The 72089-nt window shown below is 40.8% G+C and overlaps 4 protein-coding genes across 5 annotated transcripts in view; 2 read left to right on the top strand and 2 right to left on the bottom strand.

Moving 5' to 3' along the window:
* The window catches only part of bmp5 (bone morphogenetic protein 5), a 16980-nt gene extending 6035 nt beyond the window's left edge, over nt 1-10945 (top strand). Inside the window, exons 3-7 of the mRNA XM_076285605.1 lie at nt 2219-2367; nt 4988-5185; nt 7546-7622; nt 7758-7868; nt 8117-10945. Coding sequence (XP_076141720.1) covers nt 2219-2367; nt 4988-5185; nt 7546-7622; nt 7758-7868; nt 8117-8266 — 685 coding nt within the window. The 3' untranslated portion in view covers nt 8267-10945. The remainder of the gene's footprint in view (nt 1-2218; nt 2368-4987; nt 5186-7545; nt 7623-7757; nt 7869-8116) is intronic.
* A 7582-nt stretch (nt 10946-18527) lies between these two features.
* On the top strand, nt 18528-38097 carry hmgcll1 (3-hydroxymethyl-3-methylglutaryl-CoA lyase like 1). 2 transcript variants are annotated; one of them, XM_076285040.1, is made up of 9 exons: nt 18528-18654; nt 19475-19552; nt 20201-20308; nt 20638-20733; nt 20978-21126; nt 22213-22276; nt 22439-22627; nt 36933-37058; nt 37783-38097. In XM_076285040.1, exons 1-9 carry the CDS (start codon nt 18559-18561, stop codon nt 37891-37893), a joined length of 1017 nt encoding a protein of 338 aa, XP_076141155.1. In that variant the 5' UTR covers nt 18528-18558; the 3' UTR covers nt 37894-38097. The 2 variants fall into 2 exon arrangements, with proteins under 2 accessions (XP_076141155.1, XP_076141156.1); XM_076285041.1 differs by lacking the exon at nt 18528-18654 and adding an exon at nt 18852-18964.
* Nucleotides 38098-39463: 1366 nt separating this feature from the next.
* gfral (GDNF family receptor alpha like) lies at nt 39464-44204 on the bottom strand. The gene is made up of 9 exons (XM_076286468.1): nt 44165-44204; nt 43501-43641; nt 42868-43023; nt 42043-42099; nt 41581-41899; nt 41120-41373; nt 40953-41033; nt 40671-40752; nt 39464-40550 (listed from the first exon to the last, which is right to left on the bottom strand). Exons 1-9 carry the CDS (start codon nt 44202-44204, stop codon nt 40463-40465), a joined length of 1218 nt encoding a protein of 405 aa, XP_076142583.1. The 3' UTR covers nt 39464-40462.
* A 1609-nt stretch (nt 44205-45813) lies between these two features.
* On the bottom strand, nt 45814-58959 carry hcrtr2 (hypocretin (orexin) receptor 2). Its single transcript, XM_076286467.1, has 7 exons — nt 58758-58959; nt 52493-52671; nt 49018-49258; nt 47403-47518; nt 47077-47297; nt 46648-46769; nt 45814-46271 (listed from the first exon to the last, which is right to left on the bottom strand). Exons 1-7 carry the CDS (start codon nt 58957-58959, stop codon nt 46099-46101), a joined length of 1254 nt encoding a protein of 417 aa, XP_076142582.1. The 3' UTR covers nt 45814-46098.
* Nucleotides 58960-72089: the final 13130 nt, after the last annotated feature.

The following is a 72089-nucleotide window of genomic DNA, read 5'->3' as shown; positions in this document are numbered from 1 at the left end:
GAAATTTACCTTTGCCAGAGAGAGACATATGACCCGCTGCTCGTTTACACAGGGCATTATTTGACATAGTGAGAGACACCTCTGAATATAGAAGCGTATAAATGACAAAGAGTGCATAAATAAGCATAAGTCACCTCAGTGATTGGAAACGCGAGGGGTCCAGACACGTCGTTCTAGAGCAGCTCCCACAGACCCCAAATAATCTCCTGTTGATGTAAACGGATCCCTCTCCTTGGCTTTATTGACAAAGAGAGCAGCCATAAAACAGTCACAAGCACAGACGTTGTTATTAAAACACAGATGGGAAGTTTTGTCGTTGAGGATTGGGGGGTGGTGGTGGGGGAGGTGTTGGGTTGCTGGGGGAGAGGGGTATGTGCTGGTTTATTCTGGCCCTGATTGGAATCTCCCAACAAAGGGAAAAAGAGGATAACAGAAGAAAAAAAAAGAAAAAGGACATTATTGTAGTTACTACTGGGCATGTTTTCAAAATACAATTTAATGGGAGATCTTGTCTGGAATCTAACAAGCCCACAGCACTATGGGAGGGCTAGATCGATACCACACATTGCAGTAGTTCCTTTTAGAACCAAACAAAAATTAATAAAGAGACACAGCAAGCTAAAAGTGATCCCATTGGGATGGCACTGAATGCTAGAGCAGGTCAAAGGATAGTGTAGCACCATAAATGACCCAGGCTTTACTGTGTCTTTGATGAAGCTGTTTTAAGACTTTACATGACTAAAACATCAGCATGCTCTGCACCGCTGCACTTCCTGTGGTCCTCAAAGTGCATTAGCCTCAAGAGCCACATTCATTACCCCTCTTTCTTTCTTTCTCTCTTTCTTTCTTTCTTCCTTTCTTCTTTCTCTCTCTCTCCAACTATCTCTCTCTCTCTGCTCTGCCTCAATCTCACCAGTTCTCCCAGTTCTGATAGCGCCAACAGATAAAGCGTTTCCATTAGCGGTTATGGTTGCCGGTCGCCCACTTACAAAGCACTCCCGCCAACCCTGCGGAAGTCCGTCGGCTATCACCACCCCCCTGTATGTCCGCGGCGCTGTCAAAGCGCTTGCATCTCGGAGCAGGCCATCTGGCCCCAATCGAGGTGCCCCGGGGGCCGACGAGGTCCTCGGCCTTCTAAGGGCCACTCTCCCTCCAGCCCACCTGCTCCTCTTAACAGAGCTCTGGACAGGGTAGGGTGGGTGGGGGTGGAGGAGGAGGACATAGCAGAACACACAGGGGCGCACTTAAACCCAGGCCTGCTCTCACACGGGCAAATATGTGCTCGGGAGATTTCAGCGGAGATATGGTCCTCTGGAGACCCGTGCGAGGTCACTCTCGATGAACTCCGGTCTAGGGCCCCCTGGGAGGGGAGGACGGGGGGGTGTGTAGGGTCAGTTGTTAGGTCTGGATTTCTTTTTTTCTTAAAAGAGGCGACCGAGGTCTCCAGCCTTCACACATCCACTCCCAAATGCTCCTGAAACATGATGATGTTGTTTTTTCTCCCCCTCTCTCCTCATCTTTTGATAAATGTTATTTAGCGTTTCACACTTCAGCACCCAATTCTCAGGTCCTCCCCACTGGTCCTCTCGTAAAGAAAGGTGTTAAAGTGGCCCGTATCACAGCAGGGTACAGTCCGCCGCTTTACACGGGTGTGATATATAGAGTAGACACAGTAGACACAGCTGAACTTTTTCAAAGAATAAGACATTTTGGGGAAAAAAAATTCTGTTTGGGATTTCTTTGTCAGTTTATTGTGAGTAGGCTAGTGGTCATGTTGGTGCCTGTGTTAGTGTATTAACAAATTGTGTGTATGAAAGAGGTGTGTTTGTTTTCAGTTGATGCCACAGTAGTACATGTCTTGATGCCTTTATTTGTGTCATCATTTCATTCAATTCATCAATTCATATGTTGTTTAATGGATTTACAGGATAAATCCCTCATTTGTACTGTATTCATCAATTCATATGTTGTTTAATGGATTTACAGGATAAATCCCTCATTTGTACTGTTTGGATATCCACCATTTTTGTCTGCTTCAGAGCTTGGTATTTCTTAGCCAAGTCCTGCTGTTTGTTGGCTTGACATAATAGCCATTGGTTTAACACAGTGACATAGCTACAATTGTTTCTTGATACCCCAACCCATCGCCCATGTTTGTCTAATGGCTGTTTGGATTATGGCTTACAGAAAACATGTTTTTTTTATTTCTTGTTACCAGGGATGCAGAGACCTTCTTGCTTGATTTTAAGAAAGTCAAAGCCTCAGATGGCGGGTGGCTGGTCTTTGATATCACAGCCACAAGCAACCACTGGGTGCTCAATCCCCAACAAAACATGGGGCTTCAGCTCTGTGTGGAGACGTTGGATGGTAAGTAGGAATTTTATCATTTGGTCTCGTTGAATGTATGAGCTTTATTTTGCTGCAGAAATATGCCTGATCATGGCCTATTCAAAGGGAGGGATGATAGCTCGTTAAAAGATGTGGTAGCTTGCAATGTTACAACTTGACTGATTTAAGCAAAGTCAAACTATGAACAAGTTTAACTCAGCCTTGAAGCTTGAACTAAAATACTGTAGCATGCGTGTATAGTATACCCTCACCCTAACTCAACCAGAAGACTGGTTCATGAAAGGTTTGGCCATAGCCACAGTAATCTTCTTTGGGAGGAAATGTATATTGAATACCTTTTGATCGTGCAGTTGTCCTTTTTTGTGTTTATTCCTTGTATGAGATCTCAGGAAGGAACTTTGGTATTATCCATGAAATGCTTTTATCGTTGTACATTTGGTCATTTCCTTCTTGGGTCTTGATGAGGCCCATGCCTTTGTTTTAAAACCACAGCATGTAATGATGACTAAAGAGCAGTTATTTTCTGGTGAGTCATGAGGACAACTCAAACAGTATGCCCCTCATGTATGTTTTCTTTTATTCGTGTGCCTCACACAAGTCAGGGTTTTTTGCGAACCATTTTAAGGGAGTTGTGGTTGCAATCCATTTTAAGACTAGCCCCTGTAATTATTGGGCAACGCAGGACAATAGTAAGAAAGGAAGTGTGTGAGCAGATAAAATCAGTACTGAGAGAGGGAGAAAAGCATGTTTGTTTCAGTTGTGATGCTGTAAGCATTTCAAACAAAGCTAATGACCTCCCACGGAGGTGGAGCAGCATGAAGTTTTGGAGAACTAATTTTAGTTTTGTCTGAACATTTATGCATCATTGAAGAACAAGTGTTGTATGCTGAGCAAGGTTTGACCTTAGCACTGTTACAGTAATGCAATTTCATTTGCAGATTGAGACATTCTACATTTATGTTAAAGTTATGAGTTGTAAACACAAAAGGCTACAAAAGTAAAGAACATGATGAAAAATATTTCCCTCCATCTATAAAACAAGAGCCAAAAACCGTATTGTGGTGATAAATGAAGAGAGTGCTTGTGTAAAGAGAATGGCTGTCAGTAGCTACTCCCATCTTAAAGTGATTGTACTCTTTCACTCTGTATCCCTCTAAGTCCATTTAAGCGCACATATTGTTTACAGTAGATGCAGAGAGAAGTGGACAATTACACCCTTTCAGGGGCAATAAGGCGAAAGAAACAGAATTCTGTGGTGAGATAAGATTCTCCAAAGAAGCAGCACAACTACAACCATCAGTCTGAGTGCTCCATGTCTGAGTTGACGTGAACAAGACAAGACAATTTTCACCAGCACAGATGTCTCTTTTTTCACAACCCATAGACATGTAAAGTGAAATGGTGCAGAAAATAATTCTACTTCATGGTTCAACAGCTGAAACCACTGTAAGGCAAGGTGATATGGAAAACCTCCTACACATATGGATTCCTAAAAATAAGGCAGTATATATGTCGCTGTCAAAGGCTTATTTACCATGATTGTGTAGGTGTGCCAAACAGGATATCTAGAAGAATTATTTGTAATTATTGTAATTAGTAATCCTGATCGGCTATTATTTGGCTTTGTAGTCCACCATATGACATTAAGATAATCTTTGGTTTCTCCCACTTAAATCGGTTTACATTCACAATTTATTTTCACTCCACCCAATTACAATGCTTTACCCTTCAGTGTATTATGACTAAGATCTGCATTCATACCTTGTTTAAACAGTGATAGAATCCACTTTCAGACAGTCTACTGTAACGAAACAATACACTGACCATAATCAGAGGATAAATATCTTTTATGCAAGGAGATCCTAGAGAGTTCGCCACAACTTATTACCTAGTGGTATATTTGATGTGAAAAAGCTGCTGTTTGCATAAAAACTGGATAACACCTTTACTTTTATAAAAAGGTAAAAATGTTTCCGTCATGACAAAAGTTAATGTATTGTAAGTCCACATGTCAGCCAACATTTCCCATTCAATAAACCCTGTCACCTCTGCCTGAAATATAATAGCATATTTGCTTAAGGTTAATGAGTCCCTTATGATTTCTCTGCAAATGAAACATAATGAGATTTACAGGAATTGAGGCTTAAAATCTAATCTCAATATTTGTAGATCGTTAGAGTGCGATATCGTTGAAAAGTGTTCCCACTGGATTGCCCCTGCTTTGTTGATGTCTTTTATGTTAACAAGGAAATGATGTGGTTATACTGAAGTTACAGGCAGCCAGGGCTCTACTACATAGATCCCAGTTGATAATGAATCATCAACCAGCGAATCAATCAATCAATCAATCTATCTATCTGTCTATTTGTTTGTCTGCCTGTCTGTCTGTCTATGTATCTGTCTTACTGTGGGAAAGTTTGTATAGAACATAATTGCATTTAATGTCTCTCAAGAGTCCATTTTTGCTTTCCTTGGGAAACATGCGCATGAGGTCATGTCAAATGAAGTCGATAATATGAATATCATTACTGAATATACCCAGTGGATGGGTTAAGCTCTCTAGCTCATGCCAAAGGCTCACTAATGGCTAAGTCACTGTATAAACAATTGAAAACATTTTTTTTGTTTTCTGGTGAAGGAAGAAGCATCAACATGAAGTCAGCTGGCATCATTGGAAGAAGCGGTCCGCAATCCAAACAGCCTTTTCTTGTGGCATTTTTCAAAGCCAGTGAGGTGTTGCTTCGCTCCGTAAGAGCCACCGGAGGCAAGAGGAAGAATAATAATCGGAATAAAACACGATCACAACAGAAATCCTCACAAACACCCAAAAATGGTGGTAAGTTATTAGCCCTTGTGACGGAAATATTGGGAAATGAACGTTCTAAAGAATATCTGGGTTCATTGAATTCAACATAGAATTTTAGAACCTTCAATTGTTGCGGTACAGAATCTTATGTTAGAATGTTCAAAAACCTACACCTTTAAGGGTTAGGAAACATTCTCGCCTTGTCGTTTCATGATCCTAGACCATGCAATTATTGGAAGGAGACTACAAACTACAACTCTCAGTGATAATTATGTAATGAAAAACATTGAAGTTTAGAACACATCTGACACTCTATATGTGTTCTTTAAGTACAGCTACCCATTACACATAGGCCTAGTAGCTCAGGATGTTATGTCTACTGAGGAACGTGGTGGCTACCAAGACTCTCCATCACAGGCGGCATGTGGAGACTGTAGAGCTGTCAAGTCCTGGAAACAAACCAGAATATCTTACCTTAACAAAATCCTTGTTGAATAGAGTACCGTACAGTTATCACTTGACATGAGAAATTGCGAACTGTGTTACATCAGTGCGGGGCTGCGGGCATTTGGTGAATGACATTTAATTAGTCATTTACTAATTTCTTACTTTTTAATAGTCTCCGAGAGGTCCAGGGAACTGAATCGAATCAGTTCGAGCCACCAAGCGAAAGCAGATATGTCTCTGCCCCGAGCCGTTGATACTTTCTACGGTTTTTGCCGTGGGGTCACGCAGTGCCATGTGGAGGTCCGTGAGGGTCCTCCTTAAACACACGCTGTGTGTCTATCCTTTGTGTACTTTGCTCCACTCAAAGTGAACAGAGTCAATGGAGTAAAAACCCGTAAAGCCCTTTTGGCACTCGGGATGATGTATCTGAGTGGTTCGCCAAGATGTTAGAGCACATCAGAGGAACTGAGTGCCTGGCCGCGGCTCTGTCGGGAGCCACTTGCTGACGTCCGACGGTCGTTTGTCATCCGTGCCTCCTGGAACATCAAAATGATGATGGCCACTGCAGCGCTTGTATTTTTCATCGACTTCCTTCGCCTCTTGGCCCTATAAGACTTCCTCTCAGGCTTTTATTCTGGACTACAAAGTGTTGTTTCCTGTCTTTTGTACTAGTACTGTGAGAATTGGGAACCCTATTTAGAGCAGTGAGCTGTGGGATACCTACTTTGAGTCCACTTGCCACAGGCATGATTTTAGTGCACCTGGACAAGGAGTACAACTGGTAGTAGTGGGTAAAAGCATTTCATGACAGACCCCCCCTTAAGAAGAACGCTCCATACCCACCCCCCAGTATAGTGCATGGTGCAAAGATTAAGATGCTCATACTTTAATGGAAGAAAAACCTAGCCCCTCAGCTGTTGCTTAGCCTTTCTTAACCATGGTTTCTGCATCTGAACAGCGTTTGTGCCGTGATTGGCTCTGTATTGTCCCATTCTTTGGATTGGTTCAAGTATGTCTGTTGTATCAATATGGCTAGCCTGCCATTATGACCTGCACGCACCCCCTTTTGTAACTCACCACATAAGAGTCTTGGGAACCACTGGGTAGTTTCACAATCAGGGTAAGCGGTTTGTTTCACAGGGCCTAAAAATGGAACCTTCTTGAAATATCATTATTTAGGCTTTCTTATGCTTTTTCCGTTAAAGGCTGAAAAAAAAAATGTTTCATGGCAACTGGTAATTGACAACTTTTTGATATGTATAATCAGCAGGGTGAAGCCATGGCCTACTGGTTAGCGCTTTCGACTTGTAACCAGAGGGTTGCCGGTTCGAAACCCCGACCAGTAGGCACGGCTGAAGTGCCCTTGAGAAAGGCACCTAACCCCTCACTGCTCCCCGAGAGCCGCTGTTGTTGCAGGCAGCTCACTGCGCCGGGATTAGTGTGTGCTGAGTGTGTTTCACTAATTCACGGATTTGGATAAATGCAGAGACCAAATTTCCCTCACGGGATCAAAAGAGTATATGTACTTATACTTTTACTTTTACTTATACTTATAATTATACTACTTAACCAATGTTATAGGAGCTGACATCTGAAAACAAAAAGTAGTTTTTCGCCATTAGTATATTGTAAATGTATTTTTTTCATACAATATTTATAGTATTTCTTATTGTTCCAGTCGGATGTGGTTTGACTTTCACAGCTACTGTGGAAGTGGTACAGTACGTGTGCAGGGCCACGGGAGTCAGAGAGATTGAGCCAGCAGATTTAATGAGGTTACCATACAGTATATCCATGCATACCGTGGTCTAACACTGCAGTCGAATGGGCCCCCAGAGATGCTCACGGGCTCAGAGGGAGGATAAAAGCATTTGCCAAATGAACGCCGGTAAGATGTGAATGAAATTAAGGTTTTAATCAACTTTGTTTTTCTGTCCTGAAAGATCAAAACACCAGCGAACAGAAGCAAGCCTGCAAGAAACATGAGCTTTATGTCAGCTTCAGAGACCTAGGATGGCAGGTAAGATACTAACACTCCGGCTAAGCTTTGAGCCTCTCTATCATAAGCCCAGCAGATATCTGAGATGATAAAACGACATGTCCTGGATGACACATGGAGACATCTCTGTCACTCCTTATGTTTGGTTTTTTATAGGACTGGATTATCGCGCCAGAGGGATATGCCGCTTTTTACTGTGACGGCGAGTGCTCGTTTCCACTGAACGCGCACATGAATGCCACCAACCATGCCATTGTACAAACCCTGGTAAGTACATAGCAGCACCATGATTTTAGACGATATTATAAATATTACAAAAGGTAATAACAGGGCTCAGATTCACAGACTGGGTAAAAGAAATTGCTATGTCCTGTAGTATAATGTCAACCTTGTCCGCCGGTGCTGCAGTCAAGTCCACAGGTGTATGTAGTTTCATGGATGTCATTTCAGAGGATATTGTAAATATTATACAGGCAAATCATAGGGCTCAACTCCCTGTTGTTTTCCATTCAAAGGTCCACCTGATGTTTCCTGATAATGTGCCAAAACCATGCTGTGCACCTACTAAGCTCAATGCCATATCAGTGCTGTACTTTGACGACAACTCAAACGTCATTTTGAAGAAGTACAGGAACATGGTGGTCAGGTCGTGTGGATGCCACTGAAGATATTAATGTTCTTGATGATGTTTATTTCCAGTCCATTACAAGTGGAGAAACATATCAAACTAGATTTGTGGTATGGTGTACAGTATTATGTATATTATGTACTTAATTGTGCTTATTTATTATCAATTATTCTGTGATAATGGTTTTACTGTAAAATATATTTTAGAGATTCAAATAAAAGCTCTTATTAATCTGTTGGTATATTATCCACAACTACAACAACAACAAAAATGGTATTTTAGACGATTTACGGATACTGAGACTCACTGTACGCTATAATTTTAGGCGGACTGAAGTTAAGTGGTGTGTTGGAATACTCTATTCATCTCTGGGTGAGAGGAAAAAAGACTCAAGGCTATAGTTAAAATTTAGCTGAAGATGCAGCATAGCCGCCGTGGCAGGCAGGACTGCATATCCTATGCATATTTTCCTTGATAGATCCCTAAGCTGTACATGTGAATTGAGCGCAAATATTAAAATGCTCACTGAGCAGCGTTATCTCAGTGTCCATAGATCTCTGATACTGTTTCCACCGACCCTCGTCATGGGCCCCTCTGTGGAATGTCAGCTGGTAATGTTTGTCCTCAACATCCCCTCCCCAAAACCACAGCATTGAGCCCATTCAACTTTGATTTTATTTGGAGAGATTGTGTTAAACAGGAAGGCCTTGTCTACCTGCTGGGACTGAGGTACTGAGTGTGGAATACACACCGGCAGTACATAAAACTGGCAGAACTCTACTTTTGGGGCCAAACAACCAGAGTGATTTGATGCACCACCCTCACATGGATGCATCACCAGAGCAGAGTTGTTTGTGTAATTGTTTATAGTGGGAGATGGATACAGAATGCACCTTTAAAGTATGTCTGGTACTTGTGCAAGGAGAGAAGATCAGCATGGTTCACAAGGTTGTGTATGTACCAGTTGTATAGGTCATTTAAGATGTATTTTCTATTTTCATTATTTTATTTAACAAGGCCAGTTTTAAGGATAGTTTTAGGTATTCCAGTACGTTTTTAGTCTTTGTGACTCTATGTCATTTGTACCATCTCCTATTCCCACCCCATCCCCAATCCTTGTGTTGTAAACTGTAAGCGAAGGGTCAAAAGAAAATTCCTGCTGATTCATTCATTTATTTGCTGAAGAGTAGCCTTGTACACTAATTCACCCAGAGCGGAGTACAATGAATAAGTGTCTCCAGTGGTACGTTTACGAAATCATGTCTGGTTCATGTTTAATTTGTTTTGCCCATTTTCTCAGATGTTCAAGATACAAAATAAATGTTACTTCCCAAGATGATTTCCCCCCCACTATTTCAGAAACATCATTAAAGATAATATCCAATGGGAGTTAAATAATAATGACAACCCACAGTGAATTCTCTTTGGAAATATAGTAATCTGTAAAGCACTTTGGCTCTATAATGATGCTGCAGTAGATAAAGTCAGATAGGTAATCTTCAGATTTTGCCCAATCCGGTCTGAAGTTGTTATCTTCTATGCCACTGGAAAATTAATTTTTCAGTTTGTTGGAGGGAAATTATTGGGTTAGAGATCAACTACTAGCAGCTTAAATGTTGAGTGGAATAATCTGTATGCATTTTGTTCACTTTTCTTCAGCCAGAGTCAAACCCCTTTTGGCTTTTATGATATTGGAAAAAAATAAGAGAATATTTTATTTATTACAGGAGACCTTTTGGAGAGCCTGCTTTTACAAGAGTGTGTTTTACAGTCTTGTTCCCTCTTGTATGAGATGGCATGGCTCACACAAGAGCAATGTTCAATACCATCACGATAGCTCTAAACATCTCTGATAGAATTGACAATGGCCATGTTCGATTCTTCACAAACCAAGAAATGTTAAGTGCTGCAGTGAATTAAGCCTTCATGAGGTTAGATATGAAATGCACTCATCCTTTAAATTCTCCAGTAAGTCTGCAATCAGGTGCCATCCCTATAGTCACTAAATGCTGTTGTGGGGGAAATATTTGTGAGGCAATTTGATCATTGGGCTGGGTTACTACTAAGAGTAGGTATCTTTATCTAAACGCCTTAAGATTGTTTTCTAAAGGACACATAAACCTTTGATAAGGGATCTGTCAGATTGTTGAGGAGACATGGTAAATATAATTAAATGATAAGACATTTAAGAAAACAGGTGCCACTACCAATATGCCTAGATTGTGACCCCACTTAAAATAACTGTCTTGTCACAGTTAAGTCTTCTTTGTGTTACACAGAAAAGGGCTGTCATTGCTTGTCATTTTGAAATATATGGTATAATTTAAAGGAATAACATAAAATGTAATTATATGATGTGTTTTTGCTGATTTTATGAAACTTAACTGTTTTCCATCTGCTGAGGCAATTACAGTAATTGCAGTAATCAAAGTCACATTTTCTATGTTATTGGAGGTGTTCAGTTAAACCATACATTGGCAAGTGGCTACAATAGAATCATGTCTAAATATTTAAATGTATCTGATTTAAGTCACTTTTCATTTTAAAGGTTATATCATCATGCAATCTCATCATTTTTGAGAACAGCCCAGAAAGCTTTATCAGACTATGACTGAAAGCATACACATAAAAGTACAGATTTTAGTAATATATTTGAAAGAAATGACTGTATCTACTCTATTACTGTCTGTGGAATTAAATGTATTTTCATGAATGATCTTTGTGACATGCCCTTTTGCTGTGTGTCTCTTGTGATTTTTTACAATGTTGCATTGTTCAGTCCTATCGATCTGAGAGCTTCCAGATCTTCTAGCTTTGGGGTGTTAATATGTGTTACGATGTAAAGGTCATACTAACCTAATGAACGTCACACTTACAGAAGGCATACTTAATTAAGGACATTTTTGGGAAAGTCCTAACCTTAAGGTAGAGCCTTAGGCATAACTTGCGAATGACGTTATATTAAGAAAGTTTAGGGAAATTACGCACTGGGTGTTACTGACAGCTGAAGTACTATGATGTAAGACTTGTAAAGGTTGAATATGACATGAACATAAGTGCACTCTAAGAACCTTTGTAGTTCAAAGCCCCCCCCCCCCAATGGTGGCTTGCCAGTGCCAATGTTGTAATTCTGTGAGAAGGCCCCAGATAGCAACCCAGGTAGCAATGGGATGTGAGCCAGAAGACTGCCGGATCAGGGCCAGCTCTCAAGCAGATTCTGGTGATCTATTCCTTCTTTATCCCTCCATTATCTCAGCAAATCTATGTTTCTCTCTCCAGTGTATAAACCTTCTGCCACTGCTTGTTGACTTTGAGAAATGAGAGCACACTCAAGGGGAGAGACTCATTGAGACTGAAAGAAAAAAGCTTCTCTGGTATTTTATTTATGTGTGTTACATTGGAGATTGGGTTGTCTGCGTTACTAAATAGTGTTCAAAATAAACTGTGTTTGGTTAATTAGGAAATAAATTAGATGAACAAATGAAAGTGTACAAACATAGCATGTACTGGTTATAATTCATTAAATAACCTTATTCGTTAAATAACCTTAAAGCTTTTGGAGAAGACAGATAGATGTTAGCCTCAGGCACCTCTTTCTTCTCTTTATCAATGAGAGCAGTATGTGCACTTTGTTCTAATTCAGAGACTAAATGGGACTAGACATAACCGCTGCAGCACAATTTCTCTAACTGAAATAGCAATACAACAACTCTGAAAACCTGCAATCAAATGTAGGGTTCTGTTTATTTTCTCTGCTACTGCCTATCTTAGTTAGATAAAGTAAGAACCTGTCTTTTGTCTACAGACTGACATTTGACATAGTTGTCATTCCAGCTCTTGACTCAGCCAAGCAATGCCCATGATTAACCTTTCACCAGACAGACAATGCTCTCCAGAGATAACCTGCCTTTAAAGAAACCAAAGATTCCAAGTAATTACAGGAGAAATTAAGAACATTTGTTAATATAGGAACTCTTTTGAACAAAAAAGGCTTCTTCAAATCATTGTGTTCTACTAAAAGGGGGGTCAAATTCATGTTTTAGAAATCAAACCTACTTAACTTATTAATAAAATAAAATTATAATGTTGAAACAGAACTGGAATTGGACGTCCGATGAATAACATAACTATTGAATAGCAAATCACTTTTTTATGTCTTTATGTGAAAGTATACATATGTAAAGTCGTTTGCTTTCATGACCTGTAAATTGCCTTGGATATCATTGTGAACATGGGCATTAGTTTAAAGATTAATATTTATTTACACAGCTTGGTTGACCCCTTCCAAACACAGGATACATACCGAGATATACACCCCCACAACCCAACTCCCTTTTTTACAGACTACTTTTTTCTCACTCTCTTGCTCTCTCCCTTGGCATGTCAGAACATTGAGTGACTGTATTTCACTTAATTAAAACCAGTGACCGGTCTGCCCAGATGTTATGCGGGGCTTGATCTACAAAAAAAGAGCGTTGACGTCCGATGAATAGCACAGGCCACCTGCTAACTTAACTCCTGGCGACGGAGCCTGATTTGCATTCCTGTGGCCTGTTGCTCCGCATGGTGACTGCTGGCACCTCACAAGCCCATCCACTGTTTAATATCGTGGGCTCTTTCCAATTCTGCTCAATTTCTTCCTTTCTATAACACCGGGGGCCGCCATGAATGGGCTCCTATTTTAAGGAATTCTCTGGGAGTCACACCAGCCCGCTCCAGCGTAAACCTGACAACCACATGAAAGTGGTGGCTAACACTTGCCATACTGAGGAGTGGATTAATACAGCAAGCCTGCGCCCCTTGGGAGTGCCCCCTGTACTTGGCATGAGTCAGAGCTACACTGACACTCATCTCGCCAACAGCCCCGAAACACCCCCCCCCCCTCCAACCTCCACCTCACCCCCCCCCCCCCCATCCGTCCCCTCCACCCCCTCCCCATCCTTATTCCCACCCTGGCGCCTGCTGCAAAATGGCAGTTTTCAAAACAGCTGTAAACCATCTCCCGAGAGTCCTCTGAGAGTGTTTGTATTTTGTGTTTTCGTGAGTACTTTTTAGTGCTGCTGAGGGGGAGGACGTTGCCCACTAAATTAAATAGTGTTAAGGCCTTCCATCATAAATAATGGTTTACCTGGAAACAAGGCCTCTCTCTATGTGTGTCACTGCCTCCTGCACTTCATGAACAGAGTTATCTCATACATGCACCGAGCATTATTGGCAGAGCACCACGCAATGACCATGGAGGGTTTAAACTGTAGAGCAAGCGGTTCACCGTTTTGGACCGTTCTTAAAGTGCTGCTGACATTTCAGTTTTGAGTTCCAGCTCTCACACCAAGGTTTGTTCTGCTAATAGGGAAAACAGATGCATAAACTGTTTGGGACCAACTGTGGCACCATGGCTTCCCCAGATCCGGTAAAATGCACACAGACATGTGTAGAAGACAGTGCTGAAGCGGTAAAAATGATATTCAATTTCACACAGGTCCGAAATATTCAACCTTGGTAAAATTAGATGCTTTTTAAAGTAATTATATTTGAATCAAACCTTAACTGAAGGTAAATTAACATGGAAATAACACAAGTTATTCCTGCAGATAAAAGTGACTTGGACATAGTCTGATGCACCATATCAGCCTTAAATCTGTAATGTAAATATTATCACTTTGTTTACTGCAATGTGTCTATCTGAATGTATTGACCAACATATATTAAGCATCCAGGTCCCATATACTCTCAAGTGTGGGAAAAACAGTCATCGGCCGTGCATTAGATTATAATCAAATGAATGACTGCTTTGTTTGAAAGGAATCATTCACCCAATGCACACACTCACATCATAACATCTGTGTTAGTGGTTCAGTCGTTTCTGTGGAAGTCACCCTCATTATCCCTCGGTAAACTCCATTTTTTTACATCTTTTTTTTCTACAGCTATTCTTTTCTCTCTTTTTTGCCCAGCTCACAGTTTATTTTCAGAGTGTCAGCTTGCAGTTCGTCCACAAGGCCAGTGAAATTGTATCTAATAAAAATGTTTTGCAGTTTACTTTCTTCATCTTTTCACATATGGTTCTCTCTATTTGGGTACTGTGGGTGGGCTCAGGTCTTCTATTACAACTCAATCACGGCCTCATGAACGGACCATCTGGGTCTCGGTTTTACATGCTATTTGGTAACACAAGGCCACAGCACAACATTAAAGGAATGTGTCCTCAATGAAATACGACTTGTTGAGGTACACGTCCATTCATACGCGTGCATTTGTTTTGCCTGGTTATGGAACACGAGGACGAAGCCCCAAGGCTGACCTGGAAGATGTTCTCCCACATCACCGGGCGAATACCACGCAAAACGCAGAGCGAAATTCATTCTTAATTCCTCCAGTTCTTGGATTCATTCAATTGCATTTTTCTTTCTCCCGGCTCAGACAAAACTTCTAGCAGACAGGCAGAAAAGTGAAATGAATGCCGAATAGTATCCCCCCGTTATTCATACGCATGATATGTACCATCCTGAGGTTGACAGGAGACTTTCCAGCAGGCTCCCTGGGTGCTGTGCTAACTGGGATCTGTCAGGCTTAATTTAAGATTAGCTCTCAACGTTGCTTTGCTCTGCCAAATAGCTTGCGTCCCTCTGTGAGGTTGATGCCTTGAAAAGTATTCACGAAAAGAACATCCACCTCAGAATATTAGGCCTTTTGATAGTGATTTCTGAGGGTGTCTGCATGAGTTGGATACTGTTTATCAAGCTCAGTTTGGTGTTTTGTTCTGTATAGACTGGAGGTATTACATTGTATCAGCATAACAGGCCAAAGCTATAATCATTTAGGAAAAGCCAGACCAAGATCTCCAAAGAATCTCGGTCTAACACTCTAAGAAACCAATGTTGGCTCTGCTGCTGCCTGTCAATCAGCCATTCATATTCCCTAGGGCTGAGTTAATTCAATGTTTACCCCCTCGCTGTATGAATTAGTAATTAGTTGCTGTTTCCTCAGATCGGTGAAAATTACTTCAAATATATTCTAAATAAATTATTCCTAATGAAGAGGCAAATGTCCTGCTGTGCCAGATGCTTAAAGGCCATCCGCCTCTGCTATTCAATTTATTTAATTTATGTTTGGTGCTTTAGGAAATACTGGGCTGAAATTCTCATTTTAACAGAAAAAGAGGAACACTCTTTGGTCTGTGAATTTACAATCCTTGTGGAGCAAGTAAAGTGTCATCTGGAATGCCCCTAAGTGTAATTAAAACATCTTCACAATACATCTTTGCCCTTGTTAAAATATCCACACACATATTTCAAATTCTAGTAGGACTGTGTTTTGTATGCAATCTATCAACCAGGCTGTTCTCTGAATATTTCCACATACTATGTGATGCCACTTTGAACATGTTATTATTCGTACCTTTAAATAAGCACTTCCTAGTCATATGTATGGAAAGCTGTAACATGAACGGAAATGCATGGGGGCTTCAGAATTCTGTTTGACAAATAGTATCCCACAACCACAATCATACCGACTCACACCCTCTGATTACTATGAGCGTGAACTGGGAAACCAATGCGCGGTAAACAATTCTCAGTCTTCATGGCTTCCTACCTGCTCCTCGTGGTAGCTTTGGCACACGGGACAGTCGTCTTTTACAAGGCTGGGCCATGATTGCTCTGCGAGGCAACTAGCGCAAAAGTAATCTTTAATACACATGCCGTCTCAGAGGAGAAGAGTGGAAAATTGGCTCAGAGCTGCCTGTCTTCCTGAAACAACTATATAAGGTGACCCACTGTTTTTATAAAGGTTCTTGCATTTGCAAAAAAATTACATGTCCCCAAGGGCTTTCTCTCTCTCTCCCCCCCCCCCACTCTTTACTCTCTCTTTCTCTCTCTCCACCACACCATTACATTTGAGAGTGAGGCATAAGAGTTGCAGTTCTGAAATTCCTGACTTCTATCAGTGGGCACTTGTGTGCTACAGTATATTCAATTTGGATATGCATTGGTCTGTCATTAGCTACTTATCAGGAACACTAACCATCCCACAAAATGGAATGGTGGTTTGGATCAACGGATCATTGTGCATAGTGTGTCATTGGATAGCAGGACACCAAAAAACAGAAACAACATGTAATCTCAGAAAGGCCTTAGAATCTATCTTCTTAAGAAGCTCAGTTAAAGGATGTGCAATGTGGATAAGTATCCCAGGATGTACAATAATCAGGCTCTTCTAGGCTGAGAATTGGAGACGCATGGGGCACGAAAATGGATTTAATCTGGAGTCCATTTTCCTGCTTTCTTTTTGTTTTCAGTATTTATCTGATGGCTTAAAACGTCTTTGATGCCATGCCGAAACCTGCTCCATATAAAGTGCATTTTTCACATCTGTTTCATCCTAAAGATAAAAAGCGCAGAGTCTCACTCTTTTATTGGCACAATGGTCTTGATTAGATCAGCACTTGAAGGTTGGGGGAGGCAAGGGGAGGTCTGTGATTTATGATTTTAATGTCATTTACCCTGAATTTGGCTGGTTTTAGTTTTAAGCATTGAATTTATTATCTGGCAGCAACAGTTAAGTGAAACCCGTTCTACCATTTTCTGAGCGCAATTGTAATTGGTATCAGTTCATGGGAATTTAAAATACCTATGTGCTTTCCCTTTTTAGCAAGGGTAAGGCAAACATTTATTAGCATCTTATGGGAGAAATAAGAATGACCAAACCAGAGTCCACATGATTAATTGAGTTATTATGTATTGCACTTCAGAGGTAGTGTAATAATTCAGTCTGACTTCCATAACATAACATCTTTTCTCAGAAACAGTCTTGCATGTACATACTGTATTATACATGGCAAATACAAACAAACCATCTGTTGTACAGCTTAAATGAGATCTTCCAACTGTATATGTGAATTTAGAATTAATATGCAAACATTCAAAGCTGTCTCAGGCAAATGAAATGTGAAATCCAAAGGCTAACACACCTGAATGAAAAAACTATATAGCCATTTTCCTTCACCAAACTATAAAACCATTCACTAAGAGCAGCGTATGGAGATCTGAGGCTATAGTGAGAGTATGCACTACATCATAAACACTTCAATAGAAATCCTACAGGCCTGCTTGCCATTCTATCAATCACAGAAAAATGAGAACCAGCTATCTAACTGAATTATAATTCACTCTGGCTATTTGCACCAGGACAATTCCATGTGTAGGCTGGTGCACCAGGACAGTTCAATTTGTAGATTGGAACCAAACGTAAATATATTGCAAATCCTAGTGAAACAAACAAACAAAAACCAGATGTCATGCAATAAGAATTGTTGGTGAATTAAGTCATTGTTAGCACCAGTGGCTTTTCTTTCATTCATTCTTTCTTCCAGGGCACATCAAGGGACATCAAACGGCCTTCAAATTGGCCTTACTGCCATTTATCCCCCGTTGCCCTTTTACATAGAAATTGTCTGGAATGTGCTCCCAATAGGGGGGATATTAAACTGTAAAATGGTGACATCCCATGAATGGGAGATACCTGGGCCTTTTCCACAAAGAAACCTGGTCATACCAGAGTCTTGCCCTTGCCTGAATGGGATGCAAATATCTCTCCCTGCACACCAGGTTATTGTCATAGGAGGACTCAGCACTAGGACTTCATTAAGCCCCTCTATTGTTAACATCTGGGCAAGGAAGAATGGCTCTTTCACCAGTAAATTGTGCCCCAGCCTCACAGAGGGATTCTATTACACTGCACAGTTGACATTGGCAACAGTGGCAAGCCTGGCAATGGAAAACCTTCAGCTGTTTCAGTCACAGGAGATCAATCAAGGCAGGTTTCCCTCAACCCCTTCTATTTCCGCTGCGAAAGAGAGAGCTAGGTGAGCTGGGCAGGGTAGTCTTTTTTTGTTTCGCCCTGGTGCCGAGTCCCCATAGAGCTCAAACATCCCCGCTAGGATCTCACAGATCGGAAAGTCGTTTATAACAGTGTCAATCTTATCCAGCAGTGCACACAGTCAGCTCCCCAATGACATGCTGCTGACACTTCCCTCCCCCACAAACCCCCCTCTCCCCTTCTCTCTGTCTCTCTCTCTCTCTCTCGCTTCAACGGCGGAGATGCTGCTGCTATGGTAACCGCTGAGTCACTCTCTTCGCTGATGTGATTTCCTTTGCCAGCGAGGCCTGACTGCGACTCTCGTCGCTTCTTCAAACCGTAACCGAGCTCACAGCGGGGACGTTCAATACCGCATGTGAAGGCCCCGAGAAAACACCACCACCACAGGTGTCCCCGTGGCATTGAGGGGTCTCTCTCCAGCGCATCAAGAAGAACCTGTCGGCAGTCTCTCCGATGGGTAACATCCCCTCCACGGTGAAGCACTGTCTGAGCTATGAAACACTCGCGCAGGATTACCCTTGGCTGGTCCGCTGGCTACAAGAGGAGAAGGTTGGGGAACTCTTGCATGCTACCGCACATGCACCACACATGTGACTCAGAGGAAAGAGGGGTGGGGGCGGAATACATCATTACGCATGAGACTGGGTCTATTGCCTGCTGTTTACACTGTCAGTTATTTGCGGGTGGAAAAGCTTCGATGCCGTGGTAAGGAGGAGAAGGAAACGGCAGGCTTTTTCGGTGTGATGCAGCTACTTAAAATAAGGCGAGCATGACATTACCAGGACGTAAATTATGGATGAGTTATCGCTGGTGAATCAGACATGGCTTTCAGACGATGCACCCTGTTGATATACTGGAGGTAGAGTAAGGCCCCTCTTCCACCCGCACAAGCTAAGCTCTTTCCGCTGTCATTCGACTGGGATGAAGTGAACGCCCCGTTAACTCCCTTTCTTTCCCCCGGTTTGATTTAGTAGAATTAGAACAGATGCAACATTAACGTTAGATAGCATCTCACCAGGGCACTTCATTCTCTTTCTGTCCAAGTGTACTAACAGGCATGTGAAGCTTCCTGCCTAACCCTAACCTCCAAAGCTCAAAGCTGAACAAAGTGTTACTGTTGAAAGGGAGAAATATGTCTTCCAGACACATGACAAATTATGAATGACCTGGCAACCGATCTCATGTCGAAAGTCTCCTGACTTACAACTCACACACGGTAAAATGCATCATTTGACAGGAAACTTTGCATACAGTAGGCTATGCATCCTTCACAGACTGTTAGATTCTCCATGAAATGAAATGTTTCAATTCAAAGTTAACACATTCGTTACCCTGTTATTTTGTTCATTGTGTGCAATCTCGTTTGCAGTTTGGTGCCATTTGTGAATTTCCCAAAACGGTCAAAATTGTTGAGGTTGGACCAAGAGATGGACTGCAAAATGAAAAGGTATCTAATATCCTCAAACTTATTTTAATTATAAATAGTGTTTCAGATTGTGCGCTTTTTAAAAATATATAATTGAAAAAAATAATTAATAATATCTGAAAAATCCACTGTACAAGCCATGTTACGTATACCACACAAGGTTTGAAGAAAGGAGTCTTTATTCCCTAAGGAAAAGACAGAGAATGGTTTGTAGAGCAATTCGTGTAGGCTGGTTCATGGAAATAGGACAAAATGGATCTTTCTCAATGATTACTGAAAACATATGGTTCATATTTTTCCTTCAAATACTATATCTACGAAATGAACACAAACCGACCTTGAAATATATAGGAAACACGACATGGTCCCACCAGATGGCTCATATGTTATAAGTTTAGTAGCCTAGGAGTAAGTTATATCTTTATCATTCCCACAACCATGTAATGCTGTAACTCTCAAGATGGACATGATGACAGTGTTAAGGTTTTTGAATAACAGCACGCTGCGACTTGGAGAAATCCTTCTTTTGAGGTATAAATGCAGCAGCTGAATGCTGTAAATTATTCCAATTGCAAACGCAAAGCAGCTGAATTGCACAGATGCGGGGCACCTCTGATCCTCGGGCTAAACTGGATCCTCAAAGCCAGCTCAGTGTCATTGTCTTTACAGGAAATGGTTTCGACAGGGGTCAAAATCCAGCTGATAAACATGCTCTCTGAGACGGGCCTGCCCGTGATTGAAGCCACCAGCTTTGTGTCCTCAAAGTGGGTACCACAGGTAATAGCTCGTCTTTGTGTGCGGGCAGTGAGTGCGCGGAGTGATTTACGATGCGCTCATTCATTGTTCTCCGCGAGACTGCCGAACACAACCTGCACCATGGGCATTGGAGTTATGCATCAAACGCGCAGATGTTTTCACTATAGCTCTGCGACATATTTAGAATCTGCAGTTTTCAGCAACTTGCTGTTAATCCTAAATGTTGAAGTTATAACTGAGTAGACATATATAATGTCCTTTGTGCCATAATTAAATTAGTAGTGTTCAAAATACTTTAAACTTTCTGCTGAATACATTAACCCTTATACAGTACTTTGTCTGTGTTGTAGATGGCTGACCATGTTGATGTGCTTAAAGGAATAACCAAGTCACCTCATGTCAAATATCCAGTTTTAACACCTAACCTACATGGCTACCAGGCTGCTGTGAGCAAAAATGTTTATTATTTATGCCACAACATTCTTTTTTTGGAGTTTTTAACAATTGTTGATGACTTGTTTAAATGTTTATCACCATGTACAGCATATGACCTGACTTGAGATGAGTCTTCCTCCATTAACCTTTGGCTGAATGGCGGTGTTTACATCCCAAGGAGGGCCTTGCCCTGATCAGTAAATGTTTAGTTTGACTGATTTATATCCATGTTCCAACGGCCTCCACATCTGAAAGGTTGAGGCGGGGGCTTCTGAAGTAGCTGTTTTCGGGTCGGCCTCGGAGACGTTCAGTAAGAAGAACATCAACTGCTCCATCGAAGAAAGCATGCTGAGGTTTAAAGAGGTCATCTCGTCCGCCAAGCAGGCAGACATACCAGTGCGGGGGTGAGTTTGACCCCCAACTGAGTCATTTTGGCTTGACAGATTCTGTGCACTGGGCTACTGTTTGTGGGGAGTTGGCTATGTTTAATTGTGTATGTATTTATGTAGCTCCCCATGTATACACTTGGTAGTACCCTTAGAGTATTTAACCATGTTTCAGTCTCTGTTTAAAAAAAAAAAAAGCTTCTGTAAATGTTCACCTCAGGAGATGTCATCAAATCTAATTCTCATAATGTATCATGTATACATGAAGCAGAACTTCATTTAGGCTTTTTTAAGAGGGACGGGGGTGTATCCGGCACCCAAACTGTGTGAAATTATTTAATTTGTTAATGGAGAAATAAGTCAAGTTCCAGATGCCTGCAGTCTCAGAATCTAGAGCTTTGTATCAGTTACAACTACAAGTCCAGATGTGTCCAAGCAAATATGGCTTGTCAACCTGTGTGGCAGCAGTCTTTAATCTTAAAAAAGAAAGAGCTTTTTTTTGTTGTTTTCCCAAGGCCACACTTCAGTTTCATATTCTCCTTTTGGCAAACGGGAACGAGTGCCCACTGTTCAAGATGCCTGAGAAGCAGTAACCCCCCCCCCCCCCCCTCACCACCAAACCACCCCCCTCCCACTTCCAGAGTGTAGCAAGACTCCATGGAAATTCCGGTAGCTAGCTGATGTATCGTCTAACAACCAGGAGCCCAGGAGAAACATTTTCAGCTTTTCACTTGTTTGTCCGCTGGTCAAGCAGTAAACGTTTCCTACACATATGGAAAGCACATATAGTTTTACTTCTTCTCTTTTTTCCTGGACTCATTCCTCATTCCCACGGTCAACATTGTGGCCTCTACTTAGCAACATGAACAACACCGACCAAATGTTATGTTCCCCAACTGCAAATGTTTTACAGTGTCCTCTCTGCCCTGCTAGAACTATTTATTTTTTCCTTTTACAAAAGAACTTTGGCTCATCCTAAGTGGGTATAAAGGCACCATTTTAGCTACCTTTAAAGGTCTTTTGTTACCATTAACACTTCTGTCATCATACTAACCACATAAGTGTTCATCGCAGAGCCAAAATATTTCTCTCCTCTCTCTCCAGGTATGTCTCATGTGCTCTCGGTTGTCCCTATGAGGGAGATGTTGAACCAGCTAAAGTAACTGAGGTGAGCCGCTTCCATCCTTCCATGTTGACGAACAGGCTTCTTTAGTCCCATCCACACACACATTGTCAGTGTCAATCAGTGTCGAAATTAACAAGTTTGGCGTTATGTCAATATAACAAAACTGTCCACAAATGTTTATTTTTCTTTTCTATGTTGACTCAGGTAGCAAAGATGTTGTACGATCTTGGCTGTTATGAGGTCTCTCTGGGTGACACTATTGGCGTGGGCAACCCCAAATCAATGGCTAAGGTGCTACAGAGCGTCATGAAGGAGGTACCCTCCAGTGCCTTGGCAGTGCACTGCCATGATACTTACGGGCAAGCTCTAGCCAACATCCTCATTGCTTTGCAGGTGAGGGCCTGGTTATTGCTTGAGTTCCCTTTGAAATGGGCTCTGTTTTATGTCGTGGTAGCAGTGCGTAGGTGAGCAAATTGTAATAGCATACGACCCATTCATAAAGTTATTTTTAGCAGTTATTGCATTTGCAGAGGGGAGACAGACTTCATCTGGGATTTGGTGTCCAAACCTTGTCTGTGACCTTGCGTAGAATTGAAAAGGAAAACATCAATTTGGAGGAGGGTTAAAATGGAACCTGATACAGGGACTTCTGATGCCTGACAGGAGCCAAAAAAAAGCGCAACAAAAACTCCCCAAAAGAGAAATCGTCTCCTCAAAATCCCCCTGAATAACATAAAACACGGCTGGCGGGTGTGCTTATTACCTTTTGTTCATGAATCGCATATTCACGTGTGCCCTATGCACACCACAGAGCAAATCATTAAGTTTGACCTTGCAGACACTTAAATTCTAATTCAAATTCAAAAGATGCTTTATTGGCGTGACCATAAAATTATGCTGTACTTCCAAAGCATACGTGTTGAGGGAGTTCTTTGTATATGAAAGAAGGGAAAGGGAGGAAGGAAAGAATAGTAATAATCAAGGAATCAGAGTAGTCTCTCTCTTCCTCTCTCTGTCTTTCTCTCTCTCTCTCTCTCTCGCTTTCTTTCTCTCTCTTTCTGACTCTGCTTTGATATGATTCTCCAGCTTTTGTTTGGGAGAAGCCTTCAGTCCAGGGGCGTTTCAGACACAGACCAGAGCCCTTGGCGGTGCGGCACTATCAGTTCTCTGGGGCCCTTTGTGGCTTCCCTTTCACAGTTTGTCTTCCCCGGGCCGCGCAGGGATGCGCTTCGGGGGCTGGGCGGGTCAACGGCTGTCAGGAGGTCGACACAAAGGCTTACCTATTAGGTGTCTGTTTCATATGACAGGGGCTCTGGCCTTGACAAAGCCCCTGAGCCGGAGAGGAGAGGACAGAAGAGAGGAGAGAGGAGAGAAAGGAGGGGAGAGGAGAGGAGTGAGTGAGTAGGGAGGAGAGGGGAGGAGAGGAGCGCTGGGGCCCTGCAGCGCTCTCAGCTCGTCTGTCGCTAGCCCGTTGAACCCTGTGACAATGCTTTGCTTAAAGGGCAAGGGGGGAATTATCCTTTCATCGCCCACTACTAAACACATGGTGGACGGGCAGGGGTTTGGATAGGGAGGGGGGGGGGGGGGAACCCCAGGCTCTGGTAATACGCTCGCTCCTCCAATCCCTCTGCTTCCTTGCCTCTCCAGCTGTAACTGTGTAACCCTAACTGGTGTCGGCACTTCACAAAGGTTGCCCATGAATTTCCCTCACTTTGTTGTGAATTGGGTGTCATGGTTGAGGGTCCGATTTCAAAAAAAAAAAAAAAAAAGATTACAAAGAGACAGAGAGCAGCTAATTTGAATTCAAACCATCAATTGTGTTATACCCCCCCCCCCTCTCCCCCCACCTTGTATCATGTTTCCCCACATATTAGGATGTGAATGATCTGAATTACAGATTCCCGAAAGCAGCTTTAGCTCATAAGAAAAGCTGACGATCGCCAGGAAGGCCTGTGTTGTTGTAAGGACAGAAATATCTCCTGAACGTGATTGGGTTATTCTAAGCAAGCGTCTGTGTGCACGATAGTGCCTTTTTCAGCTGTCTCAGCTGCTGGGGCGGCAGTGTAAAATAACTTTGTTCCAGACATTATGATGTTGGGTACCTTTGACAACGTTGAAGAGAAGCAGGGACAAGGTGAAATTCCTGAGTGTGAATCAGCATTAAGACTGATTCAGCACAGCTGCCTCTCACAAACCACAGAAAATAATAACAGCCAAGGAAGTTCAGCTGGCCATTTGCACCCCCCCCCCCCCCCAAAAAAAATAGTGGAAATGAAAGATGTTATCATGGCTTTTCATTACTGGATGCCAGGAGTCTCTCACCACCAACTGAGCAAGAAATGAATTCAGCTAACCCTGTCAGATCACAGTCACCCTTGCTTTTGTTCATGATAAAGACATGCCATGTTCTTTGTACCTTTCTTTTCAAGCTATTATTTCCTATGGTGCGTGTGTTTGTGTGTGCATGTGTGTGTGTGTGTGCGCGTGTGTGTGTGAGCAATAGGAAAGTATGTTGTGTTCTTTCTCAGGCCTGGCCTGGGAAGGTTTAATCTCATGGAGCCTTTCATTGTGAGCGGAGGCAGGTTTTTTGACCATACTGACAGGCAGTGGGATGGCCAGACAGGTCTCGCTGGGCTTGCTGGTCTGCAAGCATTCCTACTTCCCTGGCCCCCGACAGGGCCAGTGCTCCGGCTCAATAACCCAAACGCATCCACTCAGCACTGCCAGCTAGTAAAACACTCATATCAATAATTGCACTATGCGGTGGATCATATTGAGCAAACCAATGCCAAAATGTGCATCTGGACATTTTTTATTGAATGAGACATTTGGAATTTGAAAACCGCTGGATTGACTACAACAAAGACAAATTATTACCAAACTATCAGTCGATGAAGGCAACATTTGATGTTCATTCACCGTATAACAGCCTGCAAACCGGTTCACAATTAAGTATAGTTCTGGATGCAATATGCTCTTGCTTGTCTCACAGTAAAGCCTAGATGTTCTCCCCAGTGTTTTTGCGGTGGAAAACCTCTGCTACCTTGTTATTCCCTCCTAACACCTTTAACATGAATCAGTGTAGAATCTATTTGGCCTTTTATACTGAACTCCAGTGCAGATGTTAACCAGGTTACATGCAATGCCATAAAAAAGCTTAGAACTAGATCAATGCTCTTAACCAGGGTTTGAATTACACCATGGCTTTCGTAAAGGGCACCACGACTTCCCAAGTCATATGCATGTCACATGTATACATAAAAGTACATTACAGCAAAAACAATTGTATGGAATCAGAACAATGCCATAAAGAGTGTGTGCCCGTGAAAAGATATTCACATGTGTAATAGAGTTTTGTCTTCGAGAATATGATTTGCACAAGTGTAGAACCGTTTTGTAACTGTGGAACAGTTTCAGTAGGCCTACAAGATGTGCTGTAGCACAGTGGTTAGAGGAGCGAGCTTTGATCTAAGGATCTTTGGTTCAAGTCAAGCATCAATCATTCTGCCCATGTTAGTTTTGCACTGGATATTTACATGCCAACACAAAAGGTTGTAAAAGTAGCCAAATAAGAGTTAGTTCGTTAGTGTGTGTCTACAATTTAAGTGCATTTATATTGGTAGCTGAGGTAGGACTAGGCTATTTGCTGATTATGGGTTGGTTGTGCTTGGGCACTGGTGGTAGGCTTACTTCAAGCCGGCACAGGATAGGTCTATTTGAGTCTATGTGCGTGTGGAACCATTATTATTATTCCATTCTCACAGTTTTATATGGGCTTATCATGGTAAAGTAGCTTATTATCAGTTGGATTTATTTTCTCCTCCCAACTGCAAGGCAGTGCTTCACGTGTGCGTGCGTGAAGGTGAGAGAGGCAGACGGAAAGGAAGAGTCCGGCAGAGTAACATCAGTTGAACTTGTTACAGTTAGGCGTGGAATGAAAGCACTGTTTTCCTAAACTGCATTAAAACGTGATCCCTATATGAGGCCTTCTTGACTGTAACGTTAAAGATCGCGATTTGCGGGTTGCTTCGGGTGGGGTTGATATTTAATGCACATAGGCCTAATTGGTAGGTCGGGTGGGTTGATATAACAAACTCTTATTTGGCTACTTTTACAACCTTTTGTGTTGGCATGTAAATATCCAGTCCAACATTAACATTGGCAGAATGATTGAACATTATGGACTACACTACAGAAAAAATGCGACAAAATGTCGCAAACCACAGATTGATACTAACGCAAACAAAGTAACCGTCTGCTATCTGACGCTACACTAGTAAGGTAACAAAATTGCTGTAGCCTTGCACCGAAATCGACGGTGAACACGTGAAATATAAAACTGTTCAACACCAACATTAATAAAACGTAATAATTATTGACGCTTCTGACATGAGTGTCAAAACAGGCTAAAGACCCTATCGCACAGACAGAACACATTGACTCAAAACATATGCATAACATAGGCCTACACAACGCAATATTCATAGGCTAGCCTACATTAAATTGATCCACATATCACAAATATAGCCTACAACAAATGCTAACATCATAAACGCATAGTGTAGCCTTTAACCTACACTTTCAAAAAGAAGAGAAAGAACGCTCTGAGGAGGCCACTGAAACAGGCACGCAAAGACACAGATGAATAAGTTCATCTACCTCGCTGAAGAGAGCTCTTGTTTGTGGATGGAGCTTACTCAATTCACCTTATTTCGCGCGCAAACATAGCGCTAGCTTTGCCCACATTGTCTCCGAACTTCCGATTGAGCAGTACATCTATTGCGATACATTGAGATAGCAGAGCTCTATCGAGATGACTGGCATCATATGTTATGGGTCATCCTAAAGTTAGGAACGTTTATTTAGGATTTTGGTGACTTAAGACATTTCTGTTATACAGCTTTCCTATCTGAAGTTAGGAAAAAACTGACTTTGGAGCGGCTGTTCTGTAATGACTTTCTAAACTAGTTACCATTACCAAACAGATAAGGATTTGCGAGTTTCTCCATACGATACAGCGGCCAATGCCGCATCGTCTACCCACTCCGTAGGGGTGAATAGCCTTGGGTAGCGAAGTACAATATTGCAATCTGACCTCCTGATGGCATTTGTCGTTTTCCTCCCAAGTTAGCCTCTCTATCCTCTTCTGCCGTGTTTATCCCAATGAAGCTAACTAGACGTAGCTAGCCGACCGGAAGTTTAAAGACAACGTGGAATTTAAAAAAATGGGCGGGGCTGAAAAGGGTGAATATCCATGCCACCTTTCACCGTGGTGCACCGAGACTCCCCGATAACACTATACATCATATTAAGCTGAAGATTGAGGCGGCCCATGTTCAGCTCCTTGGGAAATCACGGTAATATTCAGCTACTTAATATGGCATATTGTCGTACCATAAAGCTAGCGTCATAGGATATCTCCCTCAGGTTTGTTTTGTTAATTTGTTTAGTTTTTGTTTAGATGTGCCTGCTGATCACTGAATAAAGCTGGAATTGGACTATCGCGTGACTGTCTGTTGCGCAGAACTTGCTGCAACAGAAGTGAATGGGGTTTACCCCGAAGATCTTGATCACTTAAAGGAGAATTCCGGTGTGATATTGACCTAAAGTGTGTTGAAACATGATACCGAGTGTGAACGTATGTCTCATAGCTCATCTCGGCTTGTCCCCTGCACTCCGAAATCTGGCGCTAGTTAGCGATGCTACCAACAGCTTTTTCAATGGGGGTGCCCCATTGAAGACGATTTATACAGACAGTACCTTAAGGAAGTTTACTGTTTGCAGCCATCTTGAATTTAGTCACGATAAGTCGAGCGACGAGTATGAATGAACAGGTATGGTAAGGGATCAGATTCCAAAAATAATTCTGTAGAAATGCATGGATTCCAGTTGCTTCCAGCTGCTACCAGTGCTTTTTCAAAGTTCTCAATGTCTCGTTTTAAATGTGGAGCCTCGTAAATGGTGTAAAACAGTGATAGGCAGATAGTAAAATAGTGTAAAATAGTGCTAGGCCGATGCCAAGGCACCCCCATTGAAAAAGCTGTTGGTAGCATCGGCTAACTAGCGCCAGATTTCGGAGTGCAGGGGACAAGCCGAGATGAGCTATGAGACATACTTTCACACTCGGTATCATGTTTCAACACACTTTAGGTCAATATCACACCGGAATTCTCCTTTAAAGGGTGTCACGGCCCCTCTACCATGGGTGCCTGTGCCATGGCCATTGCCCTGCTTTACTGCAGGGGTCCACCGGGGCACTAGGTGTCCCTCTCGTCTAGTGTCTTACAGGCTTCCTGATTGTTACACCTGGGCCCGGGTGTACCTTTATAGGCTAGCCTGTGGGAGTGTCTTGTCTCTTCCCCGCTCACTTCGCCAGTGAGAGCTGTCTGGGTGGCTTGACTGCAGCAGACCCAATTGATGGCTGAGGCGTCTTCTGCTTTTGTTTTGTTACTTTCTTTTTTGTAAATAAATTATTGTCTTATTTACGCTAACCCCTCGAGTTGTCTCCCTATTTGCCATGGTCTTGAGCCAGATCGTGACAAGGGACACTTCACCGATTAGCATTAAGCTTTGTATCAGTAGAAACCCGGTAGTATTTATGACCGTGCTACCCTCCCTCATGTCCCTCTGAGACGAGAGATATCTGTATTTTTTGTCTGGAAAAAATCCTCCGATGACGCAAAAATCATAATTTTGTTTCATCGGAGGATTTTTTGGGCAGAGGCTGGACACTATACCTTTAGTTCTGCATGTTTTCAACCCACCCATAAGGGGTGGGCTTTCTTTTACTGTCTATAGGGGGTGTGACCTCACTCCCAGAATTTAGAAATAGTGTCCGCCATCTTTTTTTAACTAAGCTAACAGGCTATACTCTTGCTCTGCAGAGAAAGCTGATAAGTAATGACAATGGCGGATGGTAATTTTGAAACTGATATGGCAAATGGGGATTTTGAAGATCTGGTGTGCGAATCAAATGCTTGTGATTACCTGTACGAGGCGCAATACAGCGAGGAACAGTTGAAGATGATTGAGGAACAAGATGCCTGCAGCAAGACCTTCCTGTCAGTTAGTAGGAATAGCCCAGGCCAGCTCGAGCTGGTGGTGGTGTCAATCCTCTCGCGAAATCGGCTGAGGAAACGGCAGTATGTAGAACACTATAGCTTTGCAACACACATGGACAGGGCTGTCCTGGATACATATTTCAGCAGGATCCAGAAGGCAAGAGACTGGGGAAAGGCAATCGTCTTGTTTTGTCTGCCTGTGTTCAGAATATCAGCCGATTCAGGGGATCACTTTCTCCCTGGAGCGGGTGAGCAGGGAATATTGCACAACTAACATTAATTTTAAGCTAAATGTCAGATATTCAAGCCTATGCTGTCAATTCGCGGGGCATCTGACATGGAAATATGTAAAATGTGTGATTTTCGTGCAAACAAGTAGCGTAATGATGGTAACGTTCGCAAAATAGCGATTTTTCAAAGCTTCCATATGAAGAACAGGACCTTCGACATATGGCCACAAGATTGAATGCAACATAAAAGAATGATCGTTTTAATTTTAGAATCCTTATTAATGCCAAAATGTTACATTAATGAGTCCCTCTGTGTACTCTTAGCTTAGGCCTAGGCTACTTCCTGGGGGAGTGGCTTGGTAGGGCAGTGAAGAGCAGTGAAAGGGAGGGAATTAAAAAATAAATGTTTGCCTTTTTCTCGGTAAAGAAGGCACTGACTTTAATGATGACTCCACAATTCTACTACATAAATTACCCAATTTAAATACACATTCATCTTCCCAGCAGTAAAATGCTCCTTTAAACTGAAGCAGGAATGGTTAACATATATCTCTGTAACATTACAAAACACAAGCGAACAAAATGTAAGGGATAATGTATAGAATATACATCCGCTGGCGCGTTGGGGTCCTGTTCATCCTGTCGGTACTTATTTTCTGATAATGACAGGAGTTATATACATTATCCAACTTATTACACAGCTACTTGCCAAAACAAAAAAATAAACTCCACATGATATGACTCTTTATATTTATTTGTTACCATTTCATCGTTGCTTTTGCTGAGAAACAAATAGTTCGCAATACACGCTGAATTTGAATCAAACATTCTTTAGAACACAGCCGATCAACCGTCTGCTTCCACTTTTGAATGAAGTTCCAATGCAAGAAGTGACCGGACTAATTGTGGAGTGATATGAAAGACGTGAATTAGAAGCACAAAACCCATTTTCCTTGACAGCGGTCTGTTATACTAAGCAACGGTCTGTTATCGAGAAATATTAGACCACCGAACGTTGGGAAGGCCCATTCAAGTGAATGGAGCATTCTGGAACATTATGAAGAGCCGTGTAATAAGCAAATATAAAATACTAAGTTAGATGTAGGCCTATATACCGAGGCATCCCTTGGGGTTTGTTTATTTTTTCCCCCAACTAACGCGGTAACATGCAGACACACTAGCACACACAAAATACCCCCCCCCACACACACACACACAGGTACAACCCCCATTAACCCCCCCCCACACACACACACACCCCGTTACCCCTCTCCCGCACACACACACACACACATACCGCCCCATACACCCATTCATAAAGTGCACACAAACACACACATGAAGATGCACACACTCACTTACATGAGTTGCAAGAGTAGGTGATGGAGTAGAATGTAGAGACAAATTGGCAAGTGTGATTTTATTTTTGTTTAAGAATGTGCAGAACTGAGCGGCGGTCATATTTTGTACCAGTATATACGGTACATCTAGTTTATTCAAGAAACTCTATAACTCACTTTTGGAGAAGGTCTCTGACTGGGAGAAATGTATTGTTTAATTACGAAAAACACCAAAAAAACACCAAAATTAGCTTATTAGTATAAAAGTCTGACTGAAAAAATGGAATCAAGTTTTTTTTATTTGTCATGTTTCCAAAAATATATAGTTTGAACAAACACATTTTATTGAACATAGTGAACTGGACTATTAGCTTGAAAGCGAGCTGCTATCCCTAGCCATTGAGTATTAGATTATATTAGCTAGCTAACGCCAACCTCACAAGCTAATAGTTATCACGCCACATAATGTTACCTGGCTGTTAGCCATGGTATTATTAAAGGTGCAGTCAGCGATTTTATGCAATTTCAACATTTTTTGTCACATTCAGCAATCATCTCCTTATGACCACTGGCTGCCCATTCTGTGAGCCCACTGTAAAAAAAAGTCTTTGTAGGTAGCCCAGGCTCCGAAAAACTGGAAATAAACAAAGTAGGGGCAGCCTGTCCCCCGAACAATGAAACTTTGCGTGGAGTTTCTCTAGGAATAGGCCTACAGAAAGTAGGGGTGAGGTACCTCTCTGGCTTGTTTCGATTGGTCTTTGGTTCAGATAATATATGTTGTTTTCAACAAAAGCGTCTGATATTGAATTTAAATATAAACATAAACACAAACGACTTCCTGCGAAATCGCTGACTGCACCTTTAAGCTCACAAGTTTACTGCTGCTCCCAGCTATATCCGGAAGTTTCACCAATCAACAATTGTGTCTCCAGTGAGCATCCCACGAAACTTATATCGTCATCGGTTATATCGGATACATCGTCATCGTTTTACTAAATAGTGCGCTCATTTTACTTAATTGTGCTCTCATTTTAATTGTCGTAAATTGAGCGCACAATTTAGTAAAATGTGCGCACAATATAATAAAATGTGTGCACGTTTTACTAAATCGTGCGCACAATTTACTAAATTGAGAGCACAATTTAGTAAAATGAGTGCACAATTTAGTAAAACGTGTGCACGATTTAGTAAAATGAGCGCACATTCTCTTGATACACAAAAATATCTTGCAATGACACCTCCTGGGCTCCATAAAATGAAATGCAACTTTGATTATTTGAGGTAGGTATGAATCAAGCGCAACAAGTGTTTCCATCAGCATGCACAGTTCAAGTGCAACGATCTGCTTCAAACCATCAATGTTACATCCACAGATCAAGTGCCACCAACACGCTCGATCGACGTCAAGACCAGTAAAAGTGCAGTTTTGAGGGACAGCATTAGTGAGAGCTTTAAGCACTACTGTGAGGTCCCAGATAACTGACTCTAGCGAAAATATACCATAACACAATAAATGGACCATTTCTTAGAGCTCCCTTAAACATCTCAGGCGAGGCTTTCAAGGGAGTTTGTGTCCTTTTTAGAGGAGCCAAGCTCCGTTTAGCTCTCCCGAAAATCGAAATATGCTCTTAACCTGCTTAAACAGTTTATGGCTTTGAGCCAATGAATTGTAAATGATTTTTGGTAAAATCACAAGTGAAGCATAAAAAAAAGAAATGGAACACCATCCCATTTACCTGAGTGTAGTTATTAACTTCCATCGTCTGCATTAAAAGCACATATCTGACTCCCCAGAGGAAGACCTTTGAATGCACGAAAATCTCATTAAGCCTGTTTGTTTGATGTATGACATTCAGTTTGGCCCAAAATGTCACTTATCCCCTCTGGTTCCTGTCCTTCAAATGTTGATTTTGCTTCCAGGGGACTGCAGGGTTGGCTGCAACTCTCAAGGCCCAGGGCTCCCTCAACTTTTCCAGATTGGGAACCTTCACTTAAAATGCCTTTTTCTACTGTGTAGATGTATAGCCACTCTCTCAGTATGTTAAAGAAGTATGAAACACTATGTGAGCAGAGTTCAAAAGATGATGACTTACCCCCCGGTAACACTGAAATCGCAACTGACGTGGAGCGCAAGTGCTGTGCAAAAAAAAAAAAAAAGAAGACGACTAGTGGAAGCTAATTGCGGAAGTATACACTCCAAAGTGAGCACACAACTATTTTTTCTCTCAGCTGGTAGAACAAGATGCTAATAAGATTGAGGATTTGTGTAATACATTTTTGGAAGATTACATTAGTCTCTTTCGGGTTTCGTAGGGAGCCCTGGCACCTGCATCTCTTTAGAGATTTGCCAATGAGATAATAGGACTGCAAAAAAATATAAAAATGTAACCAAAATGATAGAGTGATGTGTTGTTGTTTTGACTTACCGGTATGTGTGTAGTGTAGATGTAGTACTGTTTCTTTGTTTCTACTTGAACTTGAACTTGTAACTTTGAGAATGATGTTGGGATTGACTTCTTATGCTTCTTCTGATGCTCCTGATGGACTGTGACCCTTTCACAGATGGGACATATTCCCATGTTGTGATCCTGAGAAAGGTCAGTGGTAGGAAGGCCACTGTGACCGCATAAAGCCAATGGCAGTCTCCTTATGATTACATAATTTAATTTTTGACAGATATATTCACAAAAACAAAACATGATAGGTACCTAACAGATTTGTCTATAAAATAAAAAAAACACTTCCAGCACTTTTATCCATGTGCTATGGTCAACAAGGTTCTACAGGTCTCAATTAACCTTCCGATGACCGCCGCTGAAGAATTATTGGAGCCTTATTGGAGATTTAGCCCTCTTGAGATTGGCGCAGTGTGTTCCCCCTGGTTGCCATGGGAATGAGCAAGTGGGCCATTCAGTGGAAAATATTGCTCTCAATGAGAGGGCGAGATTAGGATAGCTCTCCCTCAGGCACGCTCGTTTAATAGCCACAGCCCTGGGACGTGTTATGGAACTGGAAGCCAGCCCCACCAAATTCTTTTTGCCTTGGGAAAACAAGGGGTTCTGACCGTGTAAAACTTTCAGGGTTTTTTGTTTTAGTAGCTGGCTGTGAATGGTAGCTGGCTGTACGGTGTGGTTGCGTTATCACTGAGATTTACTGAGAACTGTAATCTCACTGTTTGACAGGGATTAAGGGCTTTGCTCTTGATGAAGTGATGTCTGCTGAACTGACAGTTAAGAGATGGATTGAAGTACAGCTAGACTATGATTTGTTTTCTCTCTCTTTCTCTCTCTCTCTCTCACACTCACACACATACACACACACACACACACACACACATGCGCGCACACACACACACATAGAGTAACACAAACACTCGCACACTTACTCACTCAACATGTCACTGTGCATCTCTGGCTTTACGCAGAGTATCCCGCCCAGGTGCTTAAACTGAGTCATTTGTGTGTAAGGAGTAGGGTCTTTACCTTGGCATGCACACATGCTCCCAGATCATAGAGGGTATTCATGCTTCCCTGCCCCGATCCTGACTTATAATTTCCTTCTTTTCTTGAAAATAACTCATTATATTTTGTCTACCTTCTGATCGGCCAAAAATACAGTACAAATGAACGGCTGTGGTTTTATAGAGGTAGTCGTGTTTATTTATTGCTGGGAGGAACTGTCCCAAGACGGAAAGTTGTCAGCACATTGTGCCATGAGCCTTCACAATTGCACACAGAGAACGTCAAAAGCTGAGTCAGTAGGCTACACCAATCGTTCACAAGCACAACTTGCTAAACTGCTGGACTCTAAGCAAACAAAAACATTAGGAGTGCGGTGCGGCATTCCCCCTCAAGTTTTATTCATTCACCTGTGGAGCGTTGTACCAGTCGGCCTGAGCTGCCAGCCGGCCAGCCAAACAGAGCTCGGTAACCCTGACCCTGTGGTTGAAGAAAGAAAAACTGAAAATGAGGTTTCATAACCTTCCCAAGAATTCAGCATTTTTTTTCGCAGTGGCTACAGCTCATTGAATGCAAGCCCTTTAGCAGCAGTTCCACATCTGGTTTCTTGACTGTGTTAAGTTAATTGAACACTTGCAATTTTGAGTTCCTGACCGCTGTTCCCCAAGTGGCTGCGCGCGTTGCAACAGAAAACGGTAGTGTTTTTTTCATAGTGGGCTAGCCGCCGTTTTCGAGCCGCACCGCTCCGTCAGTGGGGAACAAGCTTGCTCTGGGAACCCTCCAGGTTGCTCGTCGTTAGCGTCTCGACACGAGAGGATTGGCGCGGTAAATTACCGTCGTGCCGTGTTTACACAACAAAACCGTCTGCCCAATACAATATCCTGCGCTGACGTTAATGAAACCAAGGGTCTGGAAATCTCAATCGCGCTTGCACACCGACACGGAACGCTCCCACCCTCTGCCAACACAAACAGCAATTACAGCCTGCTCACACAGCCCTCCAATGAAATGAGGCCTTGTCCCTGAGAAAAGGCACCGATTACAACCATTGTTTAAAAAAAGGGAAAACAGGCTCCTGTTCTTTTTTGTTTACTCTGCACTGCCTGAAGGGTGAAAGGGACCACGCCATTGATATGTCCCGCCGACTGTGTAGGGTCAGGGGGAGGATAAGTGTGTTAATTTCACCTCACTGTGAGATCCTCCCGACATCTGGCTCAGTCTCGGAAGCTGGAAAACGTCTTTAAGATCCTCCAGACAGTCGCAGGGACATGTGGAAAACATTCTGATATCTTAATCTGTGAACGGTCCTGAAAAATAGGCAGGCCTGGCTTTATAATTTGTTGTGACAAAGAGAAAGGATTCCAGAAGCTCCTGTAAATAGATTAATGGATTTAAAGCCCAGCCCAGGGTCCTGGGAGAGAGATGTCATACAGTTTCCTCCACCTGGTTGCATCAAGTGAAGTTGCACACCTGCATTGCTGGTCTGGAAACCATGTGTTATCTTAAATCTGTAAATTTTTTGTATTATTTTAGAAAGTTAACTAAACACACCAAAAACATTGTTTCACACATTCATGTGAAAACATTGTTGATGCAAGCAAAAAAACACAAATGGGGTTTTGTCAGGGTACGCTGTAAGATTAGAACAAAAAGTCAAGACCTCTGCAATCCAAGGAAAGCTCAGACGTGCTAGAATGGCCTACAACGCATCATTAATCCTCATATGGAGACCAGACACATATAGCGCAGTCGTATGCAGTTTCCCCACTGTGTGCAGAAATCCTACAATTACACTGATTATACGCACCGTGAAAACCAAATTGAATCTGAGGAAGTTCAAAAAGACAAGGCAGACCTTTTCTTACAGGTGATTATTATTTCATATGGGGGCATGATATTTATTCAGGAGCAGAAGACTGAGGGTATTGTGCTCCCGGCTTGAGGATGGGGTCTTTGTGTTATTAAATTTGAGTTATTTTATGGCTTCGGACGGAAGTGTTCAGTTTTTTGCAATGAAGTATTATACACATTGGTTTTGGAATGGCCGTGAAGGGAAAACCACAGTGTGTGTTTTATTCTGTCTTGTCATTCCTCTGTCTGTTGTCTTGAAAAAGGCCTTAAAACCTGAGAATGAGAGAAAGAAAAAGTATGTTTTATTATTTGTGAAAATTTTTACATATACACAAATCATGCCATTACAGTGAATGGATGTTATGAAAGTGTATTTTCAGATCCTTCAGTGCCGGTATCGTCAAACTGAGATTGCTCTGTTTCAGTTTGTTTCCTGACAAATTTTGAAGATGGCTGCAACGACACGCTGCACTAATATACAAGCAGTGCTGCTGTTCGCAGGAGTTCTGTCTTGGATAATTAGGCCTCCTGGGTAGTGTAGTGCTCCATTCTCCTACAAAAAGGAGCCCTCAACGCCAGATAATAAACAAAGCCATGTCGAAAACCCCCCTCCTTGATTTATGCAGCACATTCTCAGGCAACAAAACCACACAGGAACAGAACATCATAATAAAGGATAACTGATAGCATTGTAGGGGGACTTTACACCCAACTCACCTTTTGTGGGCACTGAAAGCCTTTCCTGTTGTGCTCGGCAGATGGGGATTTCTGTGGTGGATTCTTCCGTGGCAGGACTGGGAGGATGCCCATATGCCCCAGGAGCCTCAGGCAACGTTTCAACCGAAGATGTTGTCTATATGCTCCATGGCATGGGCATTGAGACAGTAAGTGTGTCTTTATATTGCCTGAGAAATCAATCCTTCTATTGTTTCTTTTTCATGGAGGTGGTGCAGCCCCTCTGAGAAAAAGCATAGACCTATCTATGCTTGTACTTTATCTACATAGAGTACACCTGTATCATATGACTTTCATGGATAAAACACATCATGCATTTATAATTGATGTAATTAATGTAGAGGGGGAAGTGTATAAATTAATCTGTTTGATAAATATGTATCTCATCTTATAATTTGGTTGGAATCTTACAGAGATAGAATGAGAGAGAAGGAGAAAGAATCTCTGATGCAGCAGAGATACACAAGGTTTCCTGAAAAACCTCTAGACAACCATAATTCCGAGGACATTTACCATGTACATTTCAATGGGGTCTAGACTTGCTGGAACATCAGTCTGTGTAACAACAGGACTTTTAAGTGCTTCAGGCAGGCAATTGATTGTGCTGTTTGCTCTTGCACTTTAGAAATCCATTCGATCATGCCAAAACTGAATTTTCCCTCACATTGATCACGGTAGCCTTGCTGTACACTCATATTACAGCTGCGTCGCCTCATTAACCTTTTAACTGCTTGGAGGAGTTTTGAGAGCTCAATTTACCTTTAATCTCAGGGCATGGGTTCCTTTTTCTGTTGCACCCCCTGCTGTTCGAGAAATGTGTGTGCAACTTGTTGAACTAATTATGTGCTGTTTTTTACTTTTTTTCCAATCCAGGGGGTGAATCTTTCGAAAGTCATAAATGCAGGTGAATTCATCTGTCAAGCCTTAAATCGCAGAACCAACTCCAAAGTTGCCCAAGCCAAATCTTGCCATTGTGTTCCATAATTTAATAATAATATGTTATAAACAATACATACTATGATGTGCCATTAAAATATTTTTTTTTTTCTGTGAATATAGCTTTGCACTATATTTCTGTTATTAAAATATATTTACTAAATGACAAACTTTATATAATTCGTCCCCTTAGTATAGGATTCTATTTGATTTTTTTGTCAAAATTGAGTTATTGACATATTCTTATTCTGTGACACCTTAAGAAAGTGAGGTGAGGTATTTCTTGTAGTTGTATGCATTTTCGTTACATTACTGTATATCTAAAGAGGTTTGTTCCGCTTATCAGTATAACTCTATGGAATTCTAAGACTTTGAAGCTCAATATCTCAGAACTACTCAGAACGTAGATATAAGCTTATAATTATAAGGGGACGAATTATGTGTACTATGTGTGCACTTTAACTCCTGACAAATATTAACTATTTTTCTAAACATGTTAATAAACATTCTGGCATCTTATTCCCCATAACATTCATGCTGCATATGTCCCTTAGAAGTCGATTCCTCACATAAAGGTTATTCTGTCTGTTCCTGCCGGGCTGTCTTCTCATTTCCTGCCCAATGTGTTTGTAATTAAGACAGAGCGGCACACTGGGTCCTGGAAGTCAGAGTGGCTTTAAAACTACTGAGACATTGATCATTATCTCCCCATCATATATGCTCATTTCCTAAATCTTCTCTGAAAACATGGGGTGTGGTATTTCCAAAGGCTAATCATGATTGTTTTTCTGTGCTTCTGTCATGTAACATCAACATGTAGAACGGAGGCCTCAGAAAATGTATTCCAAGATAAGTCAGTTTACACCGTAAATCAACCCCACTCCAATTTAATCATGAAATAAAAGCATTGTAGTGTAAAACAAGTGATGGTTTTGTCCTTCCTTAATTGATGACACAAATCATTGAGCCTCAAAATGCTTTTTATATATCAGGTTCTCTTGTGCACACATTGACCTTTTGAGATGAGTAGAGAGGCGCTCCATCTTGGTTTTGTGTGCTACCATTCAGAGGGATAATTGATCAAGCCCTGTCCAGATTTCATTTCAGATGCACAGGACGAAAAAGTCAACAGAAATACAGAGCGTGTATTGAGGCACAGAGACAAGGTATTGTCTCTTTGTTTACAAAGTGCAAATGGAAAAAGAAGCTGGCTGAGGACAAAACAAGATAGAAATGTACCTGTAAAGAGACACATGAAACTTGAGATCCTCTGCTTATTTGCTAGCTAATTTAAAATGTCATGTTGTGTAATGGTCTATCTGTGGTCTATATACCTTACTTCAGTGATTGGTGATTAATTCTTTAAATGTGGATTAATAAGGGACCTGAGCTTTGAGATAAAAAAAACAGATAAAATATAGGCCTAGTCGTACAATAATGTCAAAATATAGAGTGCAAGTCAGACTTTGTACCAAAAACTGATTCATCAACACGGGACAGTGCAGAACATCAACACCTTTATTCAATGTTATAATAATGACCATGACCTATTGATCTGAAATGGAAAGGGGGAAGTGCCGTACTGTAAAATAGTTGGTAGTTCTAGCCAGCTGAATAATCAGTTACTGACTTACTGTCAAGCATTTTTAAAGACTTTCCTTAAAATAACCAGGGCACTCTGGGTAAACAAAACTGTTGTATTATGCATGTAAAATATAAATTCTATATCCTGGCACTAATTCTACACCAAGAGGGTGCTGTTCACACCAGCCATTCACTGTCCACTGTAATCAGAACACATAATATGCAAAGTAGAGGAGACATCTGTATGGTCAAGTCAAAATATTTATTTAAGCGTCTCTTTATGAAGAGAGTGGCATGATGATTGCAGCCTGAGAGTGGAGAATAGGTGGAAGGGCACTCACCTATGAACAAATACAGCTCTTTAAAGATTGTATAGCTAATCAAAGCATACATCACATCGAGTATGACCTATAGTCCATTAAGTACTGCCGAAAAGTTTTAGCATTTCAATATTTATTCATGGGTTTCATCAGGTCACTTTCCACAGGTGTATAAAATCAAGCACCTTAATTATCAATGCAGACTGCATGGTGCTTGATTAATACACCTGTGGAAAGGGACCTGATGAAACCCATGAATATAGATAGTAGCAGAACATGTCGTGTAAAAGATTATGATAAATTGCCAATAATAAGGCATGCTTGGCAAACATCCCATTCCCAGGTACTGTATATTCATGAGTTATTCACACAGCGGAGCTGATACTTTATGTTCCCTGGTCTTTCTAAATAAGACTTTCTGAAAAAAAAAATTGTGATAGAATTCTCTACAAACCACAGGTAGGGTTGTTTTTATCTTTTGTAGTGATTAGTGGCAGTTATCAGATCGGGGTCACTAGTTCATGTATTTGACTGCAATAGATCAGATGCTTTTCTATTTCTTACTTCATGCTGTAATTGGCTCAGACTTTTTCGTATCACCAGTAGATACCACAGTAATTTAACATGTATTTACAGTATCTTAGCTCAATGAATGAATTCACTAAAACTACAAGAAATACAGAGTAATTAAACATATACTGTAGGAGATGTTTTTAATATTGACATCTATTAGCATCAGTGCCACTGTTCTTTTGTGAAGGAGTGTCATATCTGAGTTGGTCTGCAACCGCTTTCTGCCTCCTATCAATAAAAACACAAACGTTTAGAACAAAAACAGACAAATGACAGAGTTCTGCAGCTGAGCACATTACAAAGCTGTAACTAAAACCATGGAGAAGACTCAATGCAAATATAACTCACCCTAATTTGTGCAGAACAATAATAACGACACCTAATATTGCCACAACCAAGAGGCTGTACACAAATATATACACAAGATGATCTGCAAAAAGAATAAGACAGATGTGATGCATTATATAGACATTTAGACTGGTGGTAGGTCTGATTTCTTACTGACTAAACTTTACAGTTAAATTTACAGTTTCATTGACAATGTAAGCATTTACTTTTATTTTAATTTTATTTACATTTAGCTGAATGAAGAAGGAATTAGACTTCAATTTACCATTCTAAGGAACTTACCACTCCACCGCCATTGTGCAGACATCCATCCATTTGCCTCTGATGACTGATCAGGAGCTCCAGTTATAGCCAAATGACTAACTGAAGATTGAATATAAGGTTTGCTGTATTAGCATTTTCATTATAAACAATGATGATTAATCAATTATTTGTATATTCCAACTCACTAAAAATGGACTTGTTGTGTAGAAGCTGATGGAGTATGTTGCATTTGTGGAGCTCGTAGATGGGCAGGCCCTCACAGCTGCATGGTTGCTGCAGCGTAGTACCCATTGAAGCCACAAGTGCCATTTTGCATTCTCTGTCTTGGCTCCAACTCAGCTGTGAGTCAATGAGATTAACCCACTCAGAGTAGGAATCGGCGTCAGGGCCAACTGGCTCAATTCCCAGGCATTTTGACAAGAGGGTGCCAAATCGTTCTCTGTAGATAATGATAATTACATATAGCCGGCAGATGCATTAGTTATTAGTTACATATGCTAATTACTTCACACTGAAGAACAAAAATAGTCCAATTTATTATATGATACAGTACGCGGGAACAGAAGAAGATGTAAACGTTTAGCCTGTCAACTGCGATTGCTAACTTCACTGCCACTGAAGAGCAGGAAATCTACCTGTCACTCACCTGCACATCAGGCTCTCCAAACAGCTGTCTAACATCTCCAAACAAGTCCAGTCTTCCTCAGTGTCCTCACATGTGCCACCATGCAGATTGGCTCTCACCACCTGACACTCCTGGTCCTCTGGTTCGCACGTGCAGAAGACCAGCTTCTCCGCCGTAGTCTGTGGCATGCCCTTGTAAAACTGCTGAATTCTCTGGTCACACTGTGATTGGTTGCATGGGCTTGAACAGGCCTTCACCAGAGGCACCAGCCATCTATTGCAGGCTTCATCCTCAAGGCAAATATTAATTTGTCCACTACAAGAATAGCTCATGCCAGGCACTATTTGAGGGAGAACAGAGAAGAGAAGGAAAAGAAAAACAAGACCTACTCAAGCCAATTATTAGTCACTGCAATTCCCAGCATCTCAAAAAAAAAAATGTCATTGCTTTCTTCTGGAAAACTTGAGTAAATGGAGACATTACCATATCCTGAGAGACCACTATCTGGCCTTTTCATCTTGGGAACCGTCTTTTGTTCAGCTGTAACACATTAAACACCAACTGCCATAAGGAGGGGAAGCAGTATTTTTGTGTAGAGGAATGTACAAAAAAAGTCACCAATCAACACAGAACACGTACGACTGAGTAAATATATTCAAAATATTCATCCCCAACTTTGGTCTTATTACAGTAAGTGAACGACCAAAACAACAACAACAGCAACATAATTTGAACAAGCAGCCCTGAAGCGCACGTGTGCAGCTCACAGGGGCTGGACCAGACTTTTGGATCAGCTCTTGAGATCTCCAACGTGTCTTAGCAGAGGAGTTCACATCATCTGTAGATTGGAGACATTCATAAATACTTTTTATCTCTGGACCGCAGTGGCTAAAAAGTTTAATTTCTGTGCTTGATGCGACTTTCTACTTTCTTATCTTTAAGCACGTAGCATCTAGGAAGAGGAGATACTGAAGATAAAATTGCTATTACCAGTTCAGCTAAGTAAACACATATACAGTATGGGTGATCTCATCACAAAACCCATGGTGTAAAACAAAACAGAGTCACAGCAGGTTACTTCAACCAAACCTCCGAACACCTGAACTCACACACTCCCGTAATCAACTGATTACATTCTTCAAACGGCTAATTAGTTGAGTTTGGTGTGGTCCTGCCCTGCTGGTCCTGCCCTGCCTTGATCCTGTTTGCGTGTGTGTGTGTGTGTGTGTGTGTGTGTGTGTGTGTGACCAGACATACCAAACCTGAAAGAGAGCACTATAATAGGAGCATCTGTGCACACTACTGTACCCTCATGCTGTTGGCAGGATGCAGTAAGCAGGTTCAGGAGGGTGCATGGCTCTTCCTCCCACTGGCAGAAGCATCCTCTCCGTATGGAAATGCCGCTCAACATGAACTGAATGGTCATGTTACAGATGGCAGGGTCCTCCAGTTGGCAGGGTCTACCTGCACACAAACGTGCCCAAAGAGAAATGTGGATGAGATTATGGCATTTCGGGATTGTACACAAATCAGACAAATGGGTGGTTTCACAATCAGTGCAAGTGCTGTTTCACCATCACAAAGGCCTTAAAAAAGTCTTTGAAATGCAATCCTCCACTGGGCAAAAGTTGGTTCTGGTGACACATGCTCACCCAGCACAGAAACATGAACAGATATATCCGAATTTGCCACCATTCCAAATCATTCGTGTTGTGACCTTGTTAGAGAGAATGGGGAGTGAAATGTAGTTTAGCTCTTTGGTTTGCCCTTAGGCCATTGCCACTGCACTGTTTTATTTAATACTCCAGTCCGGGAAAGCTTTGGCCCATTTCTTTAATCTCTGGATGTGGGCTCTTCCCTTTGCTATCTGATTACACCATGTGTTTATATCTGGGCAAAAATGCACCAAAGTAGATGTGAGAGATATGGTAAATACTATACCTTCAATTCCACACATGGATTCAAGAAGGCTCCCCTCTCTTTTGCACAAATTGTGTTCTGCTATGCATTCTTCTAAATTGACAGAGCAGTCTTTAGGTTTAGAGAAAATCTTCACGCCTGATATATGTACAGCCAGAGCACCTGAAACAGGAAAAAGAACAGGGTATCTAAATTCTGTTAAATCAAAAGGTTTACATTTCCTCATAAAAAGGTTGGAAAGAAGGAGGACATCCTTATAGCAGAGACGATAGTGAATGTTGTTCATCATTCACTTTGGTCCTAATGATAATAGTCTACTGTTTGGATAAAGTCAATAAATTACCCATGTACCTAAATAATTCCAACCGGAGAAAAACGTAGCAGTAAAGCTTGGCTACTGCATGAAACAAGATTTTTCTCTTTTTTAAAGCACAGGAACAATTCTGTAGGTTAGTACAGTAGCCTACATGTTAATGTAAATCCGGAAGATAAACGCCTTGTCTATAGTCCACTAGACGATTCAACCACCTGTTTGACTGCAACTTTGACAACTTCAACAGGTTGCATCATGTATCATGACACTGTGTAAAAATAGCTGAAGATTAAGGTAAAACATAGCCTAATTCATATTTTTAACTCATTCTTTTCTTAATACAAAGTATTATACTTTCGTTGGTTAACTTACCTATGACCAGTACTGCTGGTATCACTGATGCTCGCGACATACTGACAAAGTTCTGTCGCAGCACCGCGGGGATGGCTGTCTATTTGGCATATGGCACATGATGCGGGATGACGTCAAGCGACAATAACCATATGGACAGTAAAAATAAGAAAAGAAATAACATTCACCGAAATTTCGCAGGTGCTGTAGGCTACTGTTTTGCATGTGTATTTTATGACAAAAAGAAATCCATTTTTACATCTATGTGCTATTTATCAGACACGCAGCTGTTGCAAAGTGTTTTTTATCAACAGAGAGCCAGGAAGACTATAGCCTAGTCTTTTACGTATTGTGTCCTAAATGTATGTATATGTATGTATGTCCTAAATTGATTCAAATAGTTAGCAACAGGTCATTGAGCTAACATTACTGACTAGTTCAAATGTCAAAATACAGTAAAGAAAGTTTACATGTAAATACAATGTGTTAGTTTACACATAGTAAAATAATTCACATGCACACAGCCTGGAGAGCCAATGAAAACATGAAAGTGTTGACTTCGATTGTACAGTATTTGTCTGTATTCACAGACAAAATGTTGCAAAATGTAGCAAAAACCAAAAATCGCATGGGAGAGCATTTTGAGCCTTTGACACAGATGTGCTTCCCAGTATAAAAGCGCTGGTTGCCTGGGTGAGTGAGATATTTGTTTTCCTCAGATTGAATTTCAGCCACTGCCAACCATCAGTGAACAAGGGCCATCAAGCATCATGTAAATATTTATATGAAACATGCAAATATTCCAACCTGATAATTGCAGAGATAACTGTGGTGTGCTGAGTCATAGATTTAAGCATCCCTTTGGCGAATGGCATTAATGGAACCCTCCCAGTATATATTTTTGGATTTATATTTCTTAATAGGTATGCTTGAGTGACTACAATGACAGCAACAATAACTAATTAGGAAGCACCATTCATTCAGGAGCACTTGTGAGTAACCATATGCAGTTTTATTTTAGAGATAAACTATGTATAAAAAGCACTGTTCCCTGTGTGTGAGGTATGCACTGGAGGAAGGTGACAAAATATGTTTTTTTTTATCTTGAAGACCAATACAGTAATTTTCAACAGGTTTTTATAAGTAAACAAAATATCAAAACCTGATATTTGTCATCATTATACTCCCAACAATCAAAGACACACTGCAGTTTTACCCATGACATGGTCTTGTGTAGCCAACTACAACTGTATTAACATATAATGCTCATACGAAATTATTATAACCCTTCAAAAATAAATACCCTTACTAAGTACATGTCCTGTTGCAATATACTGACGATCATACTAATGATCATGATGATCATACCACATGACAACTTCCAACAAGTCTACAACGAAAATAAATTACAACATTCATATCATGTCTCAGCAAATAAACGTTGACACAAAGCAGAAGTTGATCACAAATGAAGAATAATAAATTAATGTTTTTATGTTATGATTTTTGTCTGTGCAGCATCTATCCTGATACTTCCCTAGAATTTCCAGAGTTTCTCCAAAAACTATACAAATACTTTTTTTTAACCACACCCCAACTACATTTCACTCCCCATTCTCTCACTGTTCCCTGTGTATGAGGTATGCACTGGAGGAAGGTGACAAAATACATTTTTTATCTTGAAGAACAATACAGTCCTATACAAATGCTTTTTTTTAACCATACCCCAATGTTTATCAATATCCTGTTGTATTTGATGTCATCAGCAAATCAGTGGTCTATCCTCTAAAGGGTGCAGAGAACAAAATTGTATGATATTTGTTTCATTTAGTTATTGGAAATGCATACCCCTCTTTGACTTCCCTGCTCATTCCACAGCCATGATAACATTTAAAGTCTTCTCACATCTGAGAATGATTGTGTATGGTTGAATCTCTTTTAGAATTCTCACTGGCCTACAGCACATGGTCATAAATGCGGGAGACGCTGTCGAGGTTGCTCATCTGGGTGGAGAGGGATTTCCGGCTCTCTGTGCTGGTTCTTGTTCTCACACGCTGTTTCTCGGCGGTCTCCTGGCGACCATAGCAGTGGCAGGAGAATGCTGCTTTGAACTCCTCACGAAACTTACCTGCAGGAATAAACGAGGAGAAAGAAAGACTGAGATACTCTTTGAATCACAAAAAAGCTGCTCCCTTTGAGTTCAATATGACTGTCCTATTCTGTCCAGCTTTAAACCCAGACCTTCCATTATTAACATGGTCCTTTAAAAGCAAAGGCAGAGCTCGAAAGTCTATGAGATATTTAAGATGGAGTAAAGGAAATACAAAAAAATATACAAAGGAACTGTTCTGAATAGCGCTAATGAGGCTTTGAAGTCTTATTTTTCTTCTTTCTAAGCCTCAACCTCATTCATTATGACAAGTTGTGAGTCTAGTGAACTGTTTGGCCTGTGATGACCTGTTGTGTCCAGTAGATGGGGTAAATGAAGGGCAGAGCTTACTCACCACTGAGGAAATTATAAATGATGGGGTTTGCTGCACTGTTCGCATATATCAGCCAGTGGGAGATGGTAAACCAGGCATACACCGTCTCTCTGTTGTTTATATATTGAAATGTCCCAAACACCCTGAAAATTATTATTCAAACAAAAAACAGAAAAAGAAGTGATTTTTTTTACCCTCTCAATATATTTTAAGACATAATCTGTGAATTTCCCAAATGAATCGCAAACATTTAATCAAGCTGTGAAAATGACTTCACTGCTGACTGGGACATGGAGTAGAGGCAGGAAGGGTATTTTAAGGTTACAAAGCACTTTAAGAAATAAAGCAAACACTTCTATGTTTACTCCCAACATCTACCTGCATCTTGGCCTTGCAGACACAATACTACTTCATCAACCAGCCAACCAACCAACCAAACCATCAACCAACCTCTTCATCACATTGAGGACACTGATCGGCAGGTAGCATAGTGCGAACACAAAGAGGACCACGATCAGCATGCGAGCCGTCTTCCGTCGGGCTTTCACCTGCTTGACCTCTGCCGTCACTGCGCTGGTTTTCACCTTGACAGATGGACCGGTGCCCGATGCCAAGGTGGCACACTGCAGTGAGTGCCACTTTCTCTGCACTCCTGATGATGTTCCTGGAATCTGTTGAGAAAAGAAAGGGGTGAGGGCATGCTTTAAAGTGCGCTGTGCTTCTTTTCTACAGGAACACTTCAACACTCTTAAGGCCCAGAGTTTCAAAAACCATACCTGCTGACACCAAAGCTTGTGACAAATTTGGATGTATGCCAGGACCATGAGGCACAGTGGAGCAAAGTATGTGACGATGAAAAAACAGGTGTGGTAGACCTTGGGGTAGATTTCATCTGTGACAGAGAGAATGAGAATAAATGCATCAACTAGGAAATGTATCACTCTAAATAACAACACTGAGGCTCCTGTTTTTATTGTCTTCCTAGTTGATGCTTGTCATTATAATCATTATAGTATTTTTTCTGAAAATAGTCTGCAACATGCAACAAGCAACATTTAAAATATTCTGACTTCAGAGGATAGGTAATCTGCTGGTTAATTTCTAATTGCCACCAAATAATTAATTGAACTTGCAGTTAATCAGTGGTATTACATTCAATGTCTCAAATATTATTTAGGCTGCTCAGATATAATCATTGATGAGCTTATTGAAGTTGTACTTGTGTTCTCCCCTGAAGGGGCATTTCTTCTGTTTCAGCCAGCTATCCTTAATTAATTATTGCTAAGACCATCAACACTTAAAAAGAAATGCCTTCACGGAGTGTGTCCAACAGGCAGAGAAAGGCAGAAAAGACTTAAGCTTTTGACACATTTTAGCATTTAGCAGAGCCATCGCTGTCTGGTACCAATGTTTGAAGTTAATTTCATAACTGTCAGAAAAGGCTTTTGAGATGGTTTAACTAAAGAATAAATTGTTTTGGGAGGCTTTTATTGGCTAACTAGCAATTGACACGGCACATTGTCTAAAGGTTGTTATCTTAAAAGCTTCTTCTGTGTTTTTTGTGCCAATGTCATTGTCACAGGTTGAATCAATTCAGCATTCCCTCACCAATATGACAGGCAATAGAATCTCTTTTTGTGCCAACTGTCAGCGGCTGACATTGAAATAACGTGTCACCAAGACATTGCAGCTTCTGTATTTGGATAATCAATCTTTCGTATAAAAGAAATGAAGGAAAATGGCTACCAACTATGGGGCCTGTCTCTTCAGGACAGTAATGTGTTGATGGATGCCATACAAGCCAATAACTACACCAGGGCAAGGTGACTTGCCTTTCAAGTGATAACCTGAATGAACATATTGCTACTGGCAAAGATAAAAGTAAAAGAGGAATAGGGTGTTAGTGAGGTTCTCTTTGATCTGCTCAGTAATCTCAAAGGTGTTACTGACTGACTATTTTTTGGGATGTGGAGTTCATCTGTGTCTAGGATATCTTTCGAAGACTACTTTATTCTCATGAGGTTCCCTGTGTGCCCAGCTGAGCTTTGACATCTTCCAATAGAGCCAATGGCCCCTGACTTCACAGTTAATCTGAGCGACACAGAACGGCAGAGCATCGATAGTGGACACCTGGATGATGTTTATATGCTGGCAACTTGCCTTTTCACTGTTTACCACTTCAAGTGCACATCTAAACAATGTCCCATCTCAAGTGTTTTTGAAAAGAGGGGCTTATTGGTGGCGAGTTTTTTAGAACCACTTCAGATTCCCCTGCAGATAAGTGCACAGCTGATTAACCTATGTGGTTTCAGTGAAGCCACACGGAACCAGACGGTACGGTGTAGTGCGCTGTGGAACCTCAGCTGCAGAGGCTTCAGCCAGGTCTCGTACCACTCCAATGCTCATCACACACGGTGAAGAGGCTGGTCTTGTTGGTGAGTTCTGGGAACTGACTGCACTCCATGACGACTGCCTGGGGGATCATTATGATGCAGGACACCACCCAGATGAGGAGGATGGACTTGCGTGCCCGCTTGGCCGTGCTCTTGAACATAAGTGGGTGGCAAATTGCATACCACCGGTCCTGAGCGATGCAGCTGAGGGTCAGTACGGACACGGACACAGAGATGGTCTACCAGGAAGAGGGAACACAGCGTTAACGAGAAAAGAAAGTGCCAAAATGAATGGATGAAGCAAGAAAGGAAAGAGGGAAGGAGGAAGGGATGGAAGGAAGCAAATAGATGCCATAAACAGGAAGAAGAATGTAGAGAGAGAGAGAGAGGTACTGTACATGTAGATAGATAGATATATCTGTGTGTGTGTGTGTGTGTGTGTGTGTGTGTGTGTGTGTGTGTGTGTGTGTGTGTGTGTGTGTGTGTGTGTGTGTGTGTGTGTGTGTGTGTGTGTGTGTCTGTTTTACCACTGATGACCACTCAAATAGATAACTGCATCATACTGATGATCATGTGTTTTAAGTGTACACACCTATATGACCTGCGTATACATCTGACTGACTGTTGCTTATTTGTCTATTGTTTGTTTGTGAGTTGATGAGTATCCCAACCGATAATTCAATTGACAGAAACTGATAAAGCTAGAGGTTAGCTCAACCATTATAAGGTGGTTCCATTCATTCTTAATAAATAGATCACAACAAGTTAGAATACAGTAAACAGCACGCTTTCTGATGCAAAAGCCTGCAGCATAGGGATACCACAAGGGTCAGTGAGTTCACCCATCCTGTTCACCCTCTATACTAATGATTGCAGGAGCAGAGAAGAAAATAATTATATAATCAAATATTCAGATCATACAAGCATTCTTAGTTTATCAAAAGCGGGTGACAGTCTCCTAACATATTTTAATAAAATCAGCTCTTTTCGGGACTGATGTGAGAGAAATCATCTCAACACAGCTAAAACCAAGGAAATGGTCTTTGACCCTAAGAAAGTGGGATCCAACAACCCTGTAGTTATAGGAGACATAAAGATTGAGCAAGTAGCGTCCTATAAGTACCTACAGTAGGAATCCATATTGACAATCAACTAAAATGGAATGTGCAGGTAATGGAATGTGCAGGTAGATTGTCTCTGTGCCAAGCTGGGCCAGAGACTACACTTCCTACGCAGGTGGAGACTGTTTGGTGTAAGTACCAACATTATGATACTATTCTACAATGCTGTATTGGAAAGTTTAATCAGATATGGTATGGCTGCCTGGTTTGACCCTCTCACAGTACAGCTTAAATCTAAGGTGGAGAGATTTTAGTAAAAACAGCGATGAAGGTAATGAATAGAAGGGATTACCCATCCCTTCAATCCATTTTTGAAAAGGTAATGGTAAATCAGGCACATAAAATTCTTGATGACCCATCTCATATTCTCCATACTGAATACGAGCTACTGCCATCAGGGAAGCGGTTTAGGGCCATTAGCTATAAGAGCAACCGTTTTAAGCAGTCCTTCCTTCCTACGTCTGTGGCTCTAATAAAACAAGGGAAGGAAGGAAACATCAATTTTAGAAATCTATTTATCCCTTTTTTATAAACCAAATGGCTCCACTACACAATTTATCAATTCATGCCTTCCTACACATTTTAAGGGCTATTTTCTCCCTGTATCAGGGTCATGTCCTGCATGTATGTGACTGTTGTCCTGCATGTATGTGACTGTTGTCCTGCATGTATGTGATTGTTGTCCTGCATGTATGTGATTGTTGTTCACATGCACTTTACAGCCCAAGACAAATTTCCCCTTGAGGGACGATAAAGTTTATCTTATCTTATCTTACATCCCACTGATAATACCACATTACATCATAAACAATTACACAAATACAACACAATCTAAAACACACAAATATGAAGATTATGACACAGGTCCTATAATGCACTAAAATATGTGGTGTGAATCAATAAACAACATCGTCAACAGAGAGAGTCAAGCATGATAGTTGATAGTTCTCTGAATTTTAATAAACAATTGAACAGTGTGGTGAAGGGCAGCTTTTATCATCTAAGAACTATAGCTAAGCTTAAATCTTTTTTTTTTTTTATCTCACAATGATCTGGAAACCATTATTCATGCTTTTATCACATCCTGCCTTTATTACTGTAACTCCATATACACTGGTCTGACCCAGGCCAACATTTCAAAGCTTCAATTGGTTTAAAATGCTGCAGCTAGACTTTTAACAGGAACTAAGAAAAGGGAGCACATCACACCTGTCCTGGCTCACCTGCATTGGCTTCCTGTCAAATACAGAATTGATTTTAAAATCTTACTTTTTGTTTTTAAAGCTCTTAATGGATTAGCCCCTTCTTACATCACTGAGCTTTTAACTCCCTACTCTGCCACAAGGTCACTCAGGCCATCCTCTCAGCAACTCCTCACAGTCCCACACACGTCTTAAAACCAAAGGAGATAGGACTTTCTCAGTTACAGCCCCTAAACTTTAGAATAGCCTCCCTCCCCATGCCAAATCTTGCCAAACTATCTCCAGTTTTAAGTCTGGTTTAAAAACCCACCTTTTTACCCTTGCTTTTAGCTCTGTCTAAATAACTCTCTGGTTTTCTTATCCTTACTGGTCCTATTGTATTTTATTTTATTTGTTATTTATTTATTTTTTCTTGATTTTAGTATTATCTTATTTTGGACTTTTTAATAACCCTTTGTGTATTTATTTGTCTATTTATTTATTCATTTATTCTATGTTTTATCTCTAGTTTTATGAGCATTGTAACCTTTATACCTGGCTTGTGTCTTGTGTCTTGTGCTATTGTCATCTTAATGCCTTTACTATATATCCCCCCTTTTTTATTTTATTTTATTTGTCAATCTCCCTCCTTTGCTTTTTTGTAAGATAGCCTTACCTGTGAAACACTTTGGTTCAACTGTTGTTGTTTTAAATATAAATAAAGTGACTTGACTTGACTTGACTGTTAATAGATCTGAATGTGAACTTGCATTAAAAGGGAGAACTGACATTTCCAAGAACTCCTTGTCAATCACTAATGATAATACAGAGAAATAACAACAAAACAATTAATCTAATTGATTCTGAAGAGGGATAAAACCTGCACATTTGTCCATGGACTGCAAAAGGCCAGGGCACTTAAAGCACATCACTGGCAGACACAAATTATGATCCATTGATTTTCGTGGAGAGAGGCATGGCCTTACTGATCCCTATTCGAATGGAATGTAATTGCTGTTTTCTTTTATTGTGAGATGATTAACCCAATTTTATTCTACAGTTTCTATTATTTTTTAACCAGGAACATTGTAATTTGTTGAGTGTTTGAGTGTAAAGAACTTGAAATAATACAAGAAAAGGTTTCAAAAATAGCCTACTGCAAAGCCTTTACCTGCAAATACGGAACCACTTTACAAAGGGTGCTCCCAAAGAACCAGGTCTCGGTGATGTCCACAACAAGACTTGCCGGTAGACAGATGACGGTGACAAGGATGTCGGCAAAGGAGAGGTTCACAATGAAACAGTTGGTTACTGTGCGCATGTGATGATTTTTCCACACTGCAAAGCAAACTGAAACAAGAGAGAGAGAGAGAGAGAGAGAGAGAGAGAGAATGTAACACATGTGATACCTGAAGAAGTCATGGAACTAAAATGAGACTCTCAGTGAATATTATTCAGGAAATGTAATCTGATTCATAGGTTTTTGAGGACGATGGTAATGTCACATGACTTAAATATACAATTTAAGTTTAATTTAATCATATGATATATTGGCTGTCTAATTAGAATCATTGGGCCATATTTACTATTTACTGAGAAGCATTCAATAGACAATGGATTGTATTGAGCAGCACCGACAAAAATAGAACTGGTATGGCAGTGGCGGCAGAGTTTGATGCTGGTGTGCGGGGTTGTATTGAAGAAAATGGAATCTAATGTAATGTAATGTCCAAAGCGGCATGCACCGTAGGCCTGTCAGCGCCTCTGTGCCGAAGCCTAGAGACAATGCCAATTTAGCCTATGTACAATGATCAGCACATGTTTAGCTAAACACAGCTAACTTAGCTAATTGCATGATGATCAGTGTTAAAAATGACATCACATGCCACATGGGCCCTCATTTTATTGGCTGAGCCAGATCTGTATGACATAGCCTTTCAAAGGCACCATATTGCGTGAGTACTATGTACATAGTTATGTGACTATGTATGGAATGATCAACAGGATGCAAGAGCTGCTAGAATATATTCTGCAAAGCTTACAACAAACATGGACTCACAAGGAGTAGGCTCACATCAAAAAAGCAGAAAAGAGGACCTACACTGAGGCATAATAACAGCACATACAGTAACCCAACAATGCTACGCAAGCACTGTTTGACAGGTTATCCTGGTGACTGACTATTGTGTAGCATTGAATGCTCTCTATCCACACTGAAAGAAAGACAGAAAGAAAATAGAAACTGAAGGTCTCCTCAAAATGTTGCGCCGCATCGTGCTGCATAGTAGGCTATACTGTGTTGCATCACGTTTATCAATTGGAAACAATGGAATTAAACAGATTTTTTGAACACTTGCTTGCATGGTATGCAGTTAGGATATGGTGTGGAATGAGGGAAGATAAAGCAAAATTAATCAGACTCTTAAATGGATGATGGCTGTGTCCTTGAATAGAAATTGATATTGATTGATGATGCATTGCTTTTCTTCCATAAAGCAATACATTGGACTGGCACATCTGGGAACTTAGAATTGCGGCATGTCCCCACCCCCTTTAGGGGGGAGGTGGGCAGCTTCAATTGAATAGAACTGATGGTGGTGCACTGACATGGGGAGAGAAAATAGCTTATACATATTAAAGGCGCTCTGTAACTCTAGTTATTTCTTCGCCGATGTCTCACTTTTGTTGTCACATTTTTTTCTACGGAGCTCCCCCTACATCTTTGGGGTGCATGATATTTCAGAACCGTCTCTTTGGTCTTTTCGCTGGCTCTGCCATGATGAACAACTTAAAAATGAAGCCATCGCTCCTTGTTCTTATAGACGGCATGGCTAACCAGTGCTTGAGGGGGACGTGTATATTCATTTTTAAGCATTTTGTTCTCACTAAGCATTAAGCATTCAGTTATCGCTTGTTCTCACAATACTACTGATTCAGACTTTGGTGGATGCTAGCGCAGATCTTGCAAGGCTGGTTTTCCGCTAGGAGACGGTAGGGGGAGCAGGGAAAGCTTCCATTTTCGCCAGAACAGGTCATTTAACCATCACAATGAACTATTTTATTAAGTTGAAAATGTTGCATAGGGGTCCTTTAAATCTTTGAGCAAACATGAATAAAGACGTTGGTGTGAGGGTTATCTGTGTGTATACGTGGGATTTAAATGACCATTATGTTTTGCTCTTTCCAGTTTACTGACAGAAGTAGTCTATCACAAACAAAGTTATGGTTTACCTAGCATTGGCTGACTGTTTAGCTATGTTTAGCTAGTTTAACTTTACATCTCATAACATCAACTACACATATAAGTAACTTCTTAGTTCTACCACTTGAAATACGAATGTAGCCTATTTTCTTCAACTGATGCTGGCCTTACACCATACAAACTTCAATCGATTTCACAGTTGGAGACTAAAGGTCGGAATGAAATCATGATTGTTTTACTGGAGTCGCAGCGTGTTTCCCATTGAATGTAAGGTGGCAATATTTGGTGCTGGAGAGTGCTCACTTATTGTTTGTATTGTTTAGGTTTATATTGTCCACTTCACTATTTGCATTGTCCAAGCCTAATAGGCTTGTGATAACATTAAACACGTTTGATATTGTCCTAACATCAAGACTAGAAAAGGACTGATTTGGACTGCCTTAAAACAGCTTGGATTGCCACCGTACTATATGATAGAGTTGATGGGAGTGTGATGCAACTCCAGTAAAACTCCCAAGACTTTGTAAATTAAGATTCCGACTGAAATTGCTTTAAAATTGTTTGGTGTTAGGCCAGCATAAGGCCAGATAATTGGCCCTATTATGTTATACTAAAGATCCACGGTTATCCACAAATTTGTCATCAAACTCTTCAAGTGGATTCTGGACAAAAAGGAGAAAAAGGAATTTACTCCTAAACCAGGTTCCCCCATGATTGCCTTTTTTGGGAAGTCTACTGTAAGGGAGAAATCTGATCTACCAAGTGCCTAGCACCTATACATTTATATTGGTCTCAACATGAACTGCAGCACCTTCAGTCATTTCTCTACCATCAATATGAAGGAATGCCCCACTGTGAGCCATTTCCTGTCTCAAAGCCTTTCCTGACACGTGCCTGAGGCCAGCCCAAGGCTCATTTTCTGGCTTGTGAAACCAGCCTCCAGTTCCACCATTTAGATTTTATCTGCCATAAACAACATGAGTGGACTGCTGATAAGTTTGCTATGTCCAGAATGCTTCAACATGCATAGACACACTGTGGGTTAGTTTCAGGTGGATTCCAAACACCCGAAATGTGTGCATCATACAAATGATGTTCCATGTAGTTCTCTTAGCTGATTGTAATATTACCCTTTTGGTAAACTTATATTTTTTATACTTATATATACTTTAAGTATACTATCATGAACATGACAAATTGGGCTAGAAATGCATATCAGCTGTTGGCAGCAGTGGCTCAGGAGGTAAAGAGTTGTCCAGGAACTGCAAAGTTGCAGGTTCAAGCCCAGCTCCTCCTGCTCCCGATGTGCCAGTTGGCATCCTACATGGCAGCCGATGCAATTGGTGTGTGTAATATAAATGCAGTACATATAAATAATCGATATAAATGCAGCGTATTAGTAAACAGTACACCTATAAGTTCACTTGTAGTGCACCTACAAGTTTACTAATTTTACTCATTAAAAATACTTAACATATACTATATAATAAACTAAAAGGTGTGCTAGTATAACTAGTATCTTCACTAGTTTACTTACAGTATGGTTCTTAGTACTTACAAGTTTACTATTATAAACTGAAAGTGGGCCAATTTAGTCCAAAGAAGTATAAACATAGTACATGTACAAGTTTACAAGTACATTTATACTAATAAACTTACTAACTAAAGTAAACTTGGGAATTATACTTCAACTACACTTCAGTTTACTTTAATTAAATTAAATGTAAGTATACCTTTTTTAAGGGCTGGCAGATGGTTACATGTGAATGTCAGATGTGCAGTCAATAGACTACGTGCGCCAGAGGCTTTTCCTGTACGCTCATGTTTCCGGTGGAGCGTTAACTGTGTTGTAACGGCATCTTCTGTTATATTCTGCTCCTCACATCTTCACTCTGAAACTGAATATCCTGTTTACCCAATAATAAAAATGTTAACACACGTATAAATCCTTCTTTATCTTAACATGCTGATTATCTACAACAACTCCCAACCGAGTCCCTGTAGACACTAATTACATTAACAACAGCAGCAGGTTCAAACACAACTGGCTCCAACAGAAACAAACCAGCGCACAGAGAGCCTTTCGTGCACGTATCTATTCTAAGTTCCTGCCTGATGAGGCAGTTATCTAGTTTATTAGAGTCTGCCCTGCTCAGGGTTCCCTGCCACATCCATCAACCAATCAATCTGTGGCGCAAGTAGGTAGGATCCAATACAGCAAACAAACCTCTCTTCAATCCCTATTATGGTATTTCATGACAATGATGCAGAGAAATAAAAACGCATGTATAAATGTGTGCTGTCAGCTTTTAGCTATGTTTTTTTGAGTGAGGGAACTGTATCATCCTTGTCTATTGCACCGAGTGAGCCTCAAGGAAAAGGTACTACTGGAGATGGTATAAAGGTAAGGGGGGGGGGGGGTAACTACTGGAGATGGTACAAAAGTAAGGGGGGGGGGGGGGGTACTACTGGAGATGGTATAAAGGTAAGGGGGGGGGGCAAGCGAGTGAAGCTGGAAGAGATTGCTTGTGCGTTAAAGATGTGGATGATTGACAGACGCTGCCAACTAAGATGGAGAAGCTAAATTGATGAGCAGTGTCAGCTGGCCAATAACTCTGTTTTTATCGAAAATCTCTGAGCACATCTCCTCCAAAGCTGGGGCTTAGCTGTTTCAGTCACACGTCATTTTGTCAGCGGAGCCAAGCAATACTGCTCTCTCAGCCCACTGGTTCCCGAGGAGGTTATCAAGCAGCAGCCAAAAAATCATTGAGTAAAAACCTGTGAAGTCTGATTTCATTGACAAGATATGTGTGTCATCAAACTGTTTGGGCAGTGTGTTCCAGTTTGACCGTTTCTGTAAACAGTACTCCCTCTTGGTGCATTTCCATTGCATTCTGCAGCTTTATCGCATCGACTGGGAATAAATGAGTACCTCAATCTGAGCACCTACTGTAAAAAGCAATGTAGTATTCTGCATCCTTGCAAGAGAATATTGATTATCTTTCTCTGGAGCAAATCAGGAGTGTGTGACTCAGGTGTGGTATGGATTCTGCTGATCCTGGTGGCATGCAGTATTGTGTGTGCCTCAAAGCCCAGTGTACACCGGAGTGAATCTGAAGTGAAGGTCAGCCTCATGTGTCTGACTACACATATATTACTCATTTATTAGATAATAAATTAATTTCAAGTTGAGAATTACAGTCTTTACTCAACAATACTCATGGGCATGGGCAACAATGAAACATGACAACAGAATTTCAAGATCCAATATATGATAGATTCATATTCCAGTGGCCAATTTGGAAAACTAAGAATGTTGACATGAATGTACCTTAAAATGAATGCTCATTTAATAAGCAATCATTTAGATACACATTAATTGAGGTAAGACAAAGAGGAAAAGTTTGAGAAATGTGCATGACAGTTATGATACATTTTGAGAATGTATATCATAAAATGTAAATAGACAGTTGTATGTATGATTGATTGACATTTAAGTCAAGTCAAGTCAATTTTATAGCGCATTTAACATGCACAAAGTGCAACACAAAGCGCTCCACAAACAAGACACAACAAAAAGACAAAAGATGCCGAACTGAGCGGCATAGTCGCCAGCGTTCCCGCGACATCAAGACAAACAAACAAATTTACAACATAACAATTGACGCACAAGACAAAAGATGCCTGATGGAGCCGCGGAGTCGCGAGCGTACCCGATACACCTAACGGTAGACATACAAGACAGACAACAAACAAAAATGAACAAGTAATAAAATAAATAAATAAGAAATTAAAATAAAGAAAAGTCCATGTTAACTTAGTCCAACTCAGTCCAATGGCAATGACATGGCGCACAGCTGCGTCTTCAGACCAACCCGGAGGATCCAACAGCCCATACCATACAGTACCATACCACATTAAGGCCATACCATGTCTCTCATTGATCACTGTCATGGCCACCTTGTCATGAAACTAATGAATGTGCTTACATTTATAGACACAACCCTGTAGAAATTATTAATCCTTTTCTTATCTGTGTCAAAGTACTTAGAATGCGAGGATGTTGAAATGCAAATAGTGTGAAGGAAAAAAAAGGTCTCAAACATTAAAAGTACATTCGACTGAAAACGATTCCAAATGAATGAATGTGACACTCAAATGGAATATACTGTATCTAGTTTGGGATAAAGGTGTCTTTCGCTGATTGCAGTGCTCCAACAACTTTAAAACTTACCCAACGTGTTTCCAATCAGAGAGACGAAGAAAACGATTATGTATCCCGCGATCAAAACCCATTCATAATGTTTAGGCTGTAAATATTCCCAAATGTCATCTTCGTCTATGTGAGAGTAGAGCAGGATTTCCGTGGTATTGAAAGGAGGCGTTTGAGGAGAGGACTCCTGGCTGGAGTCTGGATGGAGTGTGTCAGTCGACATCTTCTCAGATACAGAATGAGCTACTGGGGTCTGCACTCAATATCGCAGGTGACAGGAGAAAATTTCGGCGCGCTCTCGCATCAAAGCTTGTTGGTAGCATGACACACAGAAGCGCACATTCCATAGCCAATCCATACACTGTATAAAAGGAAAATTCAGGGCTGTCCAATTGATCAAACCATATTACGTTACAATTACACAAAACACTATAGTTTTGAATGAAACACAATCTTGTGTTCAAATAGTCATTCCAATTGAGTAATTTATTCTAATTCAATCGCGTAAGGTAAGCGTATACTGTAGCTAGTACAGTTACTAAACCATAAAACATTCAATTAAGCAAACTCATGTTTTTTTTTTTAAACACAATTTTAGCGTAGCGTTGAACTGACATATTTTGCCTAAGCAATCCAACAGAATCATGTAAGATCGATGTGAAGCACCTGATGAACCCATGGGATGCCTTGGTGTCACTATTCCATTGTGTTCCCATTAGCCTTTGCAAGAACACTGAGATAATCACGCAGCTAACATTCCAGTGTTGCCAAAAGTTTTTACTTGAATTTTGAGGAGGATTATGCTTATTATGATGAGGATTATGCTTAGAGACCAGTAGACCAGTATTTAGAGTTGTATCTTGTGTTATGCTTTACGATGAATCATGCTTTGTTCCCATATTATGCAAGACTGAGGACATCTAATTATTATGACATGAGTTAATTTATAAACCAAAAGTGAGCTCCTTGCAGCCCAGAAATCTGGCAGCAAATGTAATTTGAATGTGGGTCTGGCTCGTCAGGCTAAACTGCTTGACTAATTCTAGACATTTCATGCAACTGATGTAGGCCTACACAATAAAATCAAGTAAATCCAGCAGTTATTTTTTTCCAGTGTAGGACCATGTCATTACATGATTAAGGCTGTTTATACCAACTTAATATCATGCTTATCACTGTTAATATTGTACTAAATGTGGCACAAACAATGTTAGAGTTTGTGGACTAGCCATCATTAACAACACATTACATTTCACAACACTCAAAGCGCTTCACAGTTAAGGGGGAACCTCACTAACCTTCACCAATGTATAGACCCGTGGGTGATGCAGACATTATGCGCCAGAACGCTCACCACACACCAGCTTGAGGTGGAGAGTGAGTGAGCGAATGAACCAGTTACACTGGGGGGATAATTAAGGGGCCAGATTGAATGAGCCAGGCTGGGAATTTAGCCAGGACACCGGAGAAACCCCATACTCTTTGCGATAAGTGCCATGGGATATTTATAGACCACAGTGAGTCAGGACCTCGGTTTAATGTCTCATCAGAAGGACGGCATCTCTTGCACAGAGGTGTTACAAACTACAAATACTGGCTCATAAAATGTAACAAAATAAAATACAAAATACTGATGTGAAAAATGTATTTAGTTAAAATACAAGTAATTAGTCATTTGAAAATACAAAAATACCCACACAATAATCATGGTATACCAACCCTTAAGAGAAACATTTTATTGAAAACATCTCCCCAAAAGACAAGAAATACTTTTTTCTGATGGCAGAGGGCTATTAATTCATTCTGTACATTGGGTACATTGAAGTAGATCTGGTAAAAAAAATGTAATCAGTGTCCCATATCAATGTAAACGATGATTGAACTGACATGAAGCAGACTTGACATGAAGCTGTAACAGCAAACTACCCACCATCATTTCAGTAACCAATAAATGTAGTATGACAAATTTAACAGGTCAGCTCTTTTTAAACTGAACGGCATTTCCCTTTTTGTGCTATAAATGCATGCCTAATTGCCTACATACATGACTGGCAACATGGGGGACAAACAGAATAACATACTGTAAGGTGTCCCGATATTCAGAATTAATTACCTTGATGCAGAAAACTCTCTTTGCATCGGGGAGTCTTTGCGTCCGTCTCCTCCATTATTTCTGCATACCTCAGTGGATGTTATCCCTTGCATAAATCCTCATGTCAAATCCATTAAGTGGTTTTAATAGTATATAAGTTGTCCTGTAGTGAGAATGAACATCAGCTATGAGGTACTCATGATCATGGGGTCAAAGGTCATCATATGGGGTCCATGTCCTAATGTTCTCCCTCAGTATCTTATCTGTATCGTTTTCAAATTTTAGTCTTGTAGCACTTGAAACACCTGATAATTTAAGCTCCTGAAGTTAGTTACTTTTTATTTTTTTTCAACTTTCAGTGTTCTGAGGGGATGATGAAACAGAAAAGACAGATATAACGCTTTTAAGTTGTCTAGGGTGTCTCAGGGTGTGACATAAAATTGGCGGCACAAACAAAGATATTGGGTTTACAACCCATGTTGACCATTTTGGCTCCCTTAGCAATGCTGTCCTTCCAAAAGGGTAATGAAATTAGTATTTTTATGGACAAATCGTTACTTAGGTCAACTTTAGAGCTGAATATAGGGAATTGCCCAAGTGATATTATCGGGCACCCACCGTATTCTTATGGAGCAACCCCTAGGCAACAAGAAACGGCAAAGAAAAAAAAAAACTTTAACCGACAAAACAGGTTCACCAAGATTCTGGCCTTTGGCTCCCAGACTATGATATTGACATGGTTATAGGTAGTATATTTAACTGCGTGATTAAATTTTGGCTTATTAGAGAAAAAAATGGCAGATTTTTCTTAAGTATTTAAGTATTTGAAATACTCTAAATACAATCCCTCAAAGTATTTTGATACAAACTATATTAGATTTGTTCCAATCCTGCAAAATACAAATTACAAAATACGCTAAAGTAATTAAATACGTATTTAAAATAATTAAAATACTGCCCATGTCTGCTCTTGCAGTACAGTCAAAGATTATACATAGGTGGAGCAAGATACCTTGTCGTAGTTCATGTCTATGGGTGCGAAATGGGGATCGATCATGTTTTCTGTGTATCAACATGTATTTTGAGAAATGATGATACCTTGTGTCACTTTTGTTTGCCACTGTTTTGTCTTATCCTTATGTCTAAAGTGTGTAATGAACTCTTAGAGACATTTCACACAGAGCCTGTGTGTGATCGTTTGTGAAGGTCAGCTCAAAATCAGATGCAAAATGTGGACCATGCAGTGGGATTTGTTTCTTTGCCAGCAGCTGCCAAGCCCCTTACAATAGCACTGAGCTGGAGAGAGCTCAACAATGAGCAGCCTCAAAAGATGATGAGGGTTAGCAGCTATAAAAAAGGCCAGGGGACTGAGGAGAGCAGGCTATAGGTTGTCAGTCATTGCACATTCACTTTGACACTTGGGGGTTTCAGATGGGAACATCTGCAGGCCTTTCCACAGGTTCAATTCAATGCTCTGTCAAGAGATTCTGTTTGTAAGGTTGAAAATACTTAACTAAACCACAGGGAATTCTTAAGATACAACATCCCCCCCCACACACACACACAATTGTACTTTTATTCCACATCCATGCTTTCTCACTTTCAGTTATTATGACTTCAATGTCTTATAAACTTTCCTCTCATGTCACTGTAAAATCACTAGAGCAAAGTGTGAAGTGTTCAATTCCAAGGAATCTATATGAGTACATTTCAGCATGTTGTCTGCTTCGGCTACATAAACATAAATATGTTCACAGGCCTCTGGTTTGTAAGTCAACAGCACACAAATCACAAAATTAATCATGAAACAGTGAAAATTGAGGGAAGAAGCTGCATGAGGGTGTGCAAATCATGACACATTCCAGAACGTTTTTTTAATTATTATTTGTTTTTAATCTATATTGTATATTGTACCTTGCCTGTGCCTGTTGAGGTGTCCACGACCATGACAACCTTGACAGGGACAACAAGGAAGCTGACATCCCCATGGTTTTCACTCTGACATGCACCATCGAATGTGACCTTACATGAAGAGATGTGTGCCTCTCCTAATAATGTCCAGTGAATTCAGTTAGGGGGGGGGGGGGGGACCAAATCTGTCAAAATCACCAAATCTGCCAAATCACATCAATTAGGGTATTCCAACTTTTGGACAGATGCCTATGACAAGATTTTTTAAAATGACCCTTTAAATTATGATTTCTGGTGAGTTTTGTGGAAAGAGAAGAGAAGAGTGGAGAAAAAGCAAATTCACACAGAGGCTTGGGTTTCAGGGCCCCCTGAGCTCTTGGTCCCAGTTCAAGTTCTAACCCATTCAGTAATCCATTCATGGACATACACCTGTGGTATGACTCCATTTGTCTCCAAAATGTATGTTGTGTGTACCATGTGAATAGACTGTTTTTATGGAATTATGTTATGAATTATGAAAACTGTAATATTTGCAAGGACTGGTGTATTTAACATGTGTGCTGTTTGAGGCATTTACTTGAAACGAACAATGTGCATGCCTGTGGGACAATGGCTGGGGTGATTTGTGTAATGGACAGAGATTGTGGACACCTGTGGGAAATGGGAAGGCATTGGTTGACTAACCGATTGCTTCCACCTGTGCAATGGGGATATTAGGTGAACGTGTGTGAGGTGAGGGGAGACCCACGGAAGGCGGACAGCACAACGAGCCAGGGATGACGAGCTGACAGAGAGTCCACCGGCAACGCACGCTAAGTATCCCATTAGGGAAGGTTATTCTTCTGTACTCTGTTCACGCTCTGTGCATAGGGCACCAAGGGACAGCGGGGGCACCACATTTTAGCCAATAAATAGCCTTACTGCAAACTGATTTTTAATCTTCTAAGACAATGTTTACAAAGTCAAAATGCACAAACAGCATGTTACATTATGATATATTTCGGGTTCTCTCTCAATTTCCAGTAAGATCTAACTTGAACATTATGCTACTCCATTTAATTGGGAACGCATCTGAGCGTGCGAGAGGGAGAGAGAGAGCTGGCTTGTCATTGTTGATAATTGATATCTCTAGAAGCTGGATGAGATTGCAGTTACCCGTTTCCCTAGCCTACAGACACTTTATAAACTGAGTCAGGGCACTTTGACATAGCTGCACTCATGTGATTTGGAAAATAGACAAGAATATAAAGAGTGGTCTTTGCCTTTGTGTAATGGGACTGGTAAGTCTTGAAGTCTTTAATAATTTGTTTACCTTAAACTATGCATTTACATGAGACACAAGATATGTTCGGCTGGCATCCATGCTATCAAGTTAGTAGTATTTCTTAAGAAATTTTCATTATTATAATTTAAATATAATATATATATTCATATATATTCATAAACAAACCATTCACTCCAACTCCTCGGTCAGGTAGACCAGCTAATTAGTGATATCACCCATACTGCACATAATCAATAACCTTCATAGTAGGCTAAAACTTCAGGTAATTAGTCATCTGAAAATCTTCTTACCAGCTGCATTAAAACATGTTTGAAAAAACAGATTGCTTCATGTGGGGTTTTTTTATATTCTACGTCAGGTGACATTGAGTGTAATGTGTCATTCGAAGATAACTAAAACCTAATTATCAAGAACAGTCCTGCCAGCCCTATAATGAGCCATTAAGGACACGCCAGAATTGCCATCTTTAAGGATCCTCACACACAAGTGGCCATGAGATTTATAAACTCATTCTGCATTCCCCTCACATACAGTATTTCCAGTTCATGTTAAGAGATTAATTTTGCTATCCACAGAACTCCTTCTCACATCCTTGTGCTACGCATCCAACATGACATTGTGCTACTTGACATTTCACAATCACAGCCCAGTTTCATAACATTTACATTTACATACATATTTACATTCCCCTTAGAGAAAAATAACTGCACTACTTCAAGTGGCAAAACTGTGGTTTGTAAGGATTTTTCTATGACTGCCAATTGCATTCAAGGTTTCTTAACCTTTTTTCACGCCCTGAATCTGTGTGTGTGAGTGTGTGTGTGTATTTTTCATCCATCCCTCTGCATGCTACATGAACCCCTCCAACATCTGGAGTCAGTAGCCCACATCATGAACAGCTGTAGCTCTCTTAAAGGGCTGTATACCACCAGACTTGACAGACTTGTGGACCTCATAGTTGCTCAGATCCCATGCACAGAGGAATAGCAGATCTAAACACACCACTGTCCACTCTGAATGGTTTAATTCACCTGCAAACACCTTCTCTGGAATTGCAAACACACCGGAAATTATCTCCATTTGTCAGAATGACAAAAAGGTTAAAATATTTAAGAGTGTCATGTGCTTTTGATCTATTTATGGAGGACTCATACTGTATAAAACTCTTAAATACCAGCCTTTGATTTCTGCCATTGTGTTAGTGTTTGGTAGCCTACTGTAGGTCATGTACATAGGTTGGTGGTCCATGGACTGTGCATTGGGAGACTATATAAAACTAAGGCCAGCTAGCAAAGTACTGTTCCATATCAGTAGTTATAGGAAGCATGTTTATTTGGAAGAGACAATGTTTCCTATACCCTTGAACCAAGGCCGTAGTAATAATGTCAACATTGGGGGGACCAAATCTGTGGTGGGGTCTGGACCCAAAATGCCCCTGGGGGGGGGGGTATTGTTGAAAGGCCTACCGCACCGCAGTGGAAGCTTTTGATAGTGCACGTCACTAACGAAAAACGCAGGGGTGTACTCAGGGGTGTACTCTCTCTGGAACCATCACTAGGTTACTAGGTTAATATGTGTTGTGTATGTGTGTATGACATCAGTCACAGCACAGACAAAAGGTTTTTTAATCGATTTCTCTGTTCATTTTATGTAGTTATGAGTTTGTAGTTACTGGTCACTTCAAACAGTCAAAGACTGTTACCTATTCATGAGACATGACTCAACATTCACAACAAACCTTTAATGAATGTGGAAGACAGAACGACGACAACTTGTCAAAATAAAAGTCCAACCATCGCAAAGCAGCATTGCATTGCTGTTTTTCTCTCCAGCCTTTGTAAATATTTCATGAATATCTTATGAAGTCTACATCGAATGTCACTTTACTTTAAGTTGTGAAGTATTCGTAATCACTTAGTTTAACACTGGGAGGTAAACTAGCCTACATTCAGCTGATCTATATTTGTTAACCTGGAACGGTTGGACAATGGATATTCCCAGTAGCAAATTATGAGAAATTATCTGCAAAGGTTACATCAAAACAAATAATTTTTTATGAATCAGATGTGACGTGATCAGGTAAGAGGTTTGGAACAAAAACGGTAATGCTGCTTTGCGATTGTTGGACTGATTTTGACAAGTTGTCGTCGTTCTGTCTTCCACATTCATGAAAGGTTTGGTATGAATGTTGATGTCTCATGAAACAGTCATGAATGCTTTATGTGCAGTTTATGACAGCTGCTATGAATGTGTTATGAACTCACCCGTCAAGTAAAGTGATACCAAATATATATAGGCCTATATATATATATATATATATATATATATATAATTTTTTTTGTTTTTTGTTTTTTAATGTAAGTTAATACATGTGTTGTTCCACTTCATTTTACATAATAATGAAGAAAAAAAAGTCTTACCTTTGAAAATTTGGTAGATGTGACTCCACAAAATATGGCCGAAATAGCGTAAATTAATTTATTAAATCGTGTATGATGAGAAGGTGTGGCCCTTGACATTACAGAGGTTACTGAGCAAAATAGTTGGAGTTTTTGGCAAGATAGTGTGCTCTACCAAACGGTTAAAAAACGGTTAAAGTGTGCTCTACCAAACGGAGCAGGCCATGTGTAATGTCCTCCAAAAAAATAAATTCATACTTCACATTCCATAAAAGATGGGGGCAGTATACCTCCAGAAAGTGAGTTGGTCTACCCTAGAGTAACAACCGAGAAACGCAGTTTGGCTGGCGGTTATGTTGCCCGCATACCGCCTCCCATGGCCGAAACTGGAATTATGACACCTGTCGGGCTGTGGCTAGTAATTGTCGTGGAAAAAACGGTCCACTTCCGAATCCAATGAACAATTTATCACTTAACTACTTACTAATTAGCACTCTGGAACAAAGCGTCCGAAGGAGACAATGCAGACAGGAGATCTCTGAAGACTGTTGATCTTATTCACCGTATTGCAGTGATAGTCCAGCCTAAACGATGTCCAGGTGTCAAGCAATAGGATGATGTGAGATGTCATCAGCTGGCGCCCCCGATGAGATCTGACTAACAGGTGGCTGCGACCAATCTTTTATACTCCTTAACCTTGGGGTTGGGCCCTCTCGCCACCCTCGAAAGACACCTGTTGGCCTATCAGCATCCACCAAGGTTACGACTATTGGTGGAACCCATTGTCTCATCATGCATAAATTTTATGCAAAACTGTTTTCTGGGTTTTTCCCAGATTCTGGTTTTTTCCAGTTGTAACAGGCTTCTTATCTTGCCACCTGTTACTTGGCCTTGCTGTTACCACCATTACATCCTCCAATTACATCATCCTCTCGCTCTCGGCCATCTAGTTCACTGTGAACTCCTTCACCTCGTCCATCTAGCCAGGTGTCACTGTGAACTCCTTCACCCCCTCGACCATCCAGCCAGGTGTCACTGTGAACTCCCTCACCCCACTCCTTGACTGCTGGTCTGGTCTGTTTAAGATGTGTACAGGCCTTGAAGTCTCATAATACTTGCAGTAGGCTAATATCAAAGTTTATAAAAACCATACATGCATCCGTTAAGTCATTGAAATCCACCACATAATTTAGCATGCTAATTACAGTGCATGAAAATGCACTGTTCTGTTATCCGAAGTCTTCTTCTTCTTCTTCTTCTTCTTCTCACCAAATTTCTGCGTCTAATTCAGCTTCAACCGTTTAACGTAGAAACTTCGTTCAAACTTTGTAACGTAGGTCTTGAAAAGGAGACTTGAGGAATGTATTTTTCACTTTTGTAAACTTTATACTTTTTGAGATATTAATAAAAAACAAGCTTATTTTTCCCCATAGACTTTGTATGGGGACTATGACATCATAATGGGCTAATTAACTTGATTCAGGGGCGTAACTATCGGTAAGCAGGGTACACGGTCGCTTACGGGCCCGGACCAATCAGGGGCCCGCATCACACTGGAAATACATGATTGACGGCCGGGCCCCCTATCGCAATAACCGTCACTCGCGACCGGGCCTTTCACTGTAAAACGGACATTGTTCAGAGCTCAACACAGCCCAGCATAGTCCATGTTAAGATTATCTTTGTTGGACCAAACCAGGTAATAAATAAACTTGTTTGAGTTTAGGAGCAATACACCTTGTCTAAAGTTATTCATTAGCCTTTAGGTTAATAGACTAATGATGTCTGCCTATCAGTGTTGGGAGTAATGCGTTACAAAAGTAATGTAATTACTGTAATATATTGCTGTTTGCGGTAACGCGGTAATGTAAGGCATTACAAAAAAAAAATTGGGTAATATTTACTCGGTACAAACTTCAGTAACGCGCGTTACAATGCAGTTTAACCCAAAATTAAGCGCTTGTTTTGTTTTGATATATATTTGCAAACACCACACAAGAACAACAGAGGAGAAAAAATCCGCGCAAAATAGTAGAACGTTATCTCCTGATACTGGTTGAATATGACTGTGGCTGCACCAGACTCGCAGGCGGACTCTATTTGCGGGAATACACCGAAGCCTACGCTCATTATTTTCAGCTTGTCAGAGACAAGGCTATGAAGAACATAATAGTTCATAGCGAAACCGAAAGATCTCTCAACTCGCGAAATAGCACAAGTAAATTAATGAAACATCTAAAGTAGTGCCACGCTAATCTTTTTGATTCTTGATAAAACACAAACTATGCTGTTGTGCATGTCAGCTTTGTGCTGTGAACTTGAATTGAAGAGAATAAAGGGATAGAAATGCAGAAAAAGATTGTGTAGCCTGGCAGTGCCACCGCTCCCACCACGCGCATCACGCACTTTGCGTTGGGCACCATTGCAAATGCACCAAAGGACAGAGGGGGCACCCAAATGTAACCAATGACTAGTAGCTTTACTGAAAACTGCGTTTCACTCTTCATCAATAACGTTTACAATGTCAAAATGCACTAACACGATGTTACATGCAAGTTTGATACCTTTTGGGTTCTCTCAATCACCACATAGTACTAGAATTGGTGGGTCTTCAATCAATCGTTTTCCAAGCATTTAGGCTACATGAAGCACGATATGCTGAGTCGGCTGAAACGCATTCCATTCAGATAGCTAGGTGGAGACCAGGCTCATAATTCACTTGTATTCGCAAAACAAAATGTGAAGCAACATGTCATTGCATACTTCCATTTCCAAAGCAATGAAGGTTGCTTAAAACAACTTAACATTGTGCATATTATTGTTAATATTGTGCTATCAATGTAACTCAAACAAATAAGGCTTGTAAACAAGAGCTGGCAAAAGGGCATTATGACAACGTAAATATCAATGCTCTTAAAGTGACAGTGCACCATTTATAAGTAAAACAGCATTTCTTCAGAAATTAATGTTTAAAAATACACAGTAATGGTCTGTATATAATAGGCCTTTTATTTTACTTTAGGTGTTTGAGTTATCATTTAAATGTCACTTACTCAAAGCCACTCACTTAGGGCACCGAAATGGCCAGCAGGCCACCATCTTGACATGTCTTTATTAAAGGAACCGTATGTAAAAAATGTATTTCAATTAATCATAAAATTGCCCTGATATGTCACTAGACATTAAGAAATCATGTTCATTTCAAATACTCACTTCATACAAATAATCACTGACAACAGTAGTCTGGCCAGGAGATTGTCATTTAAAAAGTGAAGTTGCAGCCCTCAACTGATGTTGATGTTGTCATGTTGTGTTTTGGCCTAATGTGCCACCCTCCACCTATCTACTAATCACAAAGTCAGTAGTGTTTTGTCATCCGGTTGCCAACTCTGCCAGTCAGAGGGGAGGGGAAGGGGATACACTGTCGCCCCTCGAGTTGGGCCATTACATTAGTCATGGCCAGACCCTTAATCTTTCTAGATTCCCAGGGTCTGGATTTTGTCAGGCTATACATGGACATGATTGCTTCAACTTTATGGAGGAATGATTTGACACTACTGCCACCTGTTAGACAAGGCATGGAACAGACAGTGATTGTAGTACCCGTTTTGGCCACAATCTTACATACGGTTCCTTTAATCTTTGATTTACAATATAGTAGGCTCTCTATTGATTTTAATGAGTAGGCCTAGGCCTTAAAGTTACAGTATTTCTATCACAATTTACCAGACTTTGACCTTTTGTCGGTTTTTAACAAAATTCTGACTATGATTGTTCCTTGTATTGCATTATGAGCACTGCGCCTATTGCCATCTACTGTTGCCTTAAGCCTAGCTCAGTCATTATGCTATACCACATCTCCCTCCATTGGAAGAACAAGCTGCATTGAGCGTAATAAACTGCATTTAGAATGGCAAATCCATATTTCTAGATATTTTGGAGTAACTTAAAAGTAATGCAATAGTAGTGTAATGCCTTACAATTCAGAGACAGTAATATTATAATGTAACAAATTACTTTGAAATGACAGTAATAAGTAATGCATAGTACATTACGATTTTGAAGTAACTTGCCCAACACTGCTGCCTATTCACCTATTGCCCATCTTAATGGTTTAAAGTTCACGTATTCTCCCATCAAATAGACTCGTTATACATTTTCGCGTGCAAAAATGCAACAGGTTAGCTGTCTAATATTGTTCACGTTAATGACATTGAAAAAATGTTTCTTGCTACACTAGGATACTCACCGTTTTTTCCTAACATAATTATGACCGCCGCTAGCGAAGCTAGCGAAGCGGTCATATAGGGATTGTCAAAGTTTTTTTTTTTTTTTTTTTTTTTTTTTTTTTTTTTTTTTTTTTCCCGTCATCTACTTCCTGAAATTTTGGTCAACGATACCCGGGGCACCGAAACACCGGGGCACATGAAATTTGGTGGGTATGTAGCCCCACTAGACTTTTACGGAAAAAATTCGTTTGGTCCCCGGGGGCCACTCCCCCTCCGCGCTGGGCCCCCCGAAACCCAAAAAATGCAGTTTTTCCTAAATAACTACCTGAACCGTGGCACCGAGGATGAAGAAATTTTTATGGTATGTTGGTCTCAAGGGCCCACATCAACTTAGCCCATAATCACTCATTTGTGATTTGCACCCCCCCGGTAAAAAATGAAAATGCAATATCATTCTGCTTTAATCGCCCCTCTCTTCAGTAAAGACGTTCAGAACTGCACCAAATTTTATGTGTATGATTAACCTGACATTCTCTGGGGGTATGCCAAGTTTCGTAGAATTTCATCCATGGGGGGGTCTAAAAAATTAAGTTATGTGTACATTTAGTGACTCTACACTCATTGGCCTGTAGATGGTGGTGCACACATATACACATGCACACACACACACAGGCACCCACATACTATCGGTATTAGAACGGCTGATACATAATTACAAATTCAGTAGGATTAAAAGAAAGCCAAAATAAATATTCATCATCATCATCATGGCTGCATTTCCAGTATTGGCGATAAGTAGTCGTTTGTCCACTAGATGGCGCATCGTTGCAGTGAGACGTAATTTTGTTGGAAGTTAATCTAAAGTGGGTTAGAAAGACACTATGCTTCCTACAAGGACAAGACTGTAGGCTACAGTAATTTACCGCAGAGAACGTCTAAGGGTAGGATGATTTCTGCATGAAATGTAATTCCCATTTCCTCTTGAAGCCGAAATAAATCTGAGAATGTTTATCGGACATGCTTGTTTTTTACTGCAGGTAGGCTACGTTAATCCTATCAATAGCAGAACGTAGGTAAAATAATGTTACCGTTAGCATGGTTGAGTGATGGAGGCCAATTTGATTATTGATGTATTTGTAGAAAACCATAAATGCGTTTATAGGCTACCAAGCAAATCGATAACAGCACTAATTGTATCTTTCGACTGTCATCTCATTTGCTTATGACCATAACCTAGGCTACTAACAGGAGCTAAGTGAGTTAGCCACAACACGTTCGCTACGTGATGGTTTTTTAATGGAAAATATATAGGCCTAGGCTACCTGAAAGATAACCTGTCTATGATCCCGTGATGATCTACATCTCCATTTAAACCAGATGTTTTAGAGCGCACGTTGAGATGTATTCAGGGCAGGGCTGTACCTACACATATTTGTT

Source organism: Alosa pseudoharengus, unplaced genomic scaffold, assembly GCF_046254945.1.
Source record: "Alosa pseudoharengus isolate Yale_2024_CS ecotype anadromous, Long Island Sound unplaced genomic scaffold, YU_APseudo_1.1 YU_APseudo_1.1_scf_15, whole genome shotgun sequence".
Taxonomy (NCBI): Eukaryota; Metazoa; Chordata; class Actinopteri; order Clupeiformes; family Clupeidae; genus Alosa; species Alosa pseudoharengus.
This window is presented reverse-complemented; position numbering and strand designations above follow the sequence as displayed.

Bases quoted from the DNA above. Each gene is read 5' to 3' on its own strand.
- gfral (XM_076286468.1), bottom strand. From the start codon at position 44,204: ATGTCGCGAGCATCAGTGATACCAGCAGTACTGGTCATAG. The intron at 41,900-42,042 runs GTAATGTCTCCA...TCCCTCAAATAG, and splicing joins TAGTGGTCTCTCAGGATATG to TGCCTGGCATGAGCTATTCT. The intron at 41,374-41,580 runs GTGAGTGACAGG...CATTATCTACAG, and splicing joins TTGGAGAGCCTGATGTGCAG to AGAACGATTTGGCACCCTCT.
- hmgcll1 (XM_076285040.1), top strand. From the start codon at position 18,559: ATGGGTAACATCCCCTCCACGGTGAAGCACTGTCTGAGCTATGAAACA. The intron at 18,655-19,474 runs GTTGGGGAACTC...TCTCGTTTGCAG, and splicing joins GCTGGCTACAAGAGGAGAAG to TTTGGTGCCATTTGTGAATT. The intron at 37,059-37,782 runs GTAAGTGTGTCT...TTTCCAATCCAG, and splicing joins ATGGCATGGGCATTGAGACA to GGGGTGAATCTTTCGAAAGT.
- hcrtr2 (XM_076286467.1), bottom strand. From the start codon at position 58,959: ATGTCGACTGACACACTCCATCCAGACTCCAGCCAGGAGTCCTCTCCT. The intron at 47,298-47,402 runs GTATGGTTTTTG...TTTTCTCAACAG, and splicing joins ACAAGCTTTGGTGTCAGCAG to ATTCCAGGAACATCATCAGG. The intron at 46,272-46,647 runs GTGAGTAAGCTC...TTATTCCTGCAG, and splicing joins CATTTATAATTTCCTCAGTG to GTAAGTTTCGTGAGGAGTTC.